Source organism: Seriola dumerili, unplaced genomic scaffold (genome assembly GCF_002260705.1).
Source record: "Seriola dumerili isolate Sdu_G_001 unplaced genomic scaffold, Sdu_1.0 BDQW01000040.1, whole genome shotgun sequence".
NCBI lineage: Eukaryota > Metazoa > Chordata > Actinopteri > Carangiformes > Carangidae > Seriola > Seriola dumerili.
Window position 1 is genome coordinate 1,844,102 of NW_019174295.1, and position 69,026 is coordinate 1,913,127.

The 69,026-nt window shown below is 40.4% G+C and overlaps 1 protein-coding gene across 1 annotated transcript; it reads right to left on the bottom strand.

The window, feature by feature from the left end:
- Positions 1 to 29,146: 29,146 nt before the first annotated feature.
- On the bottom strand, positions 29,147 to 60,705 carry LOC111217111 (melatonin receptor type 1B-B-like). Its single transcript, XM_022738831.1, has 4 exons — positions 60,498 to 60,705; positions 31,872 to 31,990; positions 31,416 to 31,760; positions 29,147 to 29,569 (listed from the first exon to the last, which is right to left on the bottom strand). The coding sequence occupies exons 1-4, from the start codon at positions 60,703 to 60,705 to the stop codon at positions 29,147 to 29,149; spliced, it is 1,095 nt and encodes a 364-aa protein (XP_022594552.1).
- Between the last annotated feature and the right edge of the window lie 8,321 nt (positions 60,706 to 69,026).

A 69,026-nucleotide genomic window follows, 5' to 3' on the forward strand; every position in this document is an offset into this window, starting at 1 on the left:
TAAGCATTTTTGCTAAAGCTTTTCACTCACTATTGGAAAAACATAATTGTCCACAAAATGAAAGTCCACAAAAACGGCAAAGAGAGAGAGAGAACAGCTTTAGCTTTGAACATATGCAGTCCCAAGATATTGAAGTACTAGTTCTTGTACTTTAAGTCCTAGAACTTTAAGCACCTGCCGATTACATTTCCCTCTTGTATACAACAAAATGAAACCTAATTACAAAGCTGTTACCTAATAGTTTTTTGAGAACTGTCCTCCATGAGGATTGGATTCATTCGACATTCTCAGCAGCAGCTTGTCTCAAGTAAACAAGAGAGTCGCGCATTTGTCAGAAACTGCATCACCAGAAAACTTAAGGTAAGAGAAACACCTTTAAGATAAATGAGAGATGCTTGATAGTTTGACCAATGGCAGCCATTGTGAATACAGTTGTGGCTACATATGTTGTGGCCTGGATCAGTCTGGTCACATCAGCCATTTAGGTATGGAAGAACATTTCTTTCATCCAGTATAATGCAACTAGGATCTGGGATCTCAGAACGTTGTGGGCTCGTATCATTGTCTGATTTAGCCTAAGAATGCTCCAGCTGCTGTGTTGTGTAAAAGACAAGGTAGTTACATCTCTCAAATCCAACCAATTTTCTGCTGTTGCAAGTGTAAAAATAAAGTATTCTTTGTGATGGTTGTTTCAAGAATGAAAATCTTGACAAGAAAGCAAAGTAAGATGAAAAGGAGAAGTGAGACACTGGAGGGAAAGCATAATGATGTATCATTAATGAGTCAGATTTTTGTCTAATGTAATCCATCCTTTCATTTTCGCAGGACACAGTCTGCAGTTGGGGAAGTGAAAGCCACAGTTAAATACTGATGGATACATACCAAATGATGTACAGCTTCTGAGATTAATCACTGAGTAACCTTGCTTCAAAGCTTAATCTGGGATTAAGGTATGATGCCTGCTGGCAGTATGTGACAGCTATGCATGAGTTTCTGAGGCAATATGAGGCTCCAAGTCATTTTCTAACAACTGCAAGGAGACACACTTCTCTTCAGAAGCTTATATTTCAGAATTCATGAACCTAATAGACATAAAAATAAAGTGTCAATTTATCCTGAATAAGGTTCTTACTGTCTTTATTGTGTCTGGCTGTCCGTCCGTCTGTTCGTACGTATGTCCCATTCTTGTGAACGCGGTATCTCTGAATTTCTCCAAATTTGGTACAAACATTTACAAGGATGAATTTATTAGATTTTGGTGGTTAAAGGACAAAGTTGAAGTGACCTCACAAAATACGGTCTAGGCCTTGTGAATATCTCGGGAACTCTTCAGGAGGAATCCCTTCCCATCTGGCACACATGTCCGCTGAGACTCAAGGATAAACTGAAGGTCAAAGCTCAAGGTCAGTGTGACCGCACAAAATAGTTTTGAGCCACAGCAAATCAAATAAAGTTGCCTATTCTGAAGAAGTTTTAGCAAGTTTAAGGTTTATAAAAACAACAGTTATTCTAGTTTTGTTGTTTTCACCTTTATTTGGGATCATTACACCTCCTCTGGGATTGAGGGTCTGTAGAGACTACACTTGATTGATGACTCCCAGTATCTCCTGTTTGTTTTGTTGCACCTGTTAAGGCAGCACCTTGCAGCTTAATTAATTTATTAAAAGAAAATATATATATATATATATATATATATGCAGTCTGGTGACCGCCCGATGTCAGCCTGAGAAGAGGTTCAATCAGCCAGAATAAAAATTTACATTCAGTGTCCTCCGTAGAGTGTTCTTTAAAATTGTTCTAGTTACGTCCTTAGTTTCAAGTCACAAAGTGCAAAAAATGAATCTGTTCTAATAGAACACCAATAACTTTCACTACGCGTGCACAGTGGTGCATTTATTATAGGATAAAATCACAAGAGGAAAAACTTCCACAGATCAAAGCTGTTTTTACAGCTGAATGAAATCAATTTGCAAACATAAACTGGTTACCGCGCTGAAAGCACCTGGAAAATTGGTGTTTGTCCTTAAGGGCAAGAAGTGAGGCTTCAGTGAATTAAAAAGCAAAAACACAATGTAAGTCTCCACAGGGAATATTAGAAGACACTTAGAACTCCTATTAATCTTTTTTTTTATTATTATTATTTCCACACCAGCTCAGGAATGAGTTTTGCAATGTAAAGTAGCCAGACAGCCGAAGATTCGCACCTAAATGAATAACAGTGTCCTTCAATCCTTCACCTCTAATTTCTGAGAGGAATAAATTTCCATAAGCAACGTTTCGATGTTTTTACATTCAATCAAAATAAAGACAAAAAACAAAACGATACAAATTATATATGTATATAGGCGTGTGTGTATATATATATATATATATATATATACGTATATGTAGATAGATATGTGTGTATATGTGTGTGTGTGTAAAATGGAATGACAAAACAAACAAATAAGAAGAAACAGTAAAAATGTTGTGTCATGGAACTGCAAATGTGCAAGAGCTGATTTGATGAAATAGATCTTCAGCATATTGACTTTTTTTCTTTTTTTTTTCTTTTTTTTGCTTTAATGTTTCCAGACTTCCAGAACACCCCTGATATTACATTGTGCCCCACATTTGATGTTATACGACAGGATAAACTGGAGGCTATGCAGTCTTCCGGAAAAAAAAAAAAAAAAATCGAAGCATGTTGATGATAAATGCCTTAGTGTTGTTAAAGGTTATACGGTCAGTGTGAAACAGGTCATTTTTCATTTTCTCTGCTTATGTGTGTGCAGATCCAATTTTAGTCAGGACTACAATTTGGACAAAATTTACACTATCTATTTATCCATCCATTTTCCATACCTGCTTATCCTGTTCAGGGTCAGACGGGGGCTCCAGCCTGGATGTAGTGAGATGCTGGGTATCTTAAACAGGTTGCCAGTCTATCTCGGTGCTCAGAATATACACATTTGTGTTTTAAACAATGGGGGGAAGAAAATGTGATAATAGCCTTAGGAATACCATTTTGAGAACCGGGGAGTAAAAAGAAGTTCTCATGTTTTGTCCTGTTTGTTTACATTGGTTGAATGTGTACAGTTATGTGCCACGATAGCGCTCTGAAATCATCTCCCCTGTTTACCACAAACAAACAAATTACTTTCGATGTTCAGTCATCTGTTTTTGTTGATGACTTTGGTTTAAGGCAAGGCATTAAAATTTATGTGTAGGACAGGTTGTCAGAAGAAGGTGCAAGCAATATTGTTTGTCAGACTCCAGACTAACAACAGGTTGATACCGCTGCATTCAATATGTTGTTTGACGTTGAGCAAATTGTGTTTGTCTGTAACAAGATTTTTACTGCCGCTGCTGTTAATTCTCCCCTACATATATTTTTTGTATCAACTTAGATCAATTATCCAACTTGTATCACCAGGATTTCATTAGGATCTCTCTAAATTACGTAAGAACGGTTTTGTAAATAGTTCCATGGAAAATCGTGTGATGTGCGTGAGGCCTTTCTCGAGGATTGAACTTAGTTGCCCTGAGGGAGATTAGACTTTGTTGAATCTCACATGGGCCACGTGTTAATATTAGCTAGAGGTGGTAGAGCTGTAGATAAAGTATGTCCCGAGGATGTTCTGGGTGCTCATGGGATTTACATTACTTCAAAAAAAAAAAAAAAAAAACTCTAGGAGCCGCCTCCCCCTCCCTCTATACTGCACATATTCACTCACAGATGAAGGATTAACCTCCCAGCAGAAATATACACACACACACACACACATTGTATATATCCTTTATATTTGATTAAATTTGAATTGATATTAAAAAATGTACCTCCTGTCTTAAGTGCCCTTTGTATGCGACGTGAGCATGATAATGATTTTCTACTCAATTTAACTACGAAAGGTCAAGACTCTTAACAAGTACAAGCCATTCAAAAGTTTTCACTCATTCAGGCTTGTGTCTATCTAAACACTTTCCGAGGCAAAGAGCGGCAATGACACACTTCTGCAGAACTGTACTACCGTTGAACTTTAATTGCTACCAACACCGGGTGTGATTAGATATTATTTCAAACCACTGACTGCACTGAATAGCTTCTAGATTACATTTTCTCCAAGGTTTAAGGGTGTAAAATGACTTGTAATTTCAATCACGTAATTCACTAACCTGTGGCGCATTGACATTGGACTGTGTGTGCCAATTAAATGGACTGACTGTGGAAATGGGGTTGTCTGTCTGAGAGACAATTGTGAGGCAGGTAGTGGAATCAGGATTGTTTTGCCACTAAAAAGCAAAACATATTGCAAAAAAAAAAATCTCTCTCTCTCTCTCTCTCTCTCTCTATATATATATATATATATACAGTATATATATATATATATATATATATGACCCCTCTCTGCCTTGAAAATCTTTCATGTTCAAATCCAAACCCTGTAGAATATGAACCACTTGAATCTGTCTTCACAATGCCCCCCCCCAAAAAAACCCAAAAACAAAACAGGCCCAAAACAATACTGACGTTAAAACTCTTGGTGTTGGACTTTAAAAGCACTGACATGTTCAGAAACCTCCACTCCATAACACAGCACTGTTCATAATCTTTTCACATCTGCCCGACCCACTGCAGCAAATAATGGTTGCAGAGTTATCACCAGCCGGCCGTTTTCAGTTCAGTCTGGTTATGTGACAGCCATTTTGCCCAAACTGTGTCAGTTGCTGATTTAAAGGTGCTGTGCACAATGAAGTGACCTACTTCGTGAGTGACTAATATTGATCAAAGCATTTATTTTTGTGCTCTCTGTGTTTCATTTATCATTGTAGCTCGAATGTATGACACAATCTGTTTATTAACTGTGGTGCTAATGAAGTGTGTGTGATATTTTATGAGGTATCTGCCTCCCTAGTATTTTTTCTTTGCATGTTCTTAAACACACATAATGATAGCACCCAGGGCTTCAATGTAACACAGAGCAGTTTAATGTAAAACACAAACATGCTTTTGTTTTTTTGTTCTGCAGTTATAGCAAAGGACACTTGATCACTGTGCCCACACATCATTTAGCCTATATTTGCCTGTTAAAATGCATTAGGCATCCACTTGTAATTCTGAATTAGGTAAAATATCCATTCACAGCTGTGAAGTTCAAAAGGTCATAGTCGTGAACTCTGCTGGTTGCCATTCGATTGAAATGCTGTACTCGAACCCCAAACAGCTTTGATCCTTGAATCTCAGTAACAAGATGTCAAGTTGTTTGTTTACACTCTCCGATTAGACTGGAGCCGGCTCGGGTAATAGTAGACACTCAGAGCTCAGCTGGGCACGTGCTGCGGGGGCTCGCCGTTTTGTAACATGTGGATTTGGCACCTGGAAGATAAAGGGTAGGGATGGATGCAACGCCTGCTGGGCAAAGAGCGGGTCGAGGGCTCTTGGAATATGAAACATAGCCCCAAGTTATATTACCAGTGGCCCTTATTCAAACCAAGGAGCTGTAAGCATCCGAGCCTTTGCTCGTGTACTCAGGTATACTAAAGAAATATTCCAGCAGGGTCTGGTTAGCATGATCAACTCTGGTATGTAATGTAATGTAACAGGGCAACAGATGGTCAACAACAGGGGATCAACTGGACTGAGAGAACGGTTCATTGCGGGCCTGCTGCTTCACTGTCTTTACACTCACAAAGCACTTAACATTACATTAAGAACACCTGTACACCTGCTTATTCATGTGATAATCTAGTCAGCTAATCGCGTGGGCGGCAGTGCAATGAATAAAATCATGCAGATACAGGCCAAGAGCTTCAGGTACTGTTCACATCAAACATCAGAATGGGGGAAAAAAAATGTGATCTCAGTGACTCTGAGTGTGGCGTGATTGTTGATGACAGACAGGTTTGAGTGTTTCTGAAACCTCTGATCTCCTGGGATTTTCACACACAACTGTCTCTACAGTTTAAAACAAAAAAACATCCAGTGAGCAGCAGCTTTACAGACGGACACATCTTGTTGATGAGAGAGGTCTGAGGGAAATGGTCAGACTGGTTGGAGCTGACAGACAGGCTACGGTAACTCAGATAACCACTCCCTACAACTGTGGTGAGCAGATAAAGCTTCTCAGAATGAACGACATGTTGAACCTTGAGGCTGATGGGCTTAGAATAAATCAGGTTCCACTGCTGTCAGCCAGGTACAGAAATCTGAGGCTGCGGTGGGAACAGACTCACTAACGATGGATAGTTGAAGACAGAAAAACGTAGCCTGGTCTGATGAAACGGATTTTTTGCTGAGGCAGCAGATGGCAGGGTCAGATTGTTGCATCAACAGCATGAATCAATGGACCCAACCCGCCTTGTGTCAACAGTCCAGGCTGCTGCTGCTGATGGTGTAACGGTATGGGGAACGTTTCCATGGCACACGTTTAGCCCTTTATTACCAATTAATCATGGTTTGTGTGTCACAGTCTATCTGAGTGCTGTTGGTGACCATGTGCTTTTCTGTATGGCCACAGCTGTCCCATCTTCTAATGGCTACTTCCAACCTGATCATACACCATGTCACAAAGCAAAACTGTGTTGTACCTTTCTGTCTGTTTGGTTTGGAGAGAGAGAGAGAGAGAGAGAGAGACGCACAGAGAGACAGAGGATAGAGATAGGGTTAGGGGTATGTAGTTTTCCCCCACCCTCAGATATGGTCCATAGGAGCGTACCAGCTACAGGTTTACTGGACCTTTGTCGTTATGGCAACGATAACATACACGTGGTTAAGATTGTGGAACGGTCACGTTTAAAGTTTAGGCACAACAACAACCTCATTAGGTCCAGGAAAAGATTGATTTTTGGGACAAAATTAGAACTTCCTTAAGGTTAGGGCACCTTCGTTGTCATGGTTACAACAATAAACATGCAGTTAAGGTTGTGGAATGATCACGTTTAAAAGGAACGATGCTGATTACTGGTCACACATGAGAAATGAACAGCGGCCTCCCGTATGAAAGTCCTGTGTATTGTGAACCCATCCATCCACCCCGACTTCCTCCGACAGACAGACAACAACCTATGGGATGATTTTTTATAAGAGAAGAGTCTTGTGTCAGCAAAACAACCCAAAACTATATTGGAAAAGTGTCTACTGTGGTAAGATGCTCTGCTTTGGAAACACTTGCGCTGGTGGTCATTTGAAGCAGTGATGGGGAGCAGCTCTGAGGAACGAGTGAATGGTCAGGTGGTAAATGAAGTGGGGAAACTATATAAATTTAGTATGCATGGACATCACCTTACTTCCTGTAGCTGCAGGCAGAGGATGAGAGTGAAGAGTGCAGTCATGGTACAGAAGCCCAGTATCCCTTGGAATTAAATCCATATTGGACGATTCTGCACCTCACAATTTATGTCCAATTTATGTCACTGCAACACAGAAGTAGCGTGGACTGTATGTATTGCGACAGAAGGTGAGGGTAAGGAAGTTGGCGCGGTGGATGAATTTTTGGAGAAGCTATGAAAGGGAACTTCTGGATAGCCTCAAACTACTTTTGAACTGCTATTCAAATGGAAAACTGGGACATCAGTCTTGTTCTAAGCTGCACTGGGGAAGCAAGCTATTGTTGGGTGATAAGCAAAATAAATGGAGAAATTCCTGAAGAACCCTGGGCAAGTTGTTTTTGCAGTCTGACTTTACTATAAGCACCATCAATTACAGTGTCTATTAGTGTTATATCATAGTCGAGGCCTCCATAAGTCCGTCTGCAAGTCTTATTGAAACTTACAGTACAATACATCATCCAGACAACAATCTCAATTAATGTATATGTTGGGAATTTAGTCAAATAAGAGCTTATTCTGCAACTCTTCCGTTTCCTGCAAGTGTAGACGCACAGGAATAATCAGAGCTGTGAATATTTTCCCATTTTCTGTCTGTTCTGCTGCTGAAGAAAGATCCCTTTTTTTCTCTCACTTTTTTTCATTCCTCCATGATAAGTGGTCTGAAATGAAACATCTGTTTGTTTGAACAGCAGGGCACTGGCATCAATTATAAAGTTTTTTTTTTTTGTTTTTTTTTTTTTTACCTCTTTTCAGACAGAGTTTTTCTCTGCCCCCTGGTGCAAGTACTGGTCTTGATGCGTTTAATGTCTATTTGACATGCTTTTCACCAGCTCCTCTCTGAATCCACTCCTTATGGACCCCCCGCTATTACTCGCTGCAAGGCATTTTTCTTTTTTATACACGATCACATCAATCTTTGGAAAAGATGAATGTATTACCATTTTTATCCTTGCTTTGGATATTGCTCCAACACTTATGAATGTGTGATGGAAGTGCAGCTGTTTCTGCGTGTAGTCCTGGGCAGCGCAGAGAGTCACCATCACTCTGATGATCAAACGTTAGGGGGCCAAGGCTAATGTCAACTTTGTTCAACAGCCGTGGTGAGCTAGATATCAAGTTAGATATATGCAGTTAATCAATATTTAAAATAATTGGTGTAAATAGTATTGTGGGGGTATGTACTAATCACATATTCCACACTTTAATATCAAGCTGCAATCAACTGACATTATAGACATGGAGAAGATCAAGGTAGCTGAATCATATACAAGATAAAAGCCAAAATAAATAATTTATCCGATGCCTTCAGCTTTCTGTAGCCAATAGCATGGTTATGGCAAATCTGACATCTGCTGCTGATGTATGGTTTGTGTCTGAAGAGTTGTTTGATTGCACCAGGGGGGCAGAATACGTCTTGGTTACGCCCTCACATGCACACACAAGCCTACTCACTGACAACATAATCAAAGGTGTTACAAGTTTTTCAGAAAGACAGAAAGAGAAAAAAAGGTTACTTTTGTTAACTTGAGGGAACAAGCACGCCTGCTGAAAGGGTCCATGCAGCTAAAAAATTATCCTTCTATTTCATTTTATTTTCACAGGTTGTGGCTTGTTTTATTCACCCCTTATATCAAATCTTTTGAAAGAAAATGAATTGATGGAAAATCTGGGTGCTGCTCTTCACTGAGTCTGAGTCTACTCCTGTTATCTAACACATCTGAGTATTTGCCACTATATTGGAAATTAAGTCTAGCCTTTATTTTATCAGTGTCAGTTTTATCAGTTTTGTTAAAATGCATGGAAAAGGCTCCACTGCTGATGAAATGGAGTGTGTGTTGTGCTCAGGCTGTTAAACATGGTAACACTTCATCTTTGAGAACATGTGAAGTCCATGAACAGGTTTCTTTCTCCACCTCGGTGGAGTGGCACGCTGAAATGTGCTCGTAGTTACTATGATTATTTAAAGAATTTGAATGTAACTGATGGTATATACCCAGTGTAAATTCAGACAGGTCGGGCGATGCAATACCTTATTTGATGGATACACGGATGGTAAGTAATGGTAAAGTGGTAGCGTAATCATGGAGTAATGATGGTTTACTAACAATCAAGCCTCCTGGAATTGGGTGTTGTGTGTGTTGTTGCCCTGGGACACCAAAAAACCTGTTCAACCATTACATACAGTGGGTCCAAATGTCTGAGACCATGAATGGGATAGTGGTCTTAAACCTTATTATATACAGTGTAGCCCATGTTGTTCTGCCGATGAGATTACTTTAAAATTTATGAAAACAACTGCATCACTCTAACTCTGCTTGTTCGCTCCCTCAAGGACGCCAGCATCTAGGGTGTGTGCATTTCCCTCCCTCTCTTTTCCCTTTATCGCTCTCTCTCTCTCTCTCTCTCCCATCCCACTTTCACTCTCTCTCTTTCTCCTTTCCGTCCTCGCTCTGCCCCGTAGTTTCTCTGCTTTCGCATCTCTCCTGTTGGTCTCTGCAGGTATTTCTGCCCCTGGAGCTCTCGAGTATCAACATGTGACTGAAAACAGTTGACAGCCCTCATCATGAACACCTGTGCCCAGTTCTGCTTGAGGTTTCTCCCTCTTAAAAGGAAATCTTTCCTTCCCACTGTTGCCAAGTGCTCGCTCATTGGGGATTGTAGATTCTGTAAATGAGATTATATCGGTTTAGATCTGCTCTACCTACACGAAAAGTGCCCCTGGCATAATTTCTGTTGTGATTCGGCGCTACTCTATATAAATTAAAGAATTGACTTGACTTGACATGTCCTGAAAGTCCCACCAGGTGAGTTGAAGTACCTCTTCTTCAGCATGTTCCAAATATTTTCTCATAAATTCGATGTGATTTAACACTATTTACATAATGCATAGAAGTATGTATTTTTACATATTTCAACTGTTTATGTTACCACACTTAGCTAACTATATTTTTACACTAAAACTAGTTCCTCAGTACTGTTAGCTAACTATTTCAACTGTTTATCCATCACTTTTAGCTATTTCAATTTATAAACTTAGCTAACTAGGCTATATTTTAACCACTAAAGCTAGTTACGCTGTACTAATTCTAATTATTTTACCATACTGTAAGCTAATGTTATCTATATTTACTTTTAGCCATCAGCTTACTAATTGAAGATTGTTTAACCATTAATTTAAGATGATCATTTCAAGTGTTCATCCATTACTTTAACTATTTCAACCATGTATCAGTTTCTATATCTTAGCTATCTTAAATGCTGTACTTTCTAATTTTTAGGGCCAGAGCAGCTGAGGTTTGATACGGTAAGCTAGCTTGTTCAGAATGTTTAAAAGCATGATTCTTAACAGGGAAATTGTAGCATCATGATTAAATAATTGCTAAATGTGTGGTTTTCTAGGTTTTTTGTGTTTGGTGAGGGACCAAAGCTTGGAGTGATTGTTTTGGCACATCAGACACGAAGCAAGGTAACCTATTCACAAACAGTATATCATTTTTTTAAAATCAGGTTTTAGTCCCTTTAATACAATATTAACATTGTTCTTTATAAACATAGATTCCAGTCACCTGCATGTCTCTAATTGCAAGAGGTTACTGTTTGTGCTTAAGTTTAGCAAGGTATATGATTTACTTTGCATATGTTTGTTAATATGTTTTTGATTCCTTTTGTGCATTAATGTGTTTCTGTTATTTTAGTTTTTAAACAAAGGCCCTGCTACAGGAGTCAACCACTGTTTTCACCTGCTTCATGAGATTTCAGTGTACCTGCAGCTAGTAAACTGAATGGACCATTTTCTGTTTTATTTTTCTTGTTGGGTGTCTTGCTGTGATAAAAGAGGGGGACCGAGCGGTGGAATAACCATCTTGCATGTATGTTTTACTGTGTGGTTTGAATTATTTCAGCTTGCTGTGAAATAGACAACTTTGAGTGTTATCGGCGGTTTTGGTTTGATTTAAATTGGTTTGTCCATATATTTTTGTGATAATTTCCTTGTTTCATTTATAACTCTATACACTAGCCTTCCTTATGGTGCAGTGTAGCCCCACATTGTTTATTTCCTTGGCTTGTTCATTTCACGTTTGACTGGATTTATACATCAATTGTACAATTTACCCCATCATTCCTTTATTTATTAGTTGGGCCTACATTGAGGCCTCCCAGCAGACTCCCTTGCCGCTAGTTGCAAAGAGACAAGCCTTTTATTTCAGGTACTGTAAATATATTTATATTTTGTTGCAGCAGCCTCTGGTTCCAGAGGAATATCACCACTTCTCAGTCGTATAAAGCAGACAGTAAATGATCTGTCCTCAGTGACCAATAGGATACAATACACTTTTACAGGAGTTAAACATAGGGTCTATCTATTAAGGAGAGCCCCGGGCTATAAAACACGGAGTGTTTGCAGGATAAACATGGCCGTATAAAGAAAAGCCAGCTGAGGACACAATGCGAACAGTGCTTCCAGGCACATACAAGTTATATGAGGACCCTTACCAAAACAGATTTCCTGCGCACCAATTAAGAAGCAACACCAGCGCATCTATTGAACACGTGCACAAGTTTGTTAACACCTTGAGGAGAAAAAACTTCACTGAGGGAAGTAAACCGGGATTTTCTGTATTTGTCTTTTGATCTGTTTGGTTATTGGACTGCAGAGTGTGTTCTCATCACATCGATTGTCCTCTGTAATGTGCCTGTTTTGGCTGGTGTTCACCTGTGATTTAGTGCAGCCGAGTCTTTTCTCTGCCCAGGCAGTACATCACTGTCTGTGGAAGGCCCTACATGAGTGTCTAATCAGACAGCTGGCCTGACCTCTTTTCTGAATCAGTTAACCAGTCGGACAGCTTTCTTCTCTGGCCAACAAGTTAAGCAGCTTGTCCCTTCTCCCTCAACCAAACTTGAAGCCCCAAGTCTTTTCTGATAGCAAAGCCAATTAGGCAATGGGACACACCTCATTTTTGAACTTGCCAACTGCTTATAACTGGACCAACACTGGAGCTAACCAGTGAGAAACTGAGTCAATGTGATTACCGAGCTGGAACACCATCACATGGCCACCAGCTACTTTGAAATTACACTCTCCCATACGGCAAGCAGAGCACACGGCTCAGAATATTCAGGAATCAATCAAGATAAGGTATGAATACTGTCCATGGCCAAGAGATATTAGAGAGTGACACTTAGCAATCAGCTCACCATCAGGGAAATGGCATTTTCCACAATAATCAACAAGACTACTAAGTTCAGCGTTGTCCAACAAGCTCATTCACAGTGGACCTGTTTGGCTTCCACAAACACATGCTTAATCAGCCCGTTCTTTTCCTTTGTGCTCATCAGCCACCAGCAAATATTATGAAATAGCTGTGGACCATTGGAGGAGAGGTAATGGAAATTCAGCATTACACAAATACACCAATGGATTAGAACTCTTTAACACTGATAAACCAGAAGAAGGTGAATGGACGTGCAGTCTTGCTATCCTGTCCAAAAAAACTCCTTCTCTCTATTTCATATCCTTTCATATCAAGACAATCAAATTATATCTGTAGTGGTACATATTACACATGCTAATGTAGTTAGCATTTCATGTTAATATGCTTTGTCAAATAAATAAAATTGAAAACCGAGAAAAACATTAGATATAAATGTAAAATACTTGGATAGTTAACCCAGAGATGTAGTGCTGCTGAAGTAATTCATGTATTGAGCAACATGAAAGAAATCATTCCACCTTAAAAGTTGCTGGTAACTGCCAGTAGCCTTTGAGCTGAGACACCACAGCTGTACTTGTGAAGTATTTTTACAATCCTGTGAAGTGTCCAATTAATTAATTTTTTTCAAAAATAACTGATAGGCACTGATATTTAACTAGTTGATAGACCTTCACCCTGTGTTCATAGTTTTATAAGTTGGATTTGTTGAATTTCTAATGAACATTTGATTTGCATAAAGAGTAAAAGAAAAACAAGTAATCTTCATAAATCCTCTTTCAACATCCAGACCTGTTTAGGTGCCGTAAGAAGTCTGGAAAAGAAGAAGAACAACAACAAAAAACAGCACTGTAATTTTGAAACAAGTCTCCCTGTTAAGTCCAAACTTTTATCGTCTGATTTACAAGGGCATCTCTCACATTTCTATTAATAGCACAGATATTGAAACCCCCCCCCCCCCCCCCCCCCCCCCCCCCCCCCAACATATTCTCAGAACTTTCGCTTTTACAATATTCAGTTTTTTAATCAGTGCAGGAAGCTTCTAAGCCATGCAGCCATAATCAATAACTGATCTAATCAACGCTCTATAAATCATCATTATTGACTCTTTGTCAGCCCCCCAGTCAGAATCTGCCACACACCTAAGAACATTTATTATTTTTTCAATCTTGTCATATATTTGCAGCTTCTGATTTGCAGTTTCTTTTTATATCCATATATATCTTGTGTTCTGTTTTGACTGTGGAAATTTTGAAGCCCCAATTATCGACCCACTCAATCATCTCTACCATGGCTGTTTGAATGTGGTTGAAAACATAGGAGAGGTTCATCCCTCACTTCCAGGCAGCCTAGAAGTGAGGGAGGACAGTGCCTCAAAATAATGAACGACTATGTTCTTTTCCTACTCTACTAAATATTCCAATAACTAAAATGTTAAAAAGGATAAGGATTATAACAGCCCCCTGGGGGGGTACCATTCTCCACCTCAAGTTCCTCAGATAGCTCACTTCCAACTCACCTGTATTGACCTTGTAAAAGAAATTCTGCATGAATATTGAGTTCTCTGAATAATTTCAGAGCAGATGTGATGAATCAAAAGTTTTTCATTCATGCTGAATCGGGAGGAGACCTAAGTATGCTTGTTCCCTTAAAGGACTTTCAGAGTGTTTTGCTTCATGTACCATCAGACAAACAAAAAGAACAACAGATTCAACCAGTCATACAATCAGGTGCGTCATATAGAGCGATAAATAACCCTTCCTTTAATCATACACTTTTTCAGTGTCAAGAAATGCTGACACCACCACACAGCTGTGTTGATATTGATATGAATTCAGGAACGAGTCCATTGTTGAGAGCTGTGCCTAAAACCACTCTGACATAGTATCCGTACCAGTCTGTCTTTGTCCATCCATTCCATTATTTTACATAATACTGACGTCAGGGAAATGGCACTATAAGAACTTATTCGGCAACTTCCCAGGTTTCAGAATTGTGATTATTAAAGCATGTTTCCGCTAACCTCCCACACTTCATTAATTAGGGTTAGTACTCCTCAAATATCAGCTCTCCAGTGTGTTTAAATAGTTAGTATCCCAAACTGTCCCTACCTAGGGAGGTACCTTTGCCCTGGTTTATAGCATGTTATCCCAGTTATTTTGTAATTTATTGTGTTGTTTATCTAATATCCCCCTCTCCTTCTCCTTTCCTCACTTACATTGTTTGAGCTCTGAATTTTTTTTAAATTCTTTAATCAGCATTTTTGTTTTTTCATTATTATTTACAGCATCAACACCACTGAGGTGAACGACAGGAATCGCAGACTGCTGAGATACTCCCTGTCATTCTGTGAACTCAATTCCACATCTTTATGGGTGTCTCAGGTTTTTAATTTTCTACAGAAGTCCTTCCAACTGTTTTTCGTTGCTACTTTTATTACACGTCTTGCTTTCAATTGCATAGCTCTCTAGTGGACCCCCTTCTTGCCAGTGTTTCCTGGGCTGGTTCGTACTTGCTGCACTCAGAGTATCTACTCTTGATCGGCTGAAAGCAGAGGTGTTTGACATTTTGTTGGCAGCAGTCTCTGTCTGCCATATACTTTCTGGCTTGCAGTATTTAGTTATTTTTCCAGTAGATTTCATGAGCATTTTGTCTTGTTTCATTATATAAAGTATCAGCGACTACAGTGCATCAACACTCATTAACATTACCTCTGCTACTACTAGCCTACTTACAATAAATTACAAAATAATACAAAATAATGAAATAACTTCAAACTTATTTGAAGCCTTTATTTATATAATTCAATACTATTAATGCTAGAGTCCATCAGTGAGCTGCCTTGCAACTCATTTATTTACAAAAATGGCTTAGTTGTTGACTCCCAGTCTTCCATATAATAGTTATTTGACTGATAACGAGATATTGAGATAATATGGACATAATACTCTATGACCATATAACTGTATATTACTAACCTGTTTTGTTAAATAAGTTGCAATATGATGTTTTTATGAAGTATTTATGAAGTCTAACTTTTTTTTCAGCGTGGTCAGATATAATTAACTAATGTATGTAAACTTGCCACCGTAGGAACAGTGGTTACATAACCATATATAATGAGAAACTTATTCTTCATAGCTGCGCTCCGGTACTTAAACAAGTAGCACTACACTGAGAAAGCCAATCTGGATCCTTATCTCTTCCCCATTTCTGTCAATATTCAGGAAATCATTCCTATGTGGATGTAATAAGCATTACTCTGTTAATGATATACCACACACCCAAGAATAACTGAAACTAAGAGAGGCAGAAGACTGAGCTGAGAACGAAAAGGCAAAGTGATAAATGTAATTTAATGTTGTCACCACTGTTCAAATTTACCTGAAGCCAGATCCTCATGTAGCTCATACCACTACTGTTGTCTGAGAGAATCAGTGTCCTTGAGCCGCAGCCCGCCATGCATTTACAATATGAAGGTTAAATTGACATCTATGTTGATGTCTATCCATGTTTTGAGAACACCGAAACATTATGTCCAGCGCAGCGCCGGAGGTAAGGTGAAGTAACATGAAAAAATATTTTGGAAGTGAATTATGAAGCATTTGTGGAAAGTGTTGGCGAGAGTGCAGTGAGTAACCGACAGCTCCTGTCATTACCAGAATGGGTTGTTTTCATTATATTTACTGAACTTCATACTGTCATGTAATCAAAAATTTACTACTGAACTATCTATGATACTCACTGATTGTCATTGTTTTTGCGCTGTTTAACTACCTGTCCAGTTTTCAGACACTCTCTCTCTCTGCTCAACTTGCATAACTCACATCCATATTTGCATTTTATCAGAGGAGCTTTAATGAGCAGATCTCAGATTTGTGTTTGGTGTCATCTTTAATCCTTCCAGTCAGGCAACTGAGACACCTTCTGGACTGAATTTGGATCAAGAGAGCTGGGACTGCCTGCCAATCACCACAGTGAGTGTACAGCATGTGAACACTGACTCAAATGCATTCATGAAATAGCCTATTAACCAAACGACATTTATCTGAAAAGCCCCGTGAAATGCATTTTTGTTACTCTAAGACCGTATGCCATTTGCGAACGGTTTCATATAAAGTGAACAATGTGGGAACTTCATTCATGTTTGAAATTGAATCAAGAGTCTGAAGAGAAATCCATTATCCATATTTTGAAATGCTGTTTATGTAGACGTCAAGATTGTCCCATGGGTCTGCAAATAGAACGTCACCATACCTGAATAGTGAATAGAAAAATAAAGAGAGCATGATTGCAGTTCACTTTGTTCATACTTGTTGAATAACTGGCATAAATTAGGATTAAGCAGCAGCAACAGTTGTGTGGTGGATGTAATTATTTACCCCAAAAACAGAAAGTGAACACTAAGATGTGAAACAAAAAATGTTGTTGAATGTAGAATGAATGGTCACAGTTATTTCAAAATAAGGGACTCAAATTTAAAGACAATTAAAAGACAAATAAATATACAGTATAATTAAGTATATATTAAGTTATTATATAATGGTTACCATCAGGTAAATAAATTAGCTACTGTGTGAATCAGTGCCAATTAATGAATAAACTTTCAGGAATTTGCAAAGCCTACCATTGACATTAAATATCTGTTGGGTGCTAACCAATACATTTAATTAATATACATTAAATACACTTTTTTGAAGGTCTCATACATGATTGTCAAGTTGCATCAAAAGATGAAAGATTAGGCAAAACACCTATATTTTTGTATATTGTTAATGTTTATTTTTCTTACTGCAGCCTATATGATATATAGTCGTTACATTGATCTTTACATTCAACGGCTCTTACTTCTTTTGTATATTGTATAGTAGATACGCTGCAATCAGTTGATTTATTGACCATTAAACTAATCAATGCTGCAGCAGTAACGTTATCACTTACCAGCTAAATGATACCAGGCTGCTGGGTCAGACCTTAAACATAAATTCTTCTCTTTACGTCCTTAGTAAGAATGTGCCCTCACAGAGAAAGGAACAGACTGAAAGAGCATTAGGAGGATAAAAAAGATTATTTTCAAAAGCATCACTGCAACAAAACACTAGGGCAATGAAGTGATATGACTTTTTTTTATAGACATTTTGACATTAAAAAAAAAATCCTCAGACAAAATTATGTACTTGAGTGTGACTGGTATAACCTGCTGAAAAGAGCCAAGTCATGTGCATCAGAGCTGAAGAGCCTCGTAGAAATACTAAATACTCCTCAGACTCACTGCTTTAAAAAATTCATCATGGTGTTCAATCCGAAAAGGGCACAGAAAGACAAAAGGGCAGCTTGTAAATTAAAGCCTGTTCAACCAATGATGTGCTTGCTGCCTATTTTTGTTAAAGATAAAGTTGATTAACTGTGTTTAAATTACACAAACTCTCCTTATTGAGGTTGCTTATTGAGTGGCCATTTGATCCATACAGGGTTCTAATAACTTCTCAGATACATAGATTTCACATATTGGCAAAGACATATAGCTCACTTATACAGGCGTATTAGTTATAACATACTGTAGCTTGCTAATATAGGTTGTCGTTAGGAATTTGACATTTTATCCTTAAATTGAATCCAATAGAAACTCACTTAAGCCTCCAATCTTCCCTGAAGACGTGGCGCTGCTCAGAGGGCAAATTATAATGTCTTGTATTATAAAGACAACAATGAAAATCGCCACCACAACTACAGGCAGGAAACTACGTTCAGAAAACGTATAAATAGCCCCTTTAACATGGGAGTCTATGGAGACCTACTTACTTCTGGAGCCAGCCTCAACTGGTCATTTGAGGAAATGCAGTTTTTTGGCACTTCTGTGTTGGCTTCATTTTTCAGCCCAGGAGGTTGCCGCTTGGTGTGTAGCTACGTACAAATTTTGTTCATGCACCCTTTTTAAGTCTGTATTTACAGTTTCAAATCACTATTTTCCATCAACACACCAGGTTGATATTAGCTTCTTACCTATTCAATTAATTCACATCCAAATATATTAAGGAGATGTGCTCAGAGCCACAGCTCGTGCTCAATGACATTCGATGTAACAAACAATTCCTGAGGCCTTAGAATGAATCATGTAAAATACTAAAGTGTCAAAAATTAAAACAGACCTTCATAACTGTCTTTGCTTTAGGAAATATGCATATTATGTATGAGTATGAGAGTAGAATTTAGGGGTGGAGAGGTAAAGAGGAGTTGATTAAAGGGGAGGGGGGGCGGTATAAGTGATTCTTGAAGAGACACATTTATTTCTCACTGTAGAAGCACTTATGCTGAAACTCTCAGACACAAACTAGTATGTGGGCAGAGAGGGAAAAAAAATGACAAAAAATTAGGTAGAGTGAGTTTAAAGCTGCTTTAACTGATTGTGTAGTGCATTGTGAAAACATACAGTGTGAGAGGTGCACCAGCATATGATTTTGACAATAATATGTCCTTTGATACAAAATGTGGACAACAATTGAAAACACAGCGTTTTGTTTTCATACACAACAGCCATTCAACCGTTTGCTAAACCACTTGTCCTTTTCCTCATCAGGGCCACAGGGGGCGAGGGGGCGAGGGGGCAGGGGGGGGGCTTTCACAATTGGGCGAGGACAACACAAACCTCTAAATGTGGACAACAATTGAAAACACAGCGTTTTGTTTTCATACACAACAGCCATTCAACCGTTTGCTAAACCACTTGTCCTTTTCCTCATCAGGGCCACAGGGGGCGAGGGGGCGAGGGGGCAGGGGGGGGGGCTTTCACAATTGGGCGAGGATACATCCAACCTCTCAGCCATTGTGAGTGTGGTTTCCAGTCTATCGCAGACAAACACATTCACACTCATAATCACACCTGCAATTTAAGGCTCCCACTTCACCTGACCTGCGTGTCAGTGGGCTTTGAGAGGGAAATGCATCTGGTGGAAATCCACAGAGACACAGTGGAAACATGCAAACGCCAACAAAGACACCATACATACTATGACATACGCATATGAGAGGAATGCAAGTGTTAAATGATGGATACAAGTCAATGTATTCTGACCTAAACTTGATGGAAATTGTATTTAGAATAGGACATTAACGTGGAAAAAGTAGTAGAGAAGAGTCTAAACAACTAAAATGTACTACTTTGCTTTATAAATGGATCCTTTCCTTTTGAATCCCCAATAGACACGAGCCACTGCATCAGTGATGTAGTGTATACACTGACCGATCGAACCAGTTAAAACCTAAAGCTGTTGAATGCATGACTGGAAATCTGAAAGCACACAGCCACGAATGCAGATAATGTGAAAGTTTGATTAACGTGGTATTGATGATGATGATGATGATGATGATGACGATGATGACGACGATGATGATGATGATGTCTTTGAGTATTATGCTGCGATAAAACAGACTGAAAAGAAAAAGAAAATTAGAATAACTTATTGGCTGCTTTGCAGTTTGGGGTTTTGTTCAGGACTGCTTATTTCATATCAGAGGAGGGCTGGTATCTGCAGCATCTGTTGTCATGACAACCACAGGACAACACTGGAGGAGTCTCAGCAACTATCAGCTGCAGTCTTCACCATTGGTCCTCAGCCAATCGCAGACTCCTGACTCCTGTTGCAAACTAGTGTACTTCTGACAGTTGCAAGTATTGTAAGTGGAGCAGTGATGCTACTGTGATTGCCTTCTCTTCAACATCAGAAGAGGAGCCTGTTGGCAGCGGGACAAAAGCTGTAATTTGAGGGAAGTTCACAGTCAGTAGTTTTGGATGTGTTTTCCTTTTGGCCATGCTTGTGAACCAAGTCTGGCTCTAGGAAAAATAATTTCACTGCAGCTGTTAAGACTCAAAGACCAAGTCATGTCTGCAAAAAAAAAAAAAAGAAAAAAAAAGAAGAGTCTCCAGTAATTATTTTAATACTTTGCTGGTGTAAAGGAAAGGTCGTATCTCTTAACCTGTTTTGCAGCCCAGACATCTTCAACAGGCTGCGACTCACTGGTGAGTCAGTCATTTCAAACTCATGCTGTGCAGCTAAACATTGTTTAGACCCGAATACTTAATTTCAAATTCTTAAAAAGATACAAACAATGTCAGCCTGAAATCTTGGGGTAATGTGCTCGCAGTTCCAACCACGAGAAACTTCTTGGTATTGACTATATTTTACTAGGTGTAAAGATGATATAGCTTCAATGAAGCGCTTGAACAAGCTGGTACAGAGAAATTAATATTGTCAGACAGTGTGAGGATTCTTCCAACCTTAAAGAAAACCATAGATATTAAGGATTTATTAAACCCTTAATCATGGCAGAAAACAGTTTGTAGACATACAGTATCAGGTTACACATGTATTCTTTCAAAATAGAAAATAGTGAGACCTTTGATCTAACTTCTCTCTAAAAGCCTGCTGAGTCCAGCCCAGCAGGGAAGTATCTGGCATGTTATGTCCGTCTTAAATGTGAAGGGTCCATGTGTCAAGAGGACACACCGGTGTAGAGCGCACGTGTTTTCTAAATCTTAAATCTGGGGCATTTTTCTCCTTCTCACTGTAGGTTTAACTGGTGTCTCTGAGAGAAATCAACCATCCTTCAGTTTAAAGTAAATCATACTTTCTAGATAAAGATCTGCACAGTATTTACCTCATAATATCTGTGACTGTGATACATTAAGTAAATCCATGTAATTTCATAAAAGACTGCCCTCTAATCTCTGCTTTAAAGTGAAATGGAATTGTGTAATATTGTTTTTGGGTGACAATAATACATGATTTGACAAAGTTAATCTAACGCATGGATTATTTTGTTAATCCATGTATTAAAGGCAATTAAATTCCCCCTTTTTACACATTCAGTGGTGATTAGAATTATTAAAGGCAAACACAACCAGTCAGTTAAGCCTCAATATGAACATTTCCTGTCTACAGGGAGAGACAGAGACGTCAGCTAGAAATATGAGTGTAATCTGTGTGTTGATCCGTTGAACTTGTGATATTCACTTCCATGTGGTGGACATTTGCCAGCAATATTGCAGCTGGGGGAAGCAGCTTTTTTGAGATGGAGTGTAATTACAGTTTGATATTTAGGTGGAGAATGGAGTGTGTCAGTAATAAATAGTGGATTATTAAAATTATTATACTTGAAAACCTTATTAATCTCCTTGATATCATCTGACTCCTCATCAGTGGCAGTTTATTGTGTTGTGGTCTGAGCAGCTGTCCTTCCAATGAAAAGGATTTGTTGTATGAGTCCATGAAAGTTAAAGTGGAATGTGCACATACACAAACCCCTTATTAGATTTTATAAATTTGTTATCACACAATTTCCCAGAAATGGCTATTTTACACTTTTATTGAACCCTATATCATGCGGAGACAGTGATTTATGAGAAAACAGTAGCTTGTTGAATTTATTCTCCTCTGACTCATTGTCCATTTCCTCTAACATCCCATTACAGCACTGATGTGTGCATTGAGTCTGGTTACGAGGATGAGTCAAGACCACCATCTGGATATCATCCTCTACAATTATTCATCATGAGCAAGCAGTAATTTATCTTAACCACATCCCCCTTTTCTTAATCATAATCCTTGCCTCTGGTGCTGGATCACCTCCAGCCACTTGTCCATGTCCTGCTGTCTGCTAAAATCTAATCTGCATTTACTTCTCCGACTGCCTCACCCCGGCCTGGCAACTGTTTCATCCCACACACATATTCTTGATTGATGAAAAGAAAAAACTATGATGTTTACTTATGATTATAAATTGATTTAAAGCATCGTAACCACACGAAGAACAGCTAAAAACACTACCATGGATATTAATTTTTTACAATTTTAAGTGCTGAGACCTTAATTAAAAAGTAAATTTGATTTAAGTTTTATGGATAAACAAGTGTAAAAAAAAATAATAAATCAAAATTAAAGATTTATCTCTCCGCAAGAGCTTGATGACATCAGGGAGCTCAACGTACGCACCACTAGCTGGCAAAAGCTCTCAAGCCCCAAATCAACCTAATTCTGAGCAGTAAGAGGAAACTACAGGAAACTTTCAGACAAAATACCTTTAAAAACTCGGGCATCCTGGTCTGCAGTGAGAAATGTCTTGATTTTTGGTAAATTTGGGCTTTTAAGAAACATTTTAACCACTAATTAAGGTATGAAATATGAAACACAATGCTGGAGAAGAGGTCAGCTGACTTCCACTGTCTTATCTCATATGCACGAATAAGCAAATAACACAAAGTGTGATATCAATTTTATTTTCCATAACATCATGTTTCAGGAGAACTGTACACATAATGCATATATTTTTTTATTTTTTATTTTATTTTCTTTTTTTACACACAGTCCATTTTGATGCAGCTCTGTCGAGCCTTTTTGAGTGTTTCATTGTTAAATTCCATTACATTCCACAGATTTCCCTTTGGTTCATGTTACTCAGATCCTCCTCTGGGCACCGTGGCCTGGCGCCTGTTACGTGAAATCTCGTCAATGAACATCATTGGTCATAAATAACATCAGACAAGCATGCACATTCGCACAGCCTGTGGAACAGAAGACATTTATCAAGACACAAGTAGTCAGCTGGCTAAACGCCTGAAACGCACCGATTTCCGACCTTGCTCAAGTTTCTTAAAAAGACATTTTCGTTATTTTGTTTAATGGTGCCTCTTTTACGCCAAAAAAAGTCATAAAACATTACAGTTTTTTTTTTAATTATTTTTCCACAAAAGCTGTTTATGACATCAAGATACACACTCAGTTGCCACATTTATACATACACTGTTTATGAATCCCACAGCCTTTGTATGGATGTTGTGTAACAGCATCAGGTCAGCGCTAACAGGAAACCTTGCGTAATATTTCCAACATATGATTTAAATTACGCCTCGAAGATTTCAGGCTGCGGGGGGGGGGCAGAGATCCCACCTACGTCTGATGAGCTGCAGCCAATTACGTGGCTACTAGGTGTAAATATTTATCAGGTGAAAAAAGATTTGTGCTTTGCAAACGTCTTTGATAGCTGTTTCAGTCATGTTTTCATAATCACAGTTTTAAATGTGGAGATTGGTTTCTTGCTTGTAAACAGTATAGGCAGTGCATACATAATTACATTTCACTTCTTCATGTGGTTTGCCAGTGTATTATGACAGCATAGCTGCTGCATTATTATTTTCATCTCGGTGAATGAATGATGAATCCACCGTGCGCCTAATTTGATCAGTGTTCAGCATCCTTTTCTGTCTTTAGCTCCGAGCTGATGTTGTCATGCTGTTACATAACCCATTAATGACCGAAAATCTGGGTACTGTATGGCGAGTATGTCCGGATGACAAATAAAGGAAGTGAACAGCGGCGGTTTGGCACATGCACAGTAAATCATGTGTCTGCATTGCTCAGCCCATAAAAACTATATGAGGCAAGATATTCTGGTTGTGCCAGGCATGTAGCTCACAGTTACTGGATGTTGCAGAGGACAATGTTATTAAATTATTTCCCTAACATTTTGCCCTTATTTGACCCTTGACAGTGTGAGAGACGAGAAATGTAGGGAGAGAGTATAATGAGGGGTATGACGTACACATCATATCGTTATATGGTATGCGCCTAAACCGTTTGGCCACTCCAAATGATCCCTCTCTTACACCTGCTCATGAGGTTGCCAGGTGTGTTTGCATAGCAGACAGTGACACTGATTGAAGAGCTGTGTTGCATTTCAAATCACACTGTGCAAAAGCCTTGATAAGCAGCCGCTTTAATTATCACATTACTGTATGTAAAGTTGTTTGATTGTAGTGGCATCTGAATTTACTCACCCAAGAATGTCTTTAATTCTGATTTCATCGGGTTTCTATGGTTGGAGAATATATCTTGTGCTCTATGGCTCGTAATTGCAAACCGCATCTGTTAAAATGACTGAAAAGAAGCGACTGTGTTTGTAGTATCGAACCAATAGAAGCCTTTTCAAATGTAAAGTGGCTGCTTCACTCATGTTACAGAGATCACATGGTAAAAGACTCGGAGATATATCAGGGAATTCCTCTTTAAGGAGAATGTGCATGGATGTTGAGGAGGGTGTAAGAAGAGACTCCAATGACACAATGCAGAGATTTGAGTGTCTCATCTCACTGAGTGCAGCATTTAAAATGATTAGTAGCACATGGAAACCTTAGCTTTCATCTTCCAATGAAAAACAGCGTGACAACCTTCACTGATTACTTCTTTGTGTGTTTATTTTGAAGGCAGAAATCGTATTTACACCGTTAATATGTATATATATATATTTATGTTGCTTTTTTCTTTTTTTTTGATTTACACTTTATAATAATAAACCTCGGTTCATAGTTTTTGACTTAGAATGTTTTTTTCGCCTCACATATAATCAAACACAAGCACACCAGAAGCTTCTGCTGTGGGGAAGCAACCTCAAGCACTCGGCTGCAGTGTCTCACCTGGTGTGAACACAGTCCGGCGTTGCAGTTTTTTTTTTTTTTTTTTTTTTTGAAAAATAGGATGCTCACAGCATAACCAGGCAGAATGTCTACAGAATGAGAGAATGTCTCACATACGCTTTCCATCAGGTTTGATTAACTCTGGCCACATCCAAGTTTTTTACTTCAGTTAGAAAATTATTAGATAGTGTTTTATGACCCCTGTTCCAGAAAAGTATTTTAATACTGCCAACAGATTCATCATAGGATTTGTGGGAGTAAATAATGAACAGAGAGATTAGTTTTAAAAAACTAAAGCTGTGAAGTTGTGCTGCTATACCAGGTAAATGATGGGAAATAGCATTTTAATTATAAAAAAAATAAAATAATGAACCCATCCTTTAAGCTGGAAAGCAATGTCTCATATTTGGTTGCATGGAGAAGTAGGTCCAAAGTAAGGTTGCAGACACGGAGCGTAGGGAACACAAATGAACATAGTTACATAATTTTGCTGTAGGGTACAAAGAAAGAAAACACAAAGGAGAAAAAGATAATATTTGTTCTTCTATTTCAGCAATTGCGTTTCTTGCCTGAGGTCTACATGTGAACTGCTGTTTGGCGCTGGAGAGAAACCTTTCCATACACGACTGTCCTGAATACATAAAAAAAAAAGCAGTATGACTGCAAACCAGGTTTGCTGAGTTGGTTCCTTTTTAATAGAAAATATGGCACTTGCCGTAATATTTAGAATTTGACACTGTTGTATTAATTTTAAGGCAGTACTTCTGAATGAAAACAGACCAAAGGTGTTTTAAAGCCCCCCCCCCCCAGCAATGTCTTGATATTGTGTTTGTATGCCTAACCCCCTTCAGCTATGCCCATTTCTTTGGTTTAAATGTAAGTCTTTACTTCCCTCCAAGTGCATCTAAAACACTCTCCAGATGTTTGAGCAGGTGTTTTCTCCAGACCATGACAACATCACTCTTTTTTTTTGTTTTTTTTTTGTTGCTGTTCAGCACTCCTTTGGACACCACCTCTGCTTCCCCAACACCTTCCCACACCTCTGTTGTCATGACAGCATAGTCGCTCTCGATATTTATCTAAATCCCATCTCTTCAACAAAAACTTCCTGCTGTTTCCCTGTGTCTACTTTCCTCTGCGTTTTCCTCCTCTGCTTGTAACGCTCTTGCATCTGTCCTGTCCCTATGAATATTTATAGTACAGTACGACTTTGTGCTTTGCGTCTGTTACCATCCTTGATCTATGGCTTTGCACATTTTCACTCTGTATAACAACACACAAATTTGAAGTGAATTTGAATATGAGAAAAAATAAAAAAAAATAAAACTACTGGTAAATTTATTATGAGGAACCTGTTTTACCTTTCTTGGATATTTGATTTGTGCGATTTACAGGTTGATTCCTTCACTCCAGGCTGGAAAAACAAATGTATTTGCAGTGATGCAATGCACATGCCAATTGAGCAAGAGGTTGTTTTAGATGCACTTTGCGGCTTTAGTAGATTTGATGAAAAGAGAGGTTAAGCATTGTCCTATAATAATAACTGTTTACTGTGCGGGGGGGGTTATTGAGCTTCAGATATATATATATTTTTAAAAACCACACTTTGAATACATCTCCAATAACAATATACCACAGTTAAAAACCACACTGACACTAATTTACAAAAGATCCCTTTGAAATGTCTTCAGACTCCCTTACATGACAGCTGATGAACTGCAAATGTTTCAGACAACAAAATGTTTGGTAGGCACCCTGAGATGGGAATATGGATATGAGCTGTACCTCCTTCAGTCCACGTCTTTCATAACACTATCCAGGTAAGAGGCAATGACCATCACTCTCCTATCAAATTACTTCTGACCAAGTGACAGTACGACTCCAAACACTTGTGCAATGTTTGTGTCTTTCCACTGCCCCTGGTGAGTGATTTTTATTATAATTTTTTTTTATTTTATTTCATGAGAAAACAAATTAACAACATTAATTGTTACCTATGAAATGAAAAGCAATAATTTTGCATAAAATTTTCTGAAACGAAGAATAAGAATTGCCACTGACTGCATAAGACTACTACTGCTGCATATGATGTAGGACGGAGGAGCAACCTGTGTCTGGTCCATATTGCTCGCTGCACATGTTTTCTGACACGGTGTGCAGAGAGAACACCCCAAAATGTGAAGCGTTCCCTCGCCCTGTTGTCATGGTGTGGTCTGGAGAGCAGCATCATTTACAGTAAGATTTGAGACATCTTGTTATAATGTGAATGCACTGAGGTGAGGGACGACTGGATCTGGAATTAACTCCATATGATTTTTAGATGCAACTGATGTTGGATGTCGTTTTGAGTTGCATAGCAAAGTGTTCGTGTGCATAAAGAGTCATTCATGCTGCTGCTGCACTGAACAACTTATTGCATTACGATTATTTTTTCAATATGTTGACATCAGTGTATGGAGTTGTGTTCTCCCTGTGTGACTTCTAACTGTCACACTGTCCTGCACTGTGGGTGTTATGCCCATTACAGAATTATGTTCTGCTGAGTAGCCTTTGAATTAGTAAAAGAAAATGTTAATCTCATGGAAAGTACGAGCCCCTCTAAATCGTACTTTATCTTACTTTCCACCACAGCTGTTCTCTAAATGCAAAGTGTGTCCGCCACTGTAGGTTTACAGTGTATTCATATTTATTCTGTCTCCTTGTGAGCTTAGCGCCATCTCAAATTTCTATATTTTTGGTTACACACTGCACTTCCATATATTGTATTTTACATATTGTATTTATGAAAGTGTTTTTTCTCCCTGTGTTACATTTACATTTCTGATGAATCACCTGCACAGAGCGCTGCAGTGTGTTGAGATGGCTTTTTTTTTTCACTCTGTATAAAACTCATGTTGCACTACTAAAGCAGAAAACTAGGAGGCAACATTACTGTATGTATGCTATTGACTGTCATATTATGATTTACTGGAATGAAACTGTTAAGTGCAGAATGTTATCTAAACGGTAAAGATAATTTGGATTTTGCAGAGTAGTGCCCCTGGTGCAATATCAAATCAACATTCAGCCTTCCAGGGAACAGGCTGGATATTTTTTCCTCATGTTGTTTTCACTGATTTGAGGATGAAGTGTGGCTTTATGTGCGGCCCACCGTGACCTACACTATAATAAAGTTAAATAACGGTGAAACCGCAGCAGCTGAGCAGTGCAGGTGATACGCAGACTGATGGATACAGCAGCGATAGTAGATATTTACTGTAGGTGTGTCTCCCCCCCGCTACATCACACGCAGCATTTGTTTTGAGGCTTTCAAAAACTGTCAAAAAAACAAACAAAAAAACAACAGGTCTTATGTGGTATGGTGCTAGTGTCATCTATCAGTCACTTGATTTCCTGAATTAATCAATTCATGATTATTACTAAGATTTTGTTTCTTGTTCTTCACAGTGCAAGAGGGTCAGACCAGGCAGCAGGAAGTCATGTGCTGTGGCCACCTTTAGGCTTAGTGTGCAGTTCTGACCACTTCACTGTCACCACGTCAACCCCCATCAGACGTATCTATTACACACAGACTGACGTCATCTCCTCTTGTACTAATGTAGCGTTTAGGTGAGGCGAGTTGCACTTTTTGAGGCTTCTGAAGTTACTAAACATAGGTGTATGTTTACCAGTGGTTACCCAGTTTTGTGAAATATGTCTAAGAGTCTACAGCAGCAGACATTAAAGGATATTACATTTTAATGTAATATTAATGTACCATTCATTGTTTTTAGAGTAAGTTTTTTTTTTTTTTTTTTAGAGTAAGAACGACATGAAACCGTAACGCATGGCCCCCGTTCTCACACGAGGTAACAACAGCTCTACAGTGTTTGCTCTGTCGATGACAGAGAAATCATCCTTACCTAACAAAGTTGTTGAGTTACTCCTTCAAACGATAAACTTTCAAGAACTCAGTATGTTAATTTAAATACTGTATTTCTTTAAAAACATATCCGCAGATGTAAACATGTCCACCTGCACCACCTGACTGACCCAGCCAATAGAAAAACCAAGCCATGTCTTCCGGGTTCATGCGTTACTTGACTCTCTTTAGCTGCACAACCGTCTGGATGTCACATAAAAAAACAGGATTTACCATTTAACAGGCTCTAGGATCCAGATTTCATTCTTTATTTATGCGATCTCTGACCGACTCGTTGTTGTTGTGCGGTGGCGGCGGCGACTGCTTGCTCTTCATGCTCCTGCCGTCCGTGGCGGCTCGTGAAGTCTCTGTCACAAAGAGCCGGGTCACCCAGACAGAGGTGACAATGCGTTTGTACTCGTTCCTAAAATTCCTGTTGAGTAAACCATAGATGATGGCGTTCAGACAGCTATTGAAGTAGGCCATGAAGTAGCTGACAACAAAGAGCCACTCAGGGATGCGGGGGGCCACGTGGGACGGATCTATGGCCACCGCCAAGCCAATCAGGTTGAGCGGGGCCCAGCAGATGGCAAACAGCACAAAGACCACAAACATGGTGATGAAATTCCGCAAGTCACTTGGCCTGAGGCGGGGGCTCTCCTCAGTCTTCACTTTACGCCGCACCTGAACATGATGAAAACACACAAGATGGGAATTAGACCGTAAATGATACCAGAAGGTTACTTTCTCTCTGCCTCACTGTTTCACACACACACGCACACACACACACACACACACACACACACACACAGAACCACTCCAGGGGTCTGGTCCATCTATCTGCTCGCTTCCCCTCCTAATTTAGCATTCATGAATCACAAGCCACTTTCCTGGAGCCCTGTAACAAGAGATTCCTTCTTTTCTTTTTTTTTATGCAAATTTGTTCAATTCACAGATCTATATCATTTAGAAGGGCAGAAGTTTGAAATGTAAAGTCATAAGGCAGTATCTACCATGTGACCAGACTAACAGACATTAATCAGTCACAACGGTGTCTTTATTATTAAGGACTGCTTCCTCGTCTCCATTTTGTTTATCATTAGCATTAGGAACCATTTATTATGTTTGATCAATCGCTGGTATTATGCCGAAGGCTTTGAATGATGTACTAAAGTGAAGTCCAGGTTTCTATTGATAGTGCATTAGGTTCATATCGTTTAATTTAGTTCATGTTTAAATGGCTCACGGTGGAAGGTTAAGCAAATTAAGCAATTTAAAAGTTCAAATTGCTTGCTTCTGCTTTTTTGCTCTTTGCCGTTCTGCACTTTTCCCTTTTCTGTCGTTTCTGTCCACCCGTCTTTTGTTCTTTCTCTTGCCGCATGCTTTCCAAGTTTTCCATCATCTACACTTGTGTTCCTTTGTTACAAGCCAAGTCAATAACAAGTGAATCAGAAGAGCAGAAGTGCCTCAGAATATTCTGAGGAATATAACTTATAAATCTTTATCACGTTTTTATTTTGAAGACTTTTTTTTTTCATGGTTTTGGGGTCATCTGACCCACGATGATCTCCTCTAAAGTTATCAAGCAAAAGTTAAGTTCCATAATTAGAGTTTATTCCACATCAAACTGCGATAGAACAGGCAGACAACACGATCTGCCCCGATCCGCCTACAGAGAGATCAACAGAGGAAAGCCTGCCGGCAGACTGCCAGGCGCCGAACAGCTGAGAGAAGTGGTGGAGCCGCACTTCATCTCCAAGGAAACAACCCCAGAATGTGTCGTGGGGAAGTCCCCGGCTTTCATCATCAACAACTGAGAGTAAGAGAGACTTACTCGCCTGCTCATGACCCGGTTGATGTTGAAATAAAATAATATTTTAATCATCAAATTAAATTCATAGACATCTCAATATAAACCGTATAGTAGAATAGCCTCATTATATTCTCTCCCATAATTGCCCAATTCTTTACACTGTTTATTTTATCAGCTATTGATTTAACACTGTTCTTTTAATCCACTTTGCATCTTGGTGATTATCAGACGTTGCATTTACCCTTCATTTACACTCAGTCGTTGTCCTGTTGTGTTCCTTTGAAGTAGAGATCAGAGATACATTGAATGGAGAAGTCACAGCTTCTGGTATTAGACTGATTGGATTCACTGTATTAAAAATGAATCTGTCTTTGGAGGTGGTACCCACCCTTCCCCCCGCTCCCCAAACACAAACACTACAGGGTGATGTATGTTGCAGTGAATTCTGACATTTCAAACATGACAATGACTTATCCAGTAAAGGGTCATTAATTAAAGTTCACAGTTTCAAAACTTGGATTGACCATATTTTTTCTACATTACAGGTCCAATCTGGATGAACTCTGGAAAGCTGATGGATCTTGTTATTGTTTGGCCCATGGGAGTTACTGCATCACTCAAAGCTGATGACATGTTTTCATGTTTATTCACCATCAATAAACCCTCGTGTGCCTGTAAAGACACAAATAACCATGTAGAGAAAAGCAGGAGACTGACCTGAATCACAAGCACCCAGATGCGAAGATAACAGAAGGTAACCACTGCGATGGGAACCAGGAAGTGAACCACCACCACCGCCACCGTGTAGGAACTGCTGACATTTTGGGCGAAGGTGCAGGAGTAGACCCGCGGGTCGTAGCGCAGGGAACCAACGAATAAATTTGGGACAATGGCCACCACCGTGAGCAGCCAGATTAAGGCAACAAACAGCAGAGTGTTGCGATAGCTGTACAGCCGACTGTAGGAGAAGGAGTGACAGATGTAGCAGTATCTGTTCACCGCAATCCCAGTGATGTTGAAGATGGAGCCGATGACACTCAGCCCCATAAGGAAACCGCTGACCTGCGCAGACAGAAAGCGAGAGGAGTGTTTGTGTCAGACTGGAGTGGGAGTGGGGTTCGTGGTGTTGTAGTGGTTGTAAGCTGAAACGTGCTCTCGCCGGTGTGGTCTTACCATGCATTGTGTGTTTCCCAGCGCCCAGCCGTCGTGGAAGAGAGCATAGAGAACCAGGGGGTAGGGGTAGAAGGCTACCACAAGGTCAGCAAATGCCAAACTCACCACAAACACATTGCCTGGAGAGAAAGACACAGAGAGACAGTCTCAGCGCTCTTAAACATATTTTACAGTAACTTTAACTCTCTGATTGTGTGTTGAGGCGCATGTTTTATTATCCCAGTGACACTGTAATTATACCGTTCAGTTAACACTGGATTCACCCTCTAATGTGGCTGTGGTGGTTTCACCCCCCTCGTCGTCTCCTCTCAGCACAATGAATTTGCCAGCGTGTGCTCAGCCAGTCAGGATAAGCACATTCAACCCTGGTGGCTCATTGCAACAGAAGGCAGGAGTAGCATTTATCCACTTTACATTTAAAATGCAGACATGGTTTGCATATGAGATTACTACATTAATATCCCACTTTGGATCTCTCTCTTTAAGGTTGACATTATGTTTCAATGACAGTTTGCCTCCAGCATTCACCTATGTTGCCATGGTACACAGGTGTATCCTTGTGGCTAACACACATGCCTTTTGCAAAATGCTTCACTTAAATTTGCTACACTTATCTTGATTAAAGGTCCCATATTGTGTAAAGTGAGGTTTCCATGTCTTTTTTGATTATAAAGCAGGTCTAGGTTCAGTATTAATACAGTGAAAGTATCAAAGTGCTCAGTCCACGGAGGAATGCACACAGCCTGTATTCAGAAACTGAGCCTTAAAACGAGCTGTCAGGACGTCTGTAACATTGTGATGTCACAACCAAGCAGTAACCGCTCTCAGCCATGCCCTGAGCCCCGCCCATCTGGACCCACCATTCAACCTTGCAAGATTTGGTTTCTCTGAGTGTTTTGCTGAAATCTGCTCTATTTTTATTTGATCACTCAGAACAAAATCACCGACCTTCTTATGGACCAAAACTTCAAATAAAACACCAGAAAAGTGTAAAATACAGGACCTGTAAATTATTCTTTCTCTGACTATGACCCAATGTGAGTTAAGTAATCGGAAAATGTATTGTTTTGTACTGAGCATTGTCTCCACACTAGCAATTCTCAGTGCGCCAGGAGCCTATCTCAGCATGTCAAGCTTGGTGTGATTGTTGGCCGAGTGGGCTGAGATTACATAGCAAAGGTTTCAAGCCTCTGGCCCACAGCTGATTGCCTCGCCCCAGACAAAGTTTTATCAGGGATGCCACTCGCTGTGTTTTGACAGAGTAGAGGGACAAGCGTGTGGACAGAGCACTTGAGCTTCTGTGACATTGGGGCACGCAGGTTCTTTTTTTCATCGAACTGATTCACAGCCGAACCGAAACAGTTTGTCTGTAGTTCACATAATCCAGCCGTAAATAATAATTTGCTGCACAAGTCTCTGAGTGAGTCCTTAGAGGTGTAAGATCCTGCCATGTTTCTAGCTTGTTTGTCAAAAACAGCACGTTGGCTATTGTGAAGGCAGCTTCAGATATGATAAGGCATTGACAGGTCTCACTGTCTTGCACCTTTAAGGTCTCATATCTGTGGCTCACATCGTGTTTCGCCAACAGATGCCTGCAGAGGTCATTTACGAGGCCACACTCGCACTCACGATGCATGAACAACAACTTCTGATCATTCCTCTATTCAACAGGGAGGAACTGAAATATTGCAGGGACCCCAGACCTTGGTGGTGGGAATTGTAAAGGATCGGAGGCCTCCCTGCTATGTGTCTTCTTCTACGTGCCGGGTCTTGTATAATCAATCTGCTCACACCGTGTCAAAAGTGCATCATGCAAAAACGCACTGGAGCTTTATTTATAGTTTTACCAAGCGTGAACAGTTTCTACACATTTCTTTTTGTAACTACAGTATGTGTTTGGTGTGCGGCTGTCAACCTAGAACTGTCACTATGCACCATTGTGCACAAAGTGGAGACAGCAATTTGGCACCTCCTGTACAAGGACATTAGTCACCTCTTATTGTGAGGAAATCACTTTAGACTCCTCTCCTCCATCATTAAAGTGTCAGGGTGCCACAGCACAGAATGCTCTGCTCATGTAAAAAGAGAAATAGAGGGGATTTGACTGGTCTTAACCAAGTCAGGCCCATTTCAACTGATAAGATATTCTACCAAAAAACTAAACAAAAAAACATCTCTGCCATTGAATGATTCAGGTATTATTCCAAATATCTGTTGTTAACTTTGCAGCACTTCATTATTCAGTGTCTTTATCTGCTCGTGTTTTCTGTCTTTGCAGTTCGTTTATGTGTATGATTGTGTTTTCTCATATTGCAATTTTCTCAGTTTTTTTTGTGCATGCATGTGTTGTCAAATTGGTTTTTGCTTGTGTTTTTGCTTTGTTAAGTCACAGTGCACTGAGCTCTCAGGCCCACTGTAATGCACAACTTCAAATGTATTTTACCAAGTCACCACTTTATTAATGTTCTGAACACGTTCTCCAGCACTCAAATAATTTGTGATTAAGGACAAGAAATACACCAGTCAAAGCGTCACAAAAACAGAAAGAGAGGCAGATATATGTCTCAAAGCAACCTGGTTTCCTGTTTGAAAAACCTATATCTTTAGTATTTCATATTCCCCTGGTTCATTGTAACTTTATTGACACAACATGCGAAAAAAAATGACGGCCCGATATTTCTTGGCCATATCAGCATGTCATAGCGAACACCCCCCAGGTTGCAGGATGTTTCTTTTCATTTAACATGTAGCCGACAAATGCACAAATATCTCTGTACTGTACTGTACGTACTGCACATGTATTTTGATTGATCGGCTATGAGAGACTGGGCCTGGATCTAAAATCTGAAGCTTGAAAAGTTTGTCTCTGTCGACTGTTGAGGCAAAATAACTTCAGTGTTTTTATGCAGCTTTCATAAATTGTGTTTCCGTAAAGAAATGATTGAAGAACAAGATTAAGAATCTACAGCCATAGCAGCTCTGTGAGGCTGTACTGCTAAATGCTAACATTTGCTTGCTTACATGCATCGCAACAATGCAGCTTAACGCAGGTATAATGTTTACCAGGATCACCAGTTTAGCGTCATAGCATGCTAACATTTGCCAATTAGCACTAAACTACAAAGTACAACTGGGGCAGATGGGAATGTCATTATAATGTTGTAGGTATTTAGACAATAAGTGAACTAAGAATGGCTGCTTCAGATACACAGACACTGAATAAATGAACCCTCACAGCACTTTTTCCTTAAGAGAAAATATTGAGAGCGAGTGATTGAGGGAGTTCCAGAATCAGTGTAAGTTATACCTAGTGATGTCTGTGTCTGCCTTTGTGTCTTATAATGCATGATGGTGAACAATAATTTGTAAAGTCACAGCAGCATTCAGTCACAACCAACAAATATATATGTTGGTAAGAAAAATGAGTGGACAATGAATTATGCGCAGGGTTATGACAAATGCACCGTGGCATCTTCAATTACAGTCTGATAAGACTTCATCATCTAATACTGTTCATTTTCCCCAGTGTATTTGAATATAAATTGAATGTGTGCAGGGAGGAGAAAGAACGTACTGTACATTGAAAAGGAGGATGACATCCTGTATCTTAAAAAAAAAAAAAAAAAGTAATATGGGTCTTTTCATTATTGAGCTCCTCAAACGGGAGAAAGGAGAAATTTTCTTTTTGGTACGGATAGATCGATGTTCATTACTAGCTGTTTTGTGTGTGTGTGTGTGTGGGGTGTGGGGTGAGGTGGGGTGGGGTGAATGTGTGGGCATGCGTGACCCACTTCAACTCGTAAATTAGGCAAGAAGAAAGATGCATAGAAAGCATGGCGGTACACACAGGTTTATACAATAAACAGACAGAGAGAGTGAAACAAAGATCAGACTGTTTGTGCTATAATTTCACCTTAAGGCTACAGCGCTCTTCACAGGAGAGTATTGCAACTCAAACTTGCAACCCCTCCACTTCCACACGTACAACAAAACACTATTTTATTCATTCGTTCAAAATGCTTCTTATTCCAGACAGGAGAAACGTTCATCTTCATTATCTGTGTCTGTTTTTCTCTTTTTATGCTCATGACCATATAAAACATTTTATTTCTTCTAGTTATCTTATCTTCTTGTTCTGGCAGCGTGACAAATGCCATCATGTGCTGTGAAGGAACAAAGTGAATTTAAACACCTACATCAATAACAGACCTTGTTAAGAATTACTGCTGAAGTTTTGGATCATTAACTATTAAAAATTACATATGGGTTTCTTAAAATTTTATGCTCCAGCGACTGCACTCGGTAGTCGAGACTTATGTTGAATAAATCTGTGCAATGGGCAGCCTGCCAGGACAATGAGATCAAGCGGTAGAACTTTAAATGTTAGCGTATGAATCTTCAAGAAAGTAGGTATGAAGGCAGGCGTAGAAGAAAATAAAAACTTTCTGTTAAAATGTTTTCAAGAAAAACTGCCGAATATTTCCTTTAAACTGACTTCTAATTCATTCAGAAGTTATTCACCTATCCTCCTGACTCAAAACCTTGAAATCTTATCCTGTAAAAAAAAAAAAAAAAAAAGAAGAAGCTCTCTGCAGAATCACAAATGACTGTGAACAAAGGTTTACTGATTCTTAAGGGAATTTCATTTTCAGCTTGAGAGTTGAACTCGGTCACCTTAAGCACAGCAGTTGGATCTGTGACAGTTCAGCTGAATGTGCTCAAGTTTTGAATTATTCACACAATTATCACACAGCTGTCAAAGACATGATTTCTTTTGAGGAGGCAGAGGCCACAATGTCTAAACTGAACCGTCTGACCTCTTAAATGACCCACTCTTACACTGCGCTGCCAAGGCATCACATCACATGAACGCCTGTTTAGCATTGCAGCTGGTAAGAGGCGGCGTGACTGTACTACACCGGATCTCAATCAGTTCTTCTGGCAAATTTAGTGTTTGTTTCGTTGTTTATGTTGAAGCATTATTTACCACAGAAATGAATGTAAATATAGTTATGTTTATTCATGAATGTGTGTCTATTTTTTTTGGGAGGTAATGAGCAGGAAAGTAGTTTTTTGTACACAATCTTAAATTTGTTGAGTGAATATTACGGGATGTGACTGTGTAACCGACTGCTAAATAGGCAAGGAAGAGATAGAGGAATGAATTGTTCACCAGTTGTTTTGGGGTTTTTTTATAACTCAAATGCACATCTAATGGGCTTGTATCAGGATTGCTGCAGAAAGCTAAGCAGATGGTGCTGTGATAATCAAGGAAAATGAAAAGGGAAATCCTTCCTATGATAGATACTGTGGCTGTTTATGACTCCTCTGACCGTGCAATGCTGCTAATGCACGAGGATTGGATAAGCAGCCCGTGCCACATGTGCACCGCTTTGGCACAAAGTAAGGGAATCTGTGTGTGTGTGTGTGTGTGTGTGCGTGTGTGCGTGTGTGTGTGTGTGTGATCTAGCGCAGTAGCTGGCCGCTTCGTTTTCTTTGCCATCAGCCTGACAGGAAGCAGCACGTAGTTGACAAGGCAGCAAACAAGTGTTTCACATGTGCGGCGCGCACACATGCAGCACTGACACACCTGTGAGAGTTTTTCAACCATCTGCTCACTGAGCCATGGATTATGATGATGATCACATTTGGTAATTATTCATAGATGAGAGTCTGAGCTTAAATGTGGTAATCTTGTTTACAGGGTTTATAGCAATGTAAACTATAGTTAGATTACACTACAACCAGCCTCATTTACCCAGAAGCCCCTGGGAACGTGGTGCAATTTGGACAACCAACTGTTCAGGGACTGTGATTTTTTTTTATAATTTCCAGATGAAAGCATACTCACAGTGTTGAGTTTAATTTGCAGTAGCAACCTTTTTTTGGCTGCACCAAAGAGGAAACGAACAAACATGCATAGTAAACAGTTCTTTTTTTTTTCCTTTTATGCCTAATTGGTAGATTGGATGTTCCTAAGACTGAAGTTTGGATAGCTCTTCACAAGGTTATTCACATGCATATAATTGCATGTGAATATGTTGACTGAAATGTAATCTTTGTCAAAGGAGTGCATAAATGATCACTGTAATAAACATCATATAAAGCCCCTAAAAAAGGATTTTGTGCATGTCTGTAAGCAATGCCGTAAGGGAAGAGATTGCAATGATTTTCCTCTCATTTTCTTTTTTTAAACGTCTCTCCTGTGGGAGGAAATGCTAGGCAGATTTGCCTTGTTTGCATTTAAATTTGTTTTCAGTGAAGGAACAGGGGCCAAAAAAAGAAGAAGAAGAAGAAAAAAAAAAGATGGAAAGGGAATAATGACAGGAATGGAGGCCGACTCCAGAAGGGAGTTAAGTGGAGGGAAAGTGGTCAGGGATGATAAAAGCTGCACTTTCATGTGGAAAGGCGACATTAAAAGTGAACAGCGAATCTCATTTAGCATGGGTAAATAATACAATTCCCACAAGACATGATCAGGGACAATTAACAGTCTGTTATTTTATAAAGAGGCTTGTCACCTCTGGTCATTCCTTCAATCTGTTACATGGACAAAAAAGAGAAAACAGAGGGCAACGTCTGGCTCAGTCTGCAGAGATGAATGAACAAAGCTGTCAACAGGAATTGGAGAATTAGGGAAAAATAAGAAAAAAGAAGATTGAAGGTCAACAGAGGGTGGGATTTCTAGCCGCAGAAGAAGAGAAGGGAGAACAATCCCAACACAAGATAAAAGAGTAAGACATTTTCGCATAGTTTTTTAGGCAAGGCAATAAAAAGTCTTGTCATCACCGCTATACATCAGAGCCCTTTCCTCAGCACACAGAGAAATGTCCTTCTATGCTGGAGCTTGTCTGTGCCAGCAGCTTCTTCACTCCACTGCCCCGCCGACCGCCTGGTCATACATATCAGTCTCAGTTTGGCCCAGGTGACCCCACAGGAGAAAGAAAGGTAAACCTTCCTACCACTTCCTCCACTGTCTGTTCCTTTATTGTCTGTTCACTCAGCTGCCCTTCACATTTCTCAGTCCGGCGACCATTAGCTTTGAACGATGTGACCCAATAACCCTCCTTCCTCACTCCCTAATGATCCCGCTTTCACTACAGCAGCTTTTTTTTTTTTGCCTTTTTGTTTCTCACAGGTTGAATGTATTTCCTGAGACTGAACACACACCGAGACAGAAAGGTGGACGGTCGGGCCATGTTGTTGGAAACATGTCTGGCTGCTGCTATGTGAAGAAAATGACTTTTAAAAGACTTTTAAAGTGCACTTTATCGCTCTCTTGACAACCCATATTAGACAAGAGTTCAGAGAAGAACAGAAGAAGAAGTTTGAGTCTCTTCTTATACAGACTTGACAATATGCATGCTGTAACGGAACAGCAGTTATCACCTCGGGCAAATACTGTACAGTTAGTTAAAGTTTACTCTCTCACGAGCTTCCATTTTCTGCAGAAGCAAGGACAAATATAGTCTTGAGTACAACCAAATCTGTGTGTAAGTGTCTGATTTTCTTTTTAAACACAAAGTAAACACATCATTTAAGCTGCTGCAGGCAAAGTTGGATGCTGGCAACCTTAGATGACAGCTACAGGTGACATGACACCCCAACACACAGCGTGCGGCAGTGGCGTCACTAACATCTCAATCTGTTTGTTGTTTGTAGTGTTAATCACTTTGAAGAGTTCCAATATTTGCCTCATAACTAAATATTTAATTAATAAAATTCAGGCAAGTTCATTTCTAGACTATTTCTACTTGATCCTGATTGAGTTAATTGGTATAAACAACCCCGAGGTTACATTTTAATTAGAAAGATGCATCAATTTATCCAGTCAGAGATGTGACCGTCTTCATTTACCTGGAAAGTTAGCGCTCGAATCTAAGCAGCCAAACTAAGGACACACACGTTTGAATAGAACTGAAAAATTAACAAGTTAATGCTGCAGATTATCTTTGAAATGGTAAAAAATTGAATTACAAAGACCAATAGGTTGCATTTTATCCGCCGTAAAATGTAAAATTTAATTAAATATTCAGGGATTAGTTTGTTTATTATTCCACTTCTCCTTGTTTCAATCTTACTGCTTTGTTTTTGTTTGTGTTTCTGACCTTCAAAAAGTATTTGATCAACACTCTCTATTAGGAAGTGATTTTATAGTCAGGGCTTCCTTATATTTGGACCAATATAGCACTTTCTGATCTGCTGCTGATACAGTTATGCCTTTGTTATGTTTATGTAACTTGCATGCAGAAACTGTTTTGTTAAGGTTAGGAAATGAGAGTTGTTATAGTTAAAGGAAATCGACATTAACGGTTTGTAGGGGACAGGATGCAGAGCACGGTCAATGGTGTGAAACTCTCGTTACATCCAACCCCCTGCCTCAGAGATTTTGCAGCACTATAACAATGTCACGCTACACTCGCTGGGGGGCTGCTTTGTTTCAGGTACTGGTGAAACAGTATAATGTGGTCCAGGAAGTGCAGTTAGAGAGAACAGATGCAGGAGTTTAAAGTCTTGCATATGGCAAAAAAAAACACAGCGCAGAGGTAGGCTGTATAGTATTCAGAGATAGCATAGAGATGCTGAAGATCACCAGGTAAACAGTAGAAATACCGGGCATGTGCACTTTCCTCAGCAGATAATGTCACGCTGTGGTCCAGCAAAAAACCTGAGCCTGGTTCAACTTTTCTGTTGGATGACACTGCAGCTTTCTAGCTGGAGTGCTCTGGTTTGGCATACCTGCCGCATTGACAGACTGGCCTCATTTAAATGAATAAGGAGAGGTGTTGGTGGTGGTGGGTGTGTGTGTGTTGTGTGTGTGTGTGTGTGTGTGTGTGTGTGTTGGTGGTGTGTGTGTGTTGTGTGTGTGTGTGTGTGTTGGTGTGTGTGTGTGTGTGTGTGTGCTTTAGTCAGTAAGTGTACTCCATCACCTCTATCACTGCCACATAACTGCAACACTTCAACCATGGGCGGTGCACAAGTATTTTTAAGTTGGTGTTAAGTTAGTCTTTAACAAGAGCTACAGAGTCAGACACACTCACTGGAGGGAAAAGTGTGTAGGAACTGGTTGCTGAATATTTCAGTAAATATGATTCAGCTGTAGGTCGGCTTCCACTTTGAAACCAGCTTTTGCAAAGAAGCTCTATCCCTTCGCTGCCTCCCTCAGGTCTCTCTCTTTGCCTCCATCGCTTCTCCTTAGAGGCACTGTCACAGACGGTTCACACTGTAAACAATGTGCTACACCCAACATGATCCTTCATTCATAAATTACATTAACCTTAAGTCAGCATAGCCAGTGATGGTCATGTTGCAGTGTTGAGCATCTGGCTCCAAGATATCTAATGCAACATGATGAAACTAGAAATATACACTTTCCACAGTAGGAGCATAAATAATTCTCAATAACTTATATGTGATAAACACTACAGAAAATCTTAATGCACATCGCAAGAATAATACTTTTTTTTTTTTACTTCAATTGCTGCCATCACTTTGGGGAAAAGTTGATATTTTCTATATATACATACATTTTTATGCATTTTATTTAAAAAGTTGTCCATTTGATTTACTGACATATCACCGCAAAAACAAACACAACCCTAATATTGTGTACTCTACACTAATTAGCTGAGAACCAATTAAGGAACTGCCGTGCAACATAACCTTATAGTTTCAGGCAAACACGCAAACCAACCGTAACTCCTGAGTAAATAACCTCCGTAATGATAGGGAACAACTTAAATCATGTTCAGTCAGGCACAAAGAGAGAAAGCCGGCGGAGGAGGGAAAAAAGTGCAGAGCCGCTCCTCAGCTGAGGCACAACAGGAGAGGAGTGGCGATGATAAAGATACATTTCTCACATTTACATGAAGAACAGCAGCAGCAGCAGCAATGGCAATGACGAGGATGACAATATAAGCAATGTCGATCTATTAAATTCAATAGTATTCACTTTGTATAACTACATTACGTAAAGTGACACTTGTTTTAGTCCAGTCCTCAGCTTGTGTGTATTTTAATTAGAGAACAGTTCAATATTTGCACACAGTTTTACACATACTTTATTATGCAAATAACTGCTCTGTGTTGCCCCTGCACATACAAAATTTGCATATTAAACTACCATCAATACTTTTGTTCATTTAACGGGTCAAGGGGTCACATTTCTGTCCTTTCTGCTGCCATGCTCAGAGTGAACAGCCATACTGAAGCTTACTTACCATTCATCTTCTGGTTTGTGTGAGCATCAGTATGTGCTGCCTTTGCTAATGTTCATCTTACTGATCCCACAGTCGTCTAAGTGCCAGTTTATGCTTAACATGCTGTGCCGGTCCTACCTGCGTGCACCTGTGTGCGTGTGTGTGTGTGTGTGTGTGTGTGTGTGTGTGTGTGTGCATTCGTACAGCTGGGATGAGGAGCTCGCACGTGTGCAATATGACGCCTCTGTAAACACCCATAGTAGATTATTTTTGAAATAATATGCGCGTGATGGGAACTGGAGACATTTCGGCATCTACAGTCATTTGTTTTAGTCCACAAGCCTCTGGGAAATTTTTCTGCACAAATCTGAACAAAATATTTTTCACTATGCAGCAACTCCCAGACAAATGGGAATGGGAAGATCTTATTTTTTAAATGACAAAGCTTGAGCTCAATTATTATGCCACATTGAAAAATATTCTTCATAGTATGATACATCTAATACTTAACCAAGTGTTTTTTTTTTAAATATTTTGGGCAGAATTATATATCGCTGTAGCTCTGGGCTTTACTGTTAAAGTTATAAAACAATAATATAATTTACAAACCACATTAAGATGTCTGCAGGAGAATAATATCTGAAAAACTGGAACAGACCGGAGCACAACTATTTACTGAGAAACTGACAAAACACTTGTACATGTTCAGGTCTCTATATTTACATAATTAGCAGAGCTGAATGATCCAAGACAAAACAACTTGGACAATATTATAAAAGAGAAAAAAGCTAGGGTAGTTCATGGCATGAACATTATACTGGGTGATGCATTAAGTGGACAGATGGTTCTGTATCATGTGATGACTAGAAAACGTGACTCCATTACCATATACATGAGGGCATGCAGACTTGGAGATACATCAGAGAGACAGCCTGGAAGTAAAATTCATCCAATTTTGAGGTCTGCATTGTGTTACCTTTATCAAACCAAAATATCTCTTTTGTTACAGAAGACATGGCAAATTGCTCCCCTGTCTGAGAAGCTACTTGGTTTCAAAGAGCAATGAGGAGAGGCCGTGTTTGTCTCCCAAACAGTGTCTGGCAATTGCATAATTAGCGCTGCCAGTGCATTGGGCTGTTCTGCGTTCAGGCGCGTGCTTCAGCGGCCGGTCCTGGTTTACCCAGCGCAGGCTTGGTGCTGCAAGAGAGACGGAGCATATGGATGCAACACTGGTGGAATCGCAATACAGTGTTGTGATGTGAGCTTGTCAGGTGAAGGGACGAGAGAAAGATTTACAGCTGGAGGGTTCATTTCACGCACAGAAACCAACCGTCTAGCAAAATGTTATTCTTTGTCATGCCCGTGCTCCGTGATGCTGAATGGGTTTGTGGCGCGTGAAACATTTAACTCGGCCTTGTTTTTATTCTTCTACTTTTTCTTTCTTTTTTTGTTTTCATAAACTTCGCATATGTATGCAGAGTCAGTCAGCCCGCCTTCAAATTTTGAACACCCAACCCACTCTATCCTTTGGCAAAACTGTCTCTTCATACAATCTAATAATGTCAAGCATTTTTACAGTACTATCAATAAAAAGCTATAGTCAATAAGGTGTTCTTTGATGGAGTGGGTGGGTGTACGTTTGACCAGATAATTGTAGCTCATACATTTTGAGACAACAGGACTGACAGGCTAATGGCTCAGCGTGAGCCCCGTGCAGTCTGCAGCACGAAGTTTTTAAAATCAGACACCGTATATGAGCCGAACTAATCAGGTTGCGAAGAGAATATAACATAATATATAAAACCTAAATCTTTAACATGATTTGTGGTACCAGTTAGAGCTGTCACAAGTTCTCACGACTACAATACCTGAAGCTGCAGGTAAACGTATCATTGACAGTATAATGTATATCTTATAATCTTTGCTCTGTAAAATGATAAACCTGCTGTGTCATGAATGACATAAAAAAAAGATGGTACAATAACTCTTCAATGTTCCTGAATGTGCTACATAGACCATGTGATGTCTTGTGAAAATCTCTCAGAAACGGATACTGCCAAATGATTTCTCGCGATTCGTCAAAGGCAACACGATTTGGGAGAAATTCGCTTGAGTGCAGCATCTCACATAAGAGCACCGGAGCCGATAAACACACACACACACACACACACACACACACACACACACACACAAAAAAATAATGTCAGAGTAAGTCAGTAGAGGGAGAAGTGACACTGGGGGGGCTCAGTAGTGGAGGTGGCATGTAGTCAATGCAGTGAATCTGAATAATGGAAAGACTAAAAACAATGAGAATGTGCTTATCTGTCACTCCGTACATTCCAGGATATGCATTGGACCATTTGTGCAAAGCGTTATGTACATAGTTTAAGAAGTCAGTTCACCCATGTTGTAAAAAAAAAAGACATTTTTCTCACTTACAGCTCACCTCTCTGTGTGAGCTGTTTTCACTGGAACTACATTTTACTAAAAAAATAGTCTCTGAAAACAGTTGACAGTCTGTTCTGGGGTTATCCAGAGTTCCATTGAAGAGAGAGATATTAAATCTTTTTTAAATGTCATTTTTCAATACTGTGGCAACAACAAAAAAACCCACTTCCATTGTTTTTTGGACGATAGCAGCAACTGCAGAGGTGGATATTTCAAAGCCCGGGAAATAAAACAAATATATCTGCATGTTTTTTTGTTTTTTTTAAAATAATAATTTGGGTGCAGGGTCCGTCTGAGAGTAAGATACTGGCATGTTGACATTCAGCACTGATGTCCAATGCCATTGATCTGTGATGGCAACTGCTCACAAGTGTGTAATCTTGAATAGAATGTGAACATTATTAAAGGGAGGGAGGGAGAGAGAGAGAGAGGAGCTCTCAGGGTCTCAGAATAATCAGAACATATCTGTGAAATCAAACGGTTATAGCGGCTACAGTGAAGTTAAAAGTGTGGTATTGATCAGGGCAATCACCAAAGAAACATCAGAAGTTTCAAGGACTTGGAAAGTGAAAGTTTAAACCAAGACATGAGTCATGTGCACTGACATGGACAGGCCAGAAGCCCAAGTTTATCTCTTGCCCTCTCTCTAACATCCCCACTCTCAGTGATGGAGGACTGTGCTGAGATAACATCAAAGAGTCTGAAACCAAGGGCGTTTTCATATTGTCCCTCATCAGGATGAGGATCGTCGATTTCTCACATTGGCAAAAAGAGAGAAACCTATTTGCCAATGTCACAGCGTGCCTGGTTTAGGCGCCTTACATACCCTCTATGTTGATGGCTTTTTTCTGCCGTCATGTCAGAATGAACAAAGTATTAACCTCCTCCAGCGTTGCCATATTTCTTGTTTACATCAAGAGGTATGCTCCAGCAACATGCGTAGTACTTAGGCAAGTATGTGAACAATTAACAGCAAGTATATCTCTGGCTTTAGACTAGGCTTTATGTGTTTATCATATTCACCATCTTATCTTCGCATGTTAGCACACTAGCATTTGTTTGTTCTTAGTGTACATCATCCGGGAACAATGAATGTCTGTACGTGATTTTGTGAGATTTTAGCTACACCCATGCTAGTGGTATAGCAGAAAACTTGAATTACTTTGGTACCACTCATACTGGGAGAAGATTGGCGTGCTTCCGCTCAGGGACCCGTCCCACGGCGCTTGTATCAGTGAACTTTGGATCGTCCCGGACGTTCTTAGCTGCAAACCCAGAAGACCAGACAGCTGCCGCCTGATGAGGGTGAGTGTTTTCGTGGCTGTTAGTGTAAGCTCCTTATCGTGTCCGTCTGCTGAAGCTCGCCTCTTCTTCCACTTGGCACTAGTTTATTTTTTCAGTTTCTCTTTAAGGAAAGTTTCAAACCTCCTGTTGTCACACATGTTGGCACTTTCCTCTCTATGCTGTTGTCAGCAACATAGTCAAAGGAAAAATAACAAGTCATGGTGAAACTCACAGCAGCATAGTGATTTATTGTAGCTATACTTGGCAACAGTGGACAACTGCAGAGCAAATAACGCCAGTCAGCTCTGCCTGTTGGTTTCCCGACAGTTCAGTCCTCATGAGCTTGGCTAAAGGTGATGATGTTGCTGCTGGCCTGGCATCCTGCTCACCAGATTGGCTAGCTGCTGTCCAACCGTGGGCTGCAGCACCATCAGCGGCATCCTTCCTCTACTGCCTCTCTGTTGCATTTCTCATAAAAATCTGAAGTGCTCTCCAGTGAGAGGGGAACAGACAGAACTCCACCTGTTGTTCTTCTTCTGCAATTCACTGATGTCACTGGATAAAACAAGTTAAATAGGAAACAGCTGTTTCCACACACAAAAAGTGCACTACTAAGTTTTATGGAGGAGAACCATCCAGGTTTTTTGGGGGACTCCATATGGAGAGTTTGATTTATCCACCACAAAGCCCGATCCCACTCATAAAAATGGCAGCTACATAAAAACGAAATGATACTTACTCTAATAATGTTGTCTTCTCAAAGTGACGGACTAGTGTTTGAGAAAGATAATCTCATTTTCTTTTTTTTTTCTTTTTTTTTCTTTCTCAAAAAATATTATTTCACATTTTGAAATTGCCGTATGCAAAATGTGCAGTGGAAAAAATCAACTACATTTGAAACCTTGTCATTCTCTCTTTTTTGTCAGTGTTTGTGTCGCCTGTTGAGTAATGTCCAATATTCCTACAGTGTATGTTTCCATACAGCTAGACTGCAACGGCAGATACAGTATGTTTTGTAAGATACATGATTGCAAGTGGATTCGATTTTTTATTTTGCATATGTATGGTTAGGGTTAGACCAATATTTAGTGAGGACGGAATTGTCCCTACCAGTATTTGAGTGAACTTGTTCAGTCATATAAGTGTCATATAAGGTCATTCCAATGTCCCCTCCAAGAGACAACATCTTCAAGACATCCTGTAACTCGCCTTACTATACTACGACGTTCTCATGCCTTACTTTACCATGTCGTTCTTATGCCTTATTATACTATGTTGTTTTCATGACCTTTTATGCCTTAATTTAATATGACCATTCATGTCTTACTATATTATGACTTTTTATAGCTTGAGACTAAATGCCGATGTCATGAGGTAGCGTAGTGGTTAGGACAGTCGCTTCCCACTGATAGGGATCTGAATTAAAATCCCAGTTTCTACGACCCTTCCGTCTTAACAACGATGAAGGTTTTATGCGTTACTATACTATGACATATTTTTGCAATACTATATTGTGTTTATGAGTTTTTATACCTTACTATACCATGACAGACATACTAAAATACATGTTTCTATGAGCTAGACATATATGTCAATATATGATATTGTTCCAATTCCTAACAGGTTTCACATGTAATTTTTTACATATAAAAGCTGTAATTTAAACATATATGATTTTACTTCAATGTACATATATTTCATATTTGGAACATAAACACAAGTACATATATCACATTTGAGTATGGGCATTCCTGAATGTAAATTCAGATCTTATATGCTAATAAACCGCTTGGTTGACGGCATAAAAACAGCCAATCTCTTTGTTTTGCGATGTAGTTGCGTCGCTGCCAATGTTGAGACCAAACCCTTGGAACATAAGTTGTTAGTTTATGTTTTTGGCAAGTTGCAAATACGTTGATACTGAATATATACCGTAAAATGTTCACAGATTTTTATTTATCAATTATTAAATCATTCAATTCCAGAAACTTTATTTGTCCCCAGCGACAGCAAACAAAGAAGGCAGAGCCAGAAAAAGACCAGCATGAAAAATTTTTTGCGAAGAGTACAAAATAACCAGCCATATGATAAAAACACAGTCTCCTGATGTACATTAGTACCAAAGACAAGGTCACACAAATAAGTATAAAAAGTATAAAAGCAATATAAACAAACTACCCTACGAGCCACACTTTTTTAAGGTTATGTTCAGACACTCACAGCCCCTTGGTTAAGGTTAGAGAAAGATCGTTATCTGGTTTAATACAGAAAAATATGCAATCTTAACTGCTTTTGTCGCCTAAACATAACCACAGATGGGACTGTGGATGTCCTTGGTGTGACCGTTTTGTGCGTGCACCATCCACCCCACCCACCTCCTGGCAACTCCACTGCTCTTAATGTCCCTGGACATAATCCTGAACAGTGATTCCGTCCCCTACAGAATGCATTTGCTGTTGCTGTGTAGCTGTATGGAAATATAATTTCTATGAGAAAGGGTTGAATATTCTCCCCACTACCAGAAAAACCCCTTTCACATCCATGTAAAAATATTGATTATAGCTGAATAAATCTCAGAGCAGAATAATATTGAAGCTGAATATTTTACCTGAAGTATGTGGCTGGCAAAATAGTTGAAAAAGAGAATTCCTTTTTTTTTTTCTTCTTCCTGGCCTGTGTGGAGCCGCGGTTGCTGTGGCACCATAATAACTGCTTAGTTCAGTCATGCCTCAGGCGGCCTCTTGACTGTAGACTTTATAAATATGTCACCAGTTTGACTTATACATGGAAACAAGGTGGAAAAGATTAAAGGTTTAACTTTTTATCTGAAACACCCCTCTTAATCACAGTGTTAATGCAACAGCTCTGATGGTTGCTCGATTCTCGTGGCCTGAGAGGTGTAATGTTTTCCACCAGGCAAAACTGAAAGAATAATCAATGCTGAAATAATCTGCTAATCATCTCCACATTTCTTTTCCCTTTCCTGCTCCAGAGACTTTGAGCATCAAATTTTTAAAAGCCACCATGAATGGTTGATGTCGTTTTTTCCAGTCCATTGTCTGTGTCTTTCAAACTGTATCTTTAATGCACATTAGTGATGCTGCTCTGGCACTGACCTCGGGTGTGAGTGCACGAGAATCAACACAACACAAAAAAAGCTCAGGTTTGTCCATGTGTTTTAGTGCCAGATTTCCAAGGTCAAATTTGTTTTTCTATCGGCTCTAATTACACTTCCTGTCTCCCCAACATGCAGAGGTGCCACATATAGTTTGTGTGTGTGCCTGGAAGCAGCTCTGACTTCTTGTTGTTGTAAATGAGGTGTTTTTCAAACAGAGCAGCAGCACACCCGTGAGCTGCAGCTCGCTTTCAGGGTTGGGGGGAGTTTGGATGTTTTTTTGGGGTTTTTTTTTGGAAGAATCACAAGACCTCCTCACCCGGGGTGGGCTGGGGGAACTGTTCAATCTGATTCTTCAACAAGTGCATTCAACAGCTTACAATTACACTTTGAAGGGGCGGCGGGGGGTCAGCTAGTTCTGCCCATTGCAGTGATGAGAGAAGTTATCTGAGAGAATTGCAAACAAATGCAGCGTATGTGGATTTTGGATTTTTTTTTCATGTTTTTATTCTTGGAGGAAACAGTCTGTGTGGCAGCATCTGAAGAGCTTTCTCTTACTCAACAAGCAGCCCTCGTGGGTAGAACTCTTTGTAATGTGAAAGCATGCTTAATATGGGAAAGTAATGTTGACGTTCTTCTTAGGATAATAAAATCACTCCCTCGTGAACATTAGGAGAATATTATAGTGTAAGGTTACTGTTGTTAATTTGCCGACATGCGACTGCAGGGAGTTTCAGCGGGCTTTTAGTTTCCTCTAGAGGATTGTACCAGACTACAAAATGCCTATTTGCTAAGTAAGAGAAGTTATTGGTCAGATTTTCACAGGCTACATGGGAAATTGAGATGTTGCTGCCAACTGTTTATCTCTTGCAAGCCCTGTTAATCCAGCTCAAGCTGCCTCTCAAAGAAGATGACATTTTTACTGAATATCTTGTACAGTAAATAACGTGCGAGAGAAGAAATCATGCGTGTATTCGATGAGGTTGTCATCTGTTCAGGAGCTTTTGTTCGAGTGCCGAGATGAACTCAGGTCAGGACGATTCACATTCAAAATGCACTTTGTGGACACTTCGCCTCGGGCAAGGCAAACCCGCCGTACCCCCACATTTAGAATGCACAGCACCGGGGCCTTGTCCGCCCCCCCCCCTCTATTCCTTCACATTAAAAATGCCGTTGTGCTCAGTCTGGAAGCCGATGCAGCCGAGCCTACCACGCTGTGAGGTTTAACAGCAGATACACCACAGTCTGTCTCTAAACTCAGAGGGTATTTATAATAGTTCAACGTCTGGCTAGGAAGTCGAAGACAATAGCCAGGGCAAAGTATACACTCTTTCACATTTTAAGCATTGCCATATTACAAACTCTCCAACCATGCTGGGGACAAGAGGTTACCCTGCTGCAACAGTAGATTCCAAGTAATTTGTTGCACTATATCTGTGATTTGGTAAATTTACATGTAGGACCTTGGGATTCTGCAGCTTACTGGCTGTTCTACTGAGTACAGCAGGCAGACATTAAGTCTGGTTAGTCCTAGGAGATTGACCTTTGAAGTGCACACTGAACTGTAAAGCAAAGCAGATGATTAAATCAGAAAGCTGTCTTAGCTCATCATTATAACAGTGAACATTGGAAAAATAAAAGTCTAGATTAAAGCTGCAGTGCACAAAGGGAGAAATGACTATTGACATTATTGATTATGAAACCACCAAGAACAGGTTTTTAGGCACCATCGGTTTTCGTTATGTAAAATATTTGCCCCGTCTTTTCACGTCATAACTTACAGAATTACACCCAGTTGACCGACTGCAGCCTTTGAAGGGCTTTAATTTCTCTGGGCGTTCTGTTGTTTGATCAGAGAACTTGGCATTTTGGATGCACAGCGTTTGAGTACTCAAACTGTCTGCTCTGTCCCCACTGCCAAGTTATACCCGGGCTGCAAACACACTCTGAATGGGAGTTGTGAGGCAGATGAATAGAAACCAAAGGAAAGGACATTCAGCCCCTGAGGAGAGAAAAGTGACTTTGGTTTATTGTGTTTTCTGTGTTTACTCACAAATATCACTTCTGCTAATTTAACCTTCGCCTGCATGGGACGTGTGTTGAGCCTTTCCAAATACATTTCGCAACAGTTTCACTTGCTATAATGGACATATTAGAACACCAGCTGTCATGGTCTCAGTCACTCAGCCCCCTGAACCTATTAACCTGCAAGAAATAGCAACAGTGTGAAGCAAAAGTTTTAAAAGTTTCAAGAGATGAAAGTGAGGAAAACATAAATTTATGTAGGAAATTATTTCCATGTTGACTTTGGGAGCCTCGAGCATCTTCAAGACTAGACTATGCATGAGTCAAAATCAATAAGATTTGATTAAGTATTCAATTCAGTGTGTTTGAATCTGCCAGAAACAGATGTTCCCTTTACACATATGTCTTTAATTAATGGTTTCTTCTTTGGAAGAGGCCGATTACATGCCCACCTCTAATGAGATAAACTGCTGTACTGTATCTAACAACCCTTCAGGGTTTACCACAGAGAAACAAAACACTCATCTTTTAATTTTCTTTGAAGCAAAACACTCATAACGAAATTACAACTTTTTTTTTCCTCTAAAAATATAGCAGCGCGTCTTGCTACAGCTTCTTCTATATGACATGACATCAGTCGCACAGTGAGGGTTGACAGTTTCTACCAAAGAAAAACCAGACTAATCCCATCACGGTGAAGCTGCAGTGTGAACACAAACTCCTGTATAAATTAACCATAAAATAACTTCCCAGATGTATTTAAAACCAGCACTTTGCATAAGTTTTTTTTCCCCACATCTGGCCTCTGAATCAGTATGTACATTTGCAGTCTTTGTCTACATCTCTGTAGGGTTGCATCCAAGAGCAGCTTAGGGAAGTAGCTCAGGGAAGCAGCTTCCTTCCTCGCTGCTTCTGCCTGAAACAAACATTCTGTTTCTCTGTTTTGTTTGCGGAGTCGTTTGCATGAGACACAGTTCTGCGCATCCTCGCGACACCTCTATCTCTCCCTCCCTCCCTCCGTCCCTTATCCTATTCTCATTTTCTCATCCTAGATTGGCCTTGATTTTTCACATCTTCTCTATTTCACCTCCCTCCTCCTTTCATTCTCTTTCTCCTCCTTCTCTTGCAGCAAATCCCTCGCTTCTTCCACCTCTTCACCCACTGCTGCCTGAGGGTTTTGAGAAACTGTTACATAATGCACTTCAAATTATCACAATGCATGTATTATGGATATGGGGGAGATACAGGAGGCATTACGGGATTTGATAAGGAATAAAGGAATGAAATTACCAATCACTTGCTTTGCAGATTAAGTGGGTCAATCTATCATGTTCATGGTTATTGAGATTAAAGAAATTGTTCTGTCAGTTGCTGTGTGCGTGCACGCATATGTGCAAACTTGTGTGACTGAATCATCCCCCGTCTCAGCACTAAAGTACTGATAACAACTGGGTGATTCTGATGACACATGACAGTAGTTCTTACATTGTCTCGGCTGTGCCTCTTCCCTTTATAAAACAGCATCACTCTCCTACTCCTCATAGCGAGGGACTTCAGTCCTTTCCCTCTATTATCTAAATGTTGTACTGTCTTTCTCTATTTAATGGCCTGTGTCCTTGCCATTTCTCTGTTTTTGAACTGCTTCCAACCCGTCCCTTCTTCTTGCTCCTCTCCGTCTAGCTGGTCTTAGCTCCCACTGTTTGCTTTATCCAGCTGTCTGTGTTCAAGGGAATTACAGAAGTCATGCTTCACCCAGAAAGATACAGGACAGTGTCTGGGCACAGCTCAGGCAGAGGCAGACTCTCAGAGCACTTAAAGCTGCTGAAAACATCCCCAGCAGTCATGTCCAACCTTCACTTCTGCCTAAATACTCACTGAGTAAGACAAAAAACAGTAAAAACCAGATGATGAAAGAATTATATGGCAAAGCCTCGGCACATACAGAAAATCCCCCAAAGCCCCGCAGACACTCTCCTCCCATGCATTATAGATCAGTGGCAACTCAGCTTCCCTATGGATTCCATGCAAAAATACATGATGAAACTAGACTGAGTGGCCGATATTTGTCACAATGGGATGTATAATGGGATGTCAAATGCAATTTTCATGCACGATTCCAAATGATTCAATATCAAATAAATGGATTAATTCAAATCAAACTAGCAACAGAGCCCCTGTGTCTAATCTCTTCCCCTTTTCTTTTTGAGCTACAGCTTAACACTCTTCTATTTCCAACCGCCTGCTCTGTGATCTCTCCCTCTCTCTGCCTCCTTTTCTCCATCTCCTCTGTTACGCACATAAAAAGGTTCCAATACGGTCGTTTGGGCGGATGGTATGAGCCTGCCATGCATGAGAAAGCTGAGAAAGCTCCTCAGGATTAAAAAAGTCTGATTGATCTGACAACCTGTTCAGCTGGCTGATCTCCTGTTTTGATTTTAATGAATTAAAATCAAACACCCAAGTGCCCCCATGGCAAGAAAAAAAACCTTGGTCAAGAGCATAAATTATAGTAGAATCCAGAGAGAGCCAAACATCTGAGGATGCCTACTAGGTCATAGTGGAAATGAAGGGAAAAAGTATGTTTTCAAAGTGATGAGCAGAATATTAAAATCCATTCTAAAACCTATAAGAGCTGAGAAGAGATGCTGGATCAGAGTCAGGGGGATTTTTATCTTGCTAAAACCTTAGTTTCTGCAACCTGTAGGCCTACACACTGGAGACAGAAGTGATGCAGGAATATTAAGAGTTATACTGGTGTAGATCAGTGGTTCTCAAACTTTCACGTCAAGGACCCCTAAACTGACACAAAATGTTGTCCCCAGGGTCTTTGCTTGTAGATGTTTTACTATGTTTGAAACCCATAAATGGTAAGTGGATTGCACTTATACAGCACTTTTATAGTCTTATTCACCACATTCACTCATTCACTTACACATTCATACATCACACCCATACACTGATGGAACAGTCATCAGGGGCAACATGAGGTTCAGTATCTTGCCCAAGGACACTTCGACACGTAGCCTGGTGGAGCCAGGGATCGAACCACCAACCCTCCAATTAATGGACAAAAATAAATGATTCCCCTTTTTGCTTGGAACCCGCAGGGACCCCCTCAAGGGTCCATGGAGTTACCAGGACCCCACTTTAAGAAGCACTGGTGTAGACAATGAGTAAGCGCACAACTTTTACACCACGTAACTGCGGTTACAAAGTGCTTTATATCAAAAATTTAAAAGGAACGTCCTACTATAAACTTTGTGTACCTTGTGTCTCACATCTCGTTTTGTTGTGCTTTTGTTTCAGTATATTTGATGCAGTTTTGATGTTTTTCAGATTTGTTTCTTCAACAAGGAAAATCTGAAGATAATCTTGAAAAGCTGAATGCCTAATATCCAACAGAAACTGTCCAATACACTGCAAAGCTGAAATTCTTTGTCTCACTTTTCTCACATTTCTTCAGTCATGCAAACACACTTGCAAACTTCTGAGGACAACTCACAACCACTATTTACTTACAGAAACTCTGAAACCAATTTGTAACAACAGCCCTGATCTTAAATGGAAAAAAATCTGCCTTTTCAGCTGCCACAAACTAAATTATCATCTTAAGTGCTTGTGCTTTCAAGAGTAGCTCCTCAGCAGTGTAATTAAACCAGATTAGGTACGCACATGCTTGCTCGCTTGCTCTCTTTCTGCTGTATTAATATTTTAATCACTCCTTCATGTTTTAACAATGTGATAACAGCTAACTAAACTACAGCTAAGTCAAAGCAGTAGTACTATTAGCAGTAGCAGCAGATGTCACAGAGGACCACTGGGAGAAACAGAAAGCTCCGGGGAGAGGCTGGGTTTGAATGTTTCAGCACCACGGAGAGAGTCACAGTCTGGAGGCCTTTCTCAGTACAAAGTGCACTAATGCTGTGTCTAAACTCACTTGCTGGTTCGAGTGCACAAGTGCGTTCATATTTACAATTATTGCAACATGCAGTGGACTATAAGTACCCGCATGGTATACTCAAAACGGTTGCCATCTTGGCTACATAGTGGAAGGGGAAGGACCACCCAAGTATTTCCAAAACATGTCAAAACAGCGACCAAGGAAGCAGGACATGTCGTCAGCGCTGGTGGTGGCATAAATTCCATGTTTCATGACACAGGGAAAGTAAATCATTCAATTTCATGACAAGTGAACAAAGCAGCTGGTGGATATTTTGGTCGTGGTTGTGTTGTTATCATCATTTCCAGTGAGTGCATGACAGCAGTGTTTGATTTGGAACAACACTACCCTGTCATGAACTCACACACTACAGCAGTGACTATACTGTACACATATATATACAATACACATTGTACTAAATGTGAATGTATTGACTGAAGTATCCGATTTGAGACACAGTATAGGTTTAGACCCATGACCTTGAGAGTATGAACTTCCTAAATTCAATTTGGGAGTCTAAACACCGGAGCAAAGGCTGGATTACAAACCAGACAAAGTCCACTCCGTATAATGTAAAAGGAAATTTCCATCCACACAATTTATCAATAATTTACTAGAAATTTGCACCACTGAAGTACAGTATCACCTATGACTGGTCCTCCATCCTTCATCCTGCAGCCCAGGTCTTGAAGAGAGACCCTGTGTCAAAATCTAACTTTAAGATCTTAATACTTTAGTTCATAATAAGCTTGTTTGTAAAATTGTGTTTTATCAAATTGCTTAATTTTTTTCTGAATGTCAAGTAATTAACACAGAAAACCGTGGACAAATTAGTTTTATTCCATCACAGAAGTACTGAAGGGTGCAACCAACAATTACTTTCATGTCAATCCATCTGACAATTATTTTCTTTACTAATAAACTGAATGTTCATCGTTAAACAATTAAATAATTGTCTGACCAATAATCAAAACCCACAAACATGAGTTTACTGTCATAGAAAACTCACATGTGAGATGCTCATGTCTTTGAGATTTCTGCCTCAAGAATGACTTAAATAATTACCAATTATCAAAACTGTTGACACTTAATTTTGTCAATCAAACGATCAACTAATCAACTAATCACTTCAGCTCTAGAGTACTGATTGATGTCTGGGTGTGTGGGGAAATAATGAAACTGCAGTATATAGTGGGAGTCAGTAGGGGCCTTATAACAAATATTTGCCCCGGGGGCCCTGAAGGAGGTTAAGCCGGCCATGCACCGGGGAACAGGAGAATACAGTCTACTCAATATGCAGCAGGAGCAGCAGCGTTTTTGCTGACATTCCTGCTCAGCCAAGATCTAGTAACGAGACTACACTTCAACACAATTGCACAACTGTTCAGAAAATACCTCAACTCAAAGCTTCTCCAACAGGCTTTTTTTTCTTTTTTTTTCTGGGGGGGGTAAGCTTTTGTGGAGATTGAAGTGTCACGAACACAAACTAATTTAGCATTAACAAAGTTTATCTCACAAAAGGAATTATACAAAACACTACAGAGGCATGAAAAATGAAATTACCAAATGCCTTCCTAAGATAAAACTGTTCTCACCTTGGACTGACCATAGATATTAGCCGGTCCATTTAGTCGGTCTCACCAGGCCGATGTGTCCTTACAGCTCCATAAACATTAGAGCATACTGCTTACTTTCTACATGGTTACTTTCTCCCATCAAATATATCAACCCTTAATTTAGTGACACAATAACAGCTGCGGGACAAAGATGAACAACCATTCATAGTCTGGTATAGATTCTCAGCTATCACCGTTGGGATACTTGTCTTCCCCATGTTTATACAAGTCAGCCTCTGAAGGATTCATGATGAAATGGTACCAGGTGTGGACTTTGAATTGGAGTAGTACTTGGGCTGTGACTGATGACGTTTCACAACTTCACAAGAACACAGGCACAGACAAGAACGGAGATTGAGTGAAGGCCTTCGGCTTTGAGTGTTTCAGGACCACGGAGAGAGCCGGATGATGAGACAGGTTCTCAGTGCTTCAGCACCATGGATGGAGGCATGGACTGGATGTGAAACACTGCACTTTTAACGCCGCTGAGGAATACTTTAAGCATTATTTTTGTAGAGGAAGAGAGCTTTAGCTGGAGAGCGAATGAGAGGGAGGGGGGGTGGGGGGGATATGATGTAAATAAAGTCTCTTTGAAGAGAGTCTCTGTAATGTGCGATCCTGTCTAACTCTCTTTGAAGGTTTGCAACACCTAAGCTCCTTCAAAGACAAATCTCAGGGGACAAAAACCTCTGCCCCACACAACTGTACAAGGCGCTTTTCCCATGCTCATGTACACGTCCATGCAAGGAAGCACAATACCACAATTAGATATGTAGACTTACTGTTATGTATTTTCCTGAATGTGTGTTATGCTCTTGAGCATCGCAGAAGCATGTCTGTATATTTGAGCGCTTGCATTAAATGCATCAAAGCTTTTCTTTTTAAAAGACAAATTCCAATGGACAATTGGTGCTAATTGCTCATGGATGCATGCATATGTGTGTGACTGTGTGTGCGTGTGTGTGTGTGCTAGAGCCTGCTGGTAAACAACAGCACATGATGAGAGAGAAAGAGCTATAAATCTAACATAGGGAAGACAAAAGAGGGAAAAACGGAGAGGTAATGTGTAATCCCCTCTACATTTCTAATGCAGCTTGAATACACACCAACATGTGGAGTTATAATGTGTGTGAATAACAAATATCCTGGTGCCAATTTAATAATAAGCCTGTACGATCATATCTACTACAGTGTGAGTGTGCGTATACCTCTGTGGGAGGGTGAGAATAAATAAGCAGAGTTAGTCATCACTCATAAACCTATCACCTGATGAAAAACTGTGGTCCAGCAGTTAACTGTGTTCGCTCTGCCACAGCAGGGACTTAATGCGAAGCTATGACAGCTGTATTGGCTAAGCATATGCCACCCCCCTGCTCCTGCCGTGACTGTTTATATACACTAGTTGGTAAAAGTCAGGTGTTTTCCTGTCGAAAAACTGTTGAGTGGGTTGTTTCAGTCTACAACAGCCATTCTCTGAGTTCATGACTGTGGGTTCAGCGTGGTTTCTGAACTGCTGAGTGGGCTGTTTGAGCTGAGAGAGATCAGCTTTAAGGCAGAAATGCACCATGTTAGTGGTACTATATGTTTTCACAGCACACTTTCTAGAGATGCGGGCTATTGGAGAATAAATATAAATAGATAAAGAAAGGATAACCCATAACACCCAAGAATAGCTTGAAGATAAATTTAAGCAGGATTTTTGAAAATTAAGATGTAAAATTAATATTTTCATTATAAGCTCTTATCTGGTCTCTTAGTTGGTCGCCATGGGGCAAACTGTAGACAGGTGATTAAACCAAAGATATGTCATTCGTCCCTGTGCACAGACTGACAGGTGAACTGTGTGTCCGGCATTGCAAAATCTATCTTTGAGCCCTATGGTGGTGTAATGGTGGGAAAAAAAACCTTTTCTCTAACATCCACGCCACAAGCGTGTCCTCTTAACAGCACAAGAGGTGCTCGAAATCAATGCTGTGCAAAAAACATAAACGTGTTTTGCCAAAGGATAAACGTGATCACGGTGCAGAGCGGGATCTTATCCAATATCATGATTTCAATACAATAGTGTTGTGTTGTGCAGCGTGAGACACAAAAACTGCCACAGATGTTTGCTTCTCACTGGGACCTCATGGATGTATGGATTCACTGTAGTCTTCCTGATACGTGTCCTCCAAAGACTCCACGTGTCTTATATTTAAACAGGTGACATCAAAAGGAAAGCAGGAGATAAAAATGTTACTCGAGGAGTGAAAAGACTTCTGTTTGATTACAATAAATCCTCTGAATGCAGCTATCGTAAGTCTGTCACTGTGCATAAAGTTTAACAAAATAATGATTAAAAGGAGGTTTGTAGGCTGCGCTTTACACACCAATGGATTCACACTTGACATATTGCTCCTGACTTACAAATTCATTTCTTACCTCTTAACTTTGTGAATTCCACTTCCTGCTCGCTACACTAGATAAATAACCTTGGTTCAAGGCGATTCAGAGCTATGAATAAGCTCAACCTTACCTAAACCTTACTTTAAAAAAAAAGAATCAACGCTGGAGTGCAGAATGTGGGAGTCTTTCTCTGAAGACTGGGCTGCAAACACTCCAGCGATCACTGTCTCCATCTGACTGGAGGAATATGTTCACACAAAAGGAAAAAAAAGTATGAAAACAAACACAAGGGAAGATCCTTAATGTCCTTAAATGAAAGGTTGTAGTTGTTTTGGTTAGCCCTCAGGGTGCTTTACCCATCCACTAATAAGGAAGAAAGATTTCGGGTTGCATCCTACTGGCTGAAAAATAGTTGCTGATTTACAGGAAATGCAAATAAATGCATATTTCCTTCCCTAATTGTTGCCTGATAAGGCACAAAATAGCCCGTCAGCACAGTGTGGCATATTTTACTGCATAAGATCTCCATCTTGACAAGGTTTCAGCCTCAAAATCTCTCATTTACTCTTGTTGAATTACTTGTTTCAATGATTTTCAATGAACAAAAACGTGTCAGTAATGGAGAGGGGGGAAAATTAGATGGTAAACCAATAACATTTAAAAATAAGCTCAGTAAAATCCTTGAAAAGGGGCCCATTTGAAAAGAGATGAATTACAACCCCCAGTGTATACTCTTCACCTGAAGCGAGGCTTCAGTGGAAAGAAGTACTTCCACACTTTATGATCTGGCTTTATTCTCCACTAAAGCTGCAGGAGGCCTCCTGGGTAATTTCACACATTCACATCAGAATAGGTTCATCAACACCACTACAGTCAGCTTTTTAAAAGGACTCACCTGCGCTTATTAACCAGGTCTTACACAGCGAGTGTGAGTCAGTCTACCTTTGAACTGTACCGGAGAAGAGTGCACGACTGAGGAAAGAGAGGCAGCTCAAGCTGTTATGGTAGTTCTAATAGAGTGAGGTATCAATCAAGCTGTTGCCATGGTATAATACACTATCAGTTAACTGGAAATATACAGGTTAATGCAGGTTAAATCCCCGGAGCAGCCATCAGTACATCAGGAGCCATGTGTCCTGTGAAGATACGAACCTACAGTGTTCCGGATAACACTGTCAACTAGAGGCTACAGCCTTTTGCATTTAGGTTGTGAGCAGGCTGACAGAAGTAGGTTGACACCCTAATCCAAAGGACAGGCGTCGTTGGAACTATATATTATGGTGTGAGTTCAGTTGAATGTCTTATTTTAAGTTACTTTGGATTAGTTTTTGTCACTGGTTCACTGATGAGGCGAGGTGATGTGGAGGGTAGCTAAAGCAAAGTACATTTCAACCAGAGAACAGATTTCACACACAGTCATACAAAGCCTGCATCACTGTGCACATTCATAGCACCACAGTATTGAAATGTGTAGCACGGGCATAAGCAAAAGTGTATAACTTTTCCCTCAATATACGAGTCATTATTAGTGGTTGTGATCACTAATCACCAGTTTAACCGACCTTCTACTTATACATTTAAGATCCATCATTGCAAAGGGATGAAACCTCTTACCCGAGTTCCTCAGCTTGCGGTTCCTGAACACCGATATGATCACCAGCAGATTCCCCAGCACATCGACCACCGTGGTGAAGATCAGCACGCTGGCCAGGATAGCTATGACCCAGGCGGGGCGGGCGCTCCCCTCCGAGGCCAGTGTGCGCTCGAGCTGCCCCAGCCGTGGCTCTGTCCGGTTCTTTAGGAGTGTGAATGTGTCCGGCATCACTGGCCGACAGCCCAACGCTGCTTCTCAAGTCCCAACTGCGCTTTTATGTCCCGCAGGTACCGCCGGTACCGGTGTGTCCTAAATGAAACATGGAGCGCACCTGGTTGCCTCCCCGAGTTCCACAAGGGCGCACGTCAAGTCTGCCACTTACAGGCGATATGAATGACTTGATAGAATGAGGTGATCACGTGTGACCTAGGCTATGTAAACTCACGTGGACTCTTGGTTTTCTTTCTTTATCTTCGCACAAAAGTCAACCATCCATGTGCCGGCTAAAGCTCGGACCCGCGGCGGTGCCACACCTCCTCCCTGCTGAGGAAATATTAATTATTTGTCCTTTAGAAAATGTTCCGTTAAAAAAGGTACAGACCATCTATATTTTAAGTCTCCATCCTCTTCAAGTGTCCCTGGCTTGCTGGTTGGCATCTCTAACTCCTATCAGTCCGCATGCGCCCACGCTGGGAAAAAAAAGGAAAACAGAAGGCTATTCCTTTTCAAAATGTCAAACCAATGCGCCGTCTCGCTCTCTCCTTTCGGACATAATTTGCACTTCTCTGAAAAAAACGGGGGAACAAATTATCTTCTTAAACCATTTGTGATGCCCTTGCTTTGCGCTGAACTACGACGCAGCCGCCGCTGTGCGTGGCGAGGCGGCACTGTGGTACATTTCATAGAGGAGCCCTCAGTCAGGCACACAGCAGGATGTGGAGAAATCCACAGAGTGAGGACACGCTTCTCACAATTAACATTTATACCTTCGACTTGCCCCCCCACCCCCACCCCCCACCCCTCTCCTCTCTCCTCTTACTTACTGTCTTTGGCTTTCTCATCTCCTACAACCATGCCGAGGTGTGCGTGCAAAAAAAGATTTCCCTCGTTTTCCCCCCTGCCTATTCCCAGCGTGACTTCCCAGAATCTGCCTTTGATCTCTGCACAATGCTCGGAGGTGCTTGAAGTGTACACACACAGTGGTGGGTCGGGACGGGAAGTCCAATCAGCCCACTGTGACTTATGTGGAGCATTTCTCACAGATGAACGAGAGGACATTTTTATAAAATCACAATAACAAAACATTTTTTTTCTTGTAGGTCTTTGAAGTTAGTGATTCATTGAGTTTATTACGACCTGTGTTAATGCATGAACCTTTAAGAAAGACACACACGCACACGCAGGATGGAGATGATCATAAAACAGCTGGAGCTATGTTATGGGAGTCTCTCAATTAAGTGCAAACACCACACACTATTGATTGAACCAATATCCTTTAGCTGTGTGTGCATGCCTCCACCAGGGTGCCATTTTTGGACTCTGGACTATATGATTCACTTTGTACACAGTGCAGTCAGAGCAAGTGGAGGTGGCAGTCTGAATCCCATTCAATCCCTTAACGTGGGTAACTGGTGGCAACGGTGCAGTCGAAACTCTCCCATCAGATCCAGTGGATTCATTATGTCATCGATAGTGTCAGTGCCAGTGGTGACACATTGAGGCCAGTGCCATTCACTTGTTCAACTCCTCACTGCTGGGCGTATGGCTGCAGCGCATGCCCTCGAGCAGCAGCAGCAGCAGCAGCAGCAGCAGCCACAGATTAGAGCAGCCCAGTGTCAGCCTCAAAGCAGGGTGATATGTTCCACAGGCCTGATGTGATGACCAAGAGACGGACAGTTGTGGCTGTGAGGTCAGCACGTGCACACTCGCGCATAGATACACACTTTGAACGTGGAAACAAAGTCAATGGCAGGGACGGGGAGTGAATGAATGCACAGCAATATCAGACATTAAGAAAACCGATGACAGCAAAAAAAAACAAAAACAAAACACAAAGCATAAATCTGCTAATTGAAAACTGCAAAGCTTTGATAATGCTGTGCTGACTATGGTGAATATGCTTCACAGACTTTATGGCCATTGTGATTACTGTGTGTGCCCGCTCTGAGAGAACCTTCAACAATCACTCACTTATGGCAGTGAAGCATATTGTTGTGGTTATAAAGAGCAGAAATAGGGAAGCGGTTGAAGGACAGGACAGGCCAGAGCAGCTGGGTATCAACACCATACCTCCATAAGGACCAGTAACACAGCATCCATATGGCCACATTGTTTGTGCTGTACCTCACAGGACAACATGGTTTTATTAGTATTGATGACACAGTCTTTGTTGGCCAACTCTCTCAGAGCCATCGTTCCACAGAGAGTTTTTATTGAAATCACCAGATGGTGCCACCCAAAGAGAAAACAATGTCTGGAGAATAAGGTGTAAAGAAAACAAAGGAAAACTAGCTTGGCACAGCTTTAAGTAGGCTATATATTTCCTTATTGCAAGTGTCTTTGGAACCTTATTTGTATTGCAGTCATGGATACAAAGACATCTAGTCTTAACATTACCCCCTACTGTGATGACAAACGGGTTCAGAGGGGAAGGATGCTGCAGTCTTGAGTAGCACTCAGTGTGGATACGCATGTGTGAATAGCATAGTTCATTATAATAAAAAATCCTGTGCTTGTTAAAATGTGCTTATTGAGGGTTTGAGGAAAATCTGATGACCACGTTATCAATAATTTATTGTGTGTTTGATGAAATAAGACAAGTTGCTATTTGTGAATGTGGTACTTGTTTTCTGTAACACTTTGAAGATCTTTCAAGATGTAATCTGTAATATTTAGCCACGCTAACAGCCTTATGGATGGCAATGGTGGTCTATCAGCTCGTTGATCCACCACCAGTCGAGACTGAAACAACTCAACAACAACTACAGATATTCATGGTCCTCAGAGGATGAATCCTACTGACATTGATGATCGCCTGATCTTTCCGCCTGATCTTTCCGCCTGATCTTTCCGCCTGATCTTTCCGCCTGATCTTTCCTGAGGTCAGCGTTTCCTGTGAAATATTTCTAAATGATGGATCGGGACAAAATCTTCTACGAGACATTTGTGGTCCTCAGAGGATGAATCCCTCCCTCCCAATCCTAATGACTGATGTTGGCATTTAGCTACATCCTCATAGAGCGGCCAAGGCTGTGGACACTTACTCTTGTTGTATTACATCTAAGTGAAAGGTACCATGCAATGGAGTGTTCACTATCATTATTATTATTAGACCTATTGCAGTTAGTAATAAGGCAGAAGTAATTTTGGTACCACCATCTAATTATCTTTCTGTAAATTTATGAGTTGTACATAATGACTTTGTTTGTCATCGAGCAGGACCACTCCAGTGGCCCATTAGACCACCTACCTTTTGAAAAAGAGCTGCAGAATATCTGGACCAAAATGTGTTTGCTAACAATTAACTGTCATTTATAACTGAAAACTATAATCAATTGTTGTGAAATGACTTTTAAATAACTATTTAATTGCACATCCCTTATTAACTTTTGCAGGTAGCTCATGAAAAATTAATAAAAGCCTGTGATCGTTTATTGATGAAAATCACTTAATTGCAGGAAAAAATTCTGTGAGAAGCTTGGAAACGCATAAACCTTCTGTAATAAACTGCTTCATTTGGGAGATACAGTTTGTGGTTGGTGGTGTTGTGTAGATTGATTGTTTGGAATAATCACTAGGAATCGCATCTACTGTACGATAATTGCTTTATCTATCAACTCACAACATTTTGTGGGAAATCTCACAAGCTCGTGAATATTGTGTGAAATCTGGTGGAAATTGGACCCGAAGCCGGGGGAATGTTGGAAAGAGATTCTGGTATAATCTGGATTTGGAATTTCTGCCAATAGATGGTTATCATTTTATAGCTACACATCAAACACAGACAGAGACTTAGAGGGCAGAGGTGAAAGCTATTAAACCCTGCAGTGAGATCATTTTAGTTTAAAATGTTAGTGACAGGAAATAGTGCCTTCAGGTGCAGCAGCAAGAATTTCTCTCGGAGGAGGTTTGTGGTCTCCAGCTGCCCTCTAGGTGCGTTTGTCACACAAGTCTCATGTTATGATAGTTTTTCATCAGATGGACTGTAAAGGTTACAAGCACAAGCATTTCACACTTATGCAGTTCAACAAGGACCTAATAAAAATCTCACAGTTGTAGCAACTTCAGCAAATCCGGATGCTTATTCTGCTAGTGAGCACCCCCCACCCACCCACCCACCCACCCAATGATCAAAGCACAATATAGAGCAGACCTTTTTTATAAAAAAAAAAAATCAACCCAAAATCAGATCTCAGCAATCTTGAGGGTGACAACATACCAATTCCTCAGAGCTAAAGCTGATAACAAGCTGAGCTTCTGAGGCCCACGATGCAGCCGGATCTCTCAGCCGCATTTTGATCCATCATCCTGTCTCACCTCTGTTTAAGGCAACGTTTCTTTACAAGATCAGAACAAACTGGGGAGCGTTGTAATAAAAGTCTGACAGCGTAACACTGAAGGCCGCTGTCAAATCAGCATATTAGAGCTCAAGCCGAGGCTTAATGGAGGGTAAAATTAACAGTAAGTGTCCACGAGAAAACATCTTTCCATCCAAAGGAAGTGTAATGCGGTTTGAGACAATTACTGCCTTTTAATGCCATGTTAATCAGATGTAATCCAATGGCATTGATGCACTTTCATCATATGGGAAAATCCAATAAAAGCACATGAAGTATGAGGGCTAGCTTCCCTGTCTCACACGTAGCAGTTTTGCAGGCATATGCCAGAGGATTGCCTTAGTAATAATCTGTTAAAACAGCAGAGGAAGGAGGAGGAGGAGGAGGAGGGAGGAGGAGGGGGGAGGGGCTGGTGATGGGACAGGGCTGGGACACAGCTCCCTCTGTCACACATGGCTGAGGGCAGGTTTCTGATGTGAATTCATATCGTCATATATGGACTTGACCCCTTCCCATTCAATTTCCCCATCCCCCTCCCCCCCTCCCCCATCCCTCCCACCCCCCACCCTCATTGCTTCGTTTTAGCAGCGTAGGCACATAGTGTCTGATTATACTAAAGTGTTGGTGAATAATACATGTGATCAAATTACTTGAGACACCAGCCGCATTTGTAACCACCGCGGTCATGCCAGTGTTTACGTGCATGTATGGCTGTGCGCCTGCGTGTCCGCGCGCACGCGTACGTGTCCGTGTCACCAGAGGCAGATGTTAGGCGCATAGATTAGGTCTGGCTGGGTGTGTAATCCTGGTGTTACTGAGAACAGCGTGGATTTATAATCACCCACACAGCCACCCCTCAATAAGCAGTAACTGGGGAATGGTAATCTCTCTTCCCTTTCCCACTCCTCTACTCATCTCTCGCCCTTTCTTACATGATCTATCTTTCATTCCCCTCCTCCTTTATGTAACATCCTTTCATCCCTCTGTCCATCCCTTCCCGTCCCTGCTGTGTCCTGCCAGATCTGGAGGAACGGCATTGTGGAAAAAAAATGGAGCAGAGAAGACGACGGAGAGAGAGACAGAGACAGAGAGAGAGAGAGAGAGAGAGAGAGAGAGAGAGGGGGGAAATAAATAAAAAATGGGGGGTGAGAGGGTAGAAAGAGGTTTTAAGTGGCTTAGCTTACTCTATGGTGTAAATGCCAGATGGTCCAATGAAAATCCAGCAGAGCTAAAGGGACTGGCAGGTCCTCATCAGTTTCCTCTGATGCATGATGAATAAACACAACAGTCACTTTGGTTATTGCTCTCTCCCTCTCTCTCCCTCTCTCTCTCTCTCTGTCTGTCTGTCTGTCTGTCTCTCCTTTCCCTTGCACAACCTCACATTTGCCTTTGGTCTGACCCTGTGCCTGTCATTAGCACAGCCAGCATGCTTGGAATACTTTAAACAAGCAGGATGGTCATCAAAGGAGAGTGCCAGGGAGTGTATGTAAGTTATTGGGACATGTTACATAATCCTTGTCAGAATAAGTTAATAAACTGTGAATCTGGATGAATAAATTGCTTGTAGCCCCCCCACCCCCCTCCCCACACACCCCCACCCCCACCCCTCTCGCTTTCCCTCTGACCAGACAGCAGGATGCTTCCTACCTGTGGTGTGTTGTTTACATTTTTGTTGTTGGTACTCTGTGTGTACCACTGGCTGGAGGCAGAAGTAATGTTATGTAAGGATGCATGTCCTGTGGGTAATGACTCCTTCTCCCTCTGTCTCCCTCTGAAGACCTGAAGTGAAGGCAGGATCGCCACGAAGAGAAAAGAAAAGAAAAGACAAAAAAAAGACAACTGAAATGAATGGCTGACATGCCACCTGCACCTCTCACAGACCTCTGGCTGTTATCACTTGAGACATCTTTAGCATATTATGCCAGCTGATAAAAAAATCTAATTTTCTGGCTTGCCTTGTTGCGACAGGAAGGGGTAGCAGAGGAAACATAAATTCGGGTGTTGTGATCACATTGCCAAGCAGAACAGACTGATTATTTTTAGGCTGTAAAGTCAGTAATATAAATTTTAGAATGTCTCCTGCAGTGACAAGTTTCATCAAGGTTTATGTGCATTTTACACAGTAATGCATGATTTTTTTTTTTTTTTTTTTTTTTTTTCCTGGGCTGAGGAAAATAGAGATTCATCTCCCTCGAGTTCTTCCGTGTACCTGTTTGAGTCTTTTGTGGTTCATGGTTCCCGCGGGGAGAGAGAACAGAACTGGAACGAGCCAGCCCGACATTTGACTATGAGCTATTTCCATCTCTTGCACTGACACAAACTGGCATGCACTAAAACATATATGAAGTGTTTCGCTCAAAAATGATATCCCAAAAAAAAAAAAAAAAAAAAGAAAATCCTACATTTATTCTGACAAAATGATTTCTGTCTTGAAAAATACAGCTACTTCTACAGCTGGTGGCTGTCCTAAAATGTGCACTTTGCAAATCGTCATCTTAAATGATGTAACGACAGATTCCTGAAATGTTTATGAATAATTTTAAGGTCCTTTTTTTTTCTTCTTCTCCCAGGACTAAGACTCTCATGCACGCCTGCCACCTCTGAATCCTGACTTGTCTCAGTGCATGCATACACAATACTTACATACTATATTTTAAGGAGTGGGCGAGTGCTTATTCCTGTGTCAAACAACTCTGCCCCCCTCCCCCTGTGTAGCACTGCATCAAAGAATCATACAGCATATTGGGAGCACACACACACACACACACACACACACACACACACACACACATATATACACTTTCTTGTTCCTTAATTGGCCAAAATGTTTTGTATGTGACAGAGAAAATGAAACAAACACAATCAGGGGAACGTCTGGTTGCCATGGGAATGCTTTCTGGCAGACAGTCAGCCTGGTGGTGTTTATACGCGGTGGGTTGGATGATAACAAGGACAAAGTTTGTGTTAACTCCACAGGGGGAAGGGGGGGGGGGGGGGGGGGGGGGGTAATCAAAAACCACAAAGGTTCCTCTGTCTGTCTCCTTGTTAGTTACAGACAGAGTGAGTGTGGCGCGTAAATGTGGAGCACGCTGACCACCGTCGCCCGCCTTCAACCTTTTGTCACCAATCAAGAATTAATGACTGGTCACCTTTGGAGGATGTAGATAAAGCGATTAGGAAATGTCACCTTACTCGCCGGCAGCACACCTTGTAACACTCAGTAATTAATGCTGCTTTAATTTGGATTATATGCAGACGTGCATGTTGTCTTTACTCAAATATGTACTGAGGCTGTGGAATGTGGTTTCCATTCTATTTGTTTGTTTTTTTCCCCCTAATAATTTCCTCGCGTACAGCAAAAGTATTACCTAATCACAGATAACGTGCTCTTACAGATGCACAGTCTGCATAATGTGATCACAGCACTGGGTCAGCATGAGAATAAACTCACACTCGCAGGCACCAAGAGTAGCCTGCCGCACAATAAGCTGGGCGCGTCTATTCCAGACAGCAAAGAAATCAGCTCCTCAAGGTAAAAAAAGAAAAAAAAAAAAAAAGGCATTATGAGAAGATTACCCTCAAATCTCTTCACCTGTTGACAGCCGAATGCAATCTGAGCCACCATCATAACACCCTTTTTTTTCAAATAATCTGAAATGTTTTTCAAAAATACAAATTTATTGTTCGACTGATCATACAGTTTATGCACTTCACATTCCAGAAGACAGCCTTTACGCCTTCGTGTCTTCCCGGGACATCAGTGACTTTAAGCTCTGCTAAATGAATCTGCCAGATTTCCAGTCGGGACGGAAAGAAAAACATATAAGCGGCGTGACAAGACTGACTTGATAGGATTAAATATCTTATGGGGATTATTTATCTCATGTAGTCTGCGTTGAGATAAAGCTCACCTGCTGCAGTATACCAGGTACACATTCACCCTTTAGACAAATGCAATTTTTCTGTCCAATAAAGTATGAACCTGCTTGACTG

Coding starts and splice junctions, on each gene's coding strand:
- LOC111217111 (XM_022738831.1), bottom strand. CDS start 60,705: ATGCCGGACACATTCACACTCCTAAAGAACCGGACAGAGCCACGGCTG. Junction 31,991..60,497: donor CCGCAAGCTGAGGAACTCGG/GTAAGAGGTTTC, acceptor CTTTCTCTCCAG/GCAATGTGTTTGTGGTGAGT. Junction 29,570..31,415: donor TCTGGGTGCTTGTGATTCAG/GTCAGTCTCCTG, acceptor CATCATGTTCAG/GTGCGGCGTAAAGTGAAGAC.